Below are 72,089 nucleotides of genomic sequence, written 5' to 3'. Positions count from 1 at the left end.
GCCCTCAGACTATGCAGAGTCACTGATTCGATCCAAGACCAACGACGAGATGATCCCAAGGTTTCCATATCCTGGGCCAGGCCAAATCCTGAGCAGCTACTGTGATGGTCATGGAAGAGTGGAGAACATGAGACTGATTCCTGTGACGCTTCAGAGACAGACGAGTCTTCGCTGAGGCTAGCTTCCACCGTCCGCCACTGAGACTGCAGCTCTGCACAAGACGTTTGGTCAGCGGAGAAATTAAAATGATCGTGCCCAACTGAGCCTGGTTTCTCTCAAGGGTTTTTTTTCTTCACTTCCGCCATTTAGTGAAGTTTTTTTTCCCTCTCCGCTGTCGCCACTAGCTTGCATGGTTCGGGATCTGTAGAGCTGCGCATCGTTGATTTGCCCTTCAATATTTGGACTCTCAGTAGTGATTATTAAACCACACTGAACTGAGCTAAACTGAACTGAACTTAAACACTACAAACTGAACTACACTGTTCCTATTTACTGTGACCTTTTATGTGAAGCTGCTTTGACACAATCTACATTGTATAAGCGCTATACAAATAAAGGTGAATTGAATTTAATTGAACTGTATTTACTAACATTAACATTAACATTTGCCATTAACTAATGTATTACTAAAATCCAATTTTGTGCTTGTTAACTTAAGTAAATGCACAGTGAGTTAAATGACATGAACAAACATTATTTAACTTAAATAACATTAACAAGGATGAATAAACACTTAGAAATACTTAAGTTAGATGGCAAAGCTGAATTAGAAGGTTTCTAGCATGTAATTGCATGTTACTACTATGTTTGCAGCATGAATTAGCATATTGCTACCATGTTACTAGCATGGATTAGTACATTTCTAAAATGTTTTTAACATGATTAAGGATGTCACTTGCATTATTCTAACATGAATCAATATGTTGCATTGAAAGTATTAATTAGCAATTGTATTAGCATGTTGATCCCTACTGAAAAAAAACAGCTTAAACCACCCTAGGCTGGTTAGCTGGTCAACCAGGCTGGTTTTAGAGGGGTTTTGGCCACTTCCAGGCTGGTTTCCAGCCATTTCCAGCCTGGTCTTAGCTGGTCAGGCTGGGAGATGACCAGCTAAAACCAGCTTGACCAGCCTAACCAGGCTGAGAGCCCAGCCAAAACTAGCTATGTCCAGCTTAAACCAGGCTGGTCAAACTGGTTTTAGCTGGTCTTAGCTGGTCAGGCTGGAAATGGCTGGAAACCAGCTTAGAAGTGGCAAAAACCCCTCTAAAACCAGCCTGGTTGACCAGCTAAAACCAGCCAACCAGCTTAGCTGGTTTAAGCTGTTTTTTCAGTAGGGATATCAGGAATTAACATGTTTCTATCATTGATCAGCACATATTAGCATGTTGTAACATTTGTTTTAACATGAATTGGTTTACAAGAATTGCTGTGTGCATTGTCATGGCTTGTCCAGTTGTTAAATTAAATAGCATATTGTTAGCAACGCTCTTTTTATTGTTAGAATTTTGTTAACATACATGAATTAGGACTTTGCTAGCATGGTAATAGTATAATAAATTGTATTAATGATTGTTTATTCATATTGGTAAATACATTAACATTACAAATAAACAATTAACAAATTGACATTAATACATTAACTAATGGACCATTATTTTAAAGTGTTACCAAAAACCCTTCTCTCTCCATTTTTTTCATATGAGTAACATAATCTTTTAGGCTTATTTCAGTTTTTGTCCCTTTCTATTTCTCCTATTACCACAGTATAAATTAGAAAGAGAGCCGATTGATCTGATTGCATGGGACAACTGATGTTATGTATTGCTACAAATCAGAAACAGAGCTGTTTAGGATGAACTGATTCACTTGAATTACCTTGAAATAACCAAAGATGTCCTGTGGCAATCTGTGGCATACTGCAACAGTACAGAACATGCTTTAGATGTACACACAGCAAATGAGCCAAACAAGACATGACAGGATTAACACAGCAAAGTGTAAAAATAATATCACACATTGCTGCAAGAACGTTACAGGGATTTTATATAGTGTACAACAAAATCCTGTGGTAAAATATCCAAAATACCACAGAATATATACACAGTTATGACAAAGTTGAGTTGTACAGAACATTGTTGAAAGGGGAATTAGGGTTTTAATTGCTAAATATTAGGCTCATCAAAAGTTATTTTCAAGTGTATTTTGCCGGTTCTAGTAAACCTCCAGCACATGCTTTCAGATGGAGCAACATTTAATACACAGACATGTAGTATACTGACAAGCTAAGCTAAATCGCGTTCATAATAAAAATTTGTTTTATCAGACGATAATGACACCAAAATAATAGTTCTACAATAATGACAGCTATTTCTGTAGCTCTTAAATGCTGTAGTACATGTGGCGTGTGAAAATACTAGCATATACAATAACATGTTATTACTCCAAACTCATAACTTCAAGTGTTTTAAAAAAAAAACTTCTGTCAGATGATTCCATAGTCGTAATTATTTATCACACTTAATCAATGAAAGCAGTTAAATCTTCTTTTTATAATGCAATGATATGGGGATTTTCTAAATTTCTTCTTTGTGGGTGTTTAAAGTTTTGACATGAGGGCACCCTCTGGCATTCGGTAGAGATTTACCACAATCATGCTTCCCTGATTTTGCTCCATCACATATGCGATTTCATTTTTTAATTAATCCTGTAGCTCTACTAAATATCAAAAATATCAAAATATATATAAATATAATGTGACTGTCATGTTTGAAATTGTGAAGTGACCCAAATATTGGAGAAAACATGTCTTTTGTTATGGTTATTTTGCCTGAAACAATGATATAAACACAACTCTATGATTTTCAGGCTTTCTATGCCTGACAGAAAAAAGCTGTGTTTGTTAAATTTACCTCACCTGGTACACAGATATACTCTACCTGACAAAAGTCTTGTCATCAATCCCAGTTGTAAAAGTAACAAATAACAACTTGACTTCTAGTTTATCATTTGAAAAAGTAGCAGAAGGTACATTTTTTCTGATGAATCATCTGGTGAACTGCATCACAATCATCACAAATACTGCAGAAGACCTATTGGAACCCATGATTCTCACAGAAATCAGTCAAGCTTGATGAAAGAAAAATCATGGTTTGGAGTTACATTCAGTATCGAGGCGTGCAAGAGATCTCCAGAGTGGATGGCAACATTAACATCCTGAGGTATCAAGACATGTGTACTGCCTATTACATTACAAACAACAGAAGAGAGAAAATTCTTCAGGCAGGGATAGCGCTCATTCTCATACTTAAGCCTCCACATCAGAGTTCCTAAACGCAAAGAAGGTCAAGGTGCTCCAGGACTGGCCATCCCAGTCACCAGACATAAACATTATTGAGGACATCTGGGGTAAGATGGAGGAGGCATTGAAGTTGAATCCAGAAAATCTTGATTCACTCTGGGAGCCCTGCAGAAACACTTTCTTGCCATTCCAGATGACTTTATTTATAAGTTATTGAGTCATTGCAGAGATGTATGGATGCAGTCCTCTAAGCTCATAGGAGTCATACACAATTTTAATTCTTTTTCCACGGCACCATGACTTTATATTCTATACTGTACATTATTTCTGTTAAGTGACAAGACTTTTGTCTAAGCAAAGTCAGATTTTATTGTCCTAATTTAATAATTAAAAATCAAGACATTATTATATTTTATTTATATTTATATCTAGAGGCCTTTGCCTTTTATATAAGCCACTTCTGATACCACATGATCAACTAGAAGTCAAATTAATATTCGTTGTTCCTGAAACTTGCATAGGCGATAAGACTTTTGTCAGGTAGTGCAGACAGTTGTTGGTACACTAGCATTTCACATGTCAAAAACAAGGTTTAAAACTTTCCAAAATGTATTGCAGTCCTGCTATGTTTGCCCTTATTTGAATGTCCCTTTAAATTTTAAGTCACTTTAAGATAAAAGTATTTGTTTTTTGCAATGCGTTAATGTATGTACTATATATAAAACATTCAATGTCTCCCTCATATAACTGCCATGTGTGAAGGACTTGCATAAGAGTGGCATAACAGGTCTGCAGTGGGCAACTGCTTCCTGTCCTAATATGATGCATATGAATTATTCATGCACACCGACTGCATCATCTGACAACTATACACTTTGTGTCACACATAAACCAAACCTTATAGAGAAAGCTAATTTCCTCAACCCCTGTAGCTGCAATGTAGTAAACGATATTCGTAAAAGAGACCAGAGCTTAATTGTGGATGAAAAACAAAACAAAACAAATGCAGAGTTTGAGGGAAACTTTGACCTTGTAAGGAAACTTTTTAGATGGGTTTCATTAGCATATTCAGAATTATCTGCATATTAGAATAATTAATATACGGTATATATATATATATATATATATATATATATATATATATATATATATATATATATATATATATATATATATATAATACTAATTATTCGCTTATAAGTTAATCAGTTATTAAATCATTCATTATAGTGGAATGTTTATAGAATGTCATGACCTCTAATTCGTGAAAGTGCTTTCATCATGAGTTACTTTACTGCTGAATACATTATGCCATATAGAGGGAGGGAAATCTATTAAATCATGAGAAAATGAGTCTTTAAAATAAAAGCTTGAAATATTACCATAAGTGCATATTTATCCTGTGACTTTGCAGATCACTTACACTCACAAACAGCAAAATTGCACACTGCAAAAAAATGTGATAGGGAACATCTGAAAAGGCATAACAGCTGTATTTTAACAAACAGGAATGCTGTAATACTTCAGATAAACTGACACTTTTGTAAATGCAGTAGAAGTACATAATAATAATTGTGCATTAATATTACAAGGAATCAATTTCTTCTTTGTTTTGCATATTTATATTGTTGTAAGATGCTGCTTTTCCTGCTGCCAGCAAACGTTTCATAACAGATCTGCAACCCATAATTCGGGCTGCAACTACACCAAGTGAGAACCAATGATCTAAAGTTTCATAAGAGATCCAAACAGTTTCACAGACTGCACTCATTTCTGCCAAAAAACAAAAGTTTGCAGTCCAAATCAACGATTACAAATCAAACATTTTATCAAATTCTTTTAAGACACGGTTACACTGCAAAAAAACATCTCTTGTCTTGTTTCTAGTCCAAATATTTAAACTAGTCTAACTATTTAAACCAGGAAGCATTTTTTAGACAAACAACATATATTCTCTTGTTTTAAGAAATAATATGTAAAAAATAAGAGAGAAAACAAGCAAAATAATCTGCCAATGGGGCAAGCAAAATGTTAACTCAATTTAAAATTATTAGTTAGGTAAACATATTTTTGAACTCAGAATTGAATTTACTCATAAAAATGATAAAAAATATTTTATGAAAGTAAAAAAAATAAATAATAAAAAAATAAAAATAAAAAAAGTTGGGTTAACTTATTATGCAGCAAGCGGCTGCATAGAAATATTGAGTTTACTAAGCTTCAGTGGATGAAGTTGTGCCAAATTATTCCATAAAGTATACTTGACTTAAAACAGCATTATCAGTCAACTTAAAAAAATAAACAGCCGGTCCGCTTTAAAATTTTAAGTTAACTAAACTTTTTATTCGTTACAGTGTTGTTTTAAAAGAAAAACTAAGTTAGTTTTGGCATATTATTTCTTAAAACAAGACAGAATTTTTGCATGTTTAGAAAATGCTTCTTGATTTAGAGATTTTGTAGATATTTGGACTAGAAACATGTCAAAAGATCTAACTAAGAAAAGCTTGCATCTGAGCCATTCCATCTGTATTCATTACAAAACTTTCTTAGCCTTACTTAAATCTATTTTATATAATTTTTTAAAGAAAGATCAGGAACATAACTGACTCCTTAATTATATCATACTGAGATCTGAAAAAAAAAAAACTTCTCGGACAAATATTAACAAAAATCATTAATTGTAAACAATCGTTCAATCAATAGTAATTAAAAAAGCCAAATTACAAACGTATTCAAAAACACCACAATAATAAACACTGAAATTACCGTCAATGAAACTCTGTATTGCAGCTTTGTAGGCTGTACCACCATTACCTTCTGCCTCCTCATGAGGCCTTTCTAAAATGGCAAGAACAGCCACTATCCAGAACACAGAAGTTGTACTGTGTATTCCGAGATTGTTGAAATAAGAGTTTTCAGTGAACTGACATGATCCAGCCACATATAAACACAAACATATCAAATGCTCCTGACTGATCAATGATCCTCTGCTGTCCAATGTACTCAACTCTGGTCCCATTCAATACTGCACTGACATTATTGACTTTGGGAAATGTGTGTGTGTGTGTGTGTGTGTGTGTGTGTGTGTGTGTGTGTGTGTGTGTGTGCGTGTACGTGTGTGTGCGTGTGCGTGTGCGTGTGTGTGTGTGTGTGTGTGTGTGTGTGTGTGTTGGTGTGCGTGTGTTGTGTGTGTGTGTGTGTGAGAGAGTGTGTGTGGACCAAAACTCATAAGCTCTATAACTGCATTAGTGCTGTTAATGTATGTGATTGCATGTATTAATGTATTTATTCTGTGTGACACTGCAACCTTGAGTGACTTATGAAAGTGGCTTTTGGAGTTGTGAATGAAAACTGGACTGTGAGATAAGTATGCTCTGAAAGACAGAAAATTAGAATAAAAATGTATCTCAAATAGATAATTTTATACATTTTTAATGTGTTATATTAGTAGTTTGCATTTGTAGGCGACACAGGAAAATGGTAAAAGTATATTTAAGGTTTTCATAATGCTTATGTGATGTAATGAAATTAATGTAAATGAGTTCAAATGAATGAAAATTAATTAATGAAAATGATTGAATAATTGAATGAATGAATGAATGAATGAATGAATGAATGAATGAATGGATGAATGAAAAGGAAGAAAGCGATTTAGGAAGAAGGATAGTAGAACAAAAACAAATGCAAAGCAATAAATGGATAAGAGAACATGATGGAAGAAAGAATGGAGTAAAAATAAAAAAATTGAAGAAAGTTGTAATGATGGGGGTTGACAACATGTGTAGGATCCAAATGCAGCTTTTATTTAGAGTGGTCAGGTAGGCAAGATAATCCAAGGAGAGTTGTTGGTGTAACAGGTGAATAGTCAAGGCATGAGGCAAAACAAACAAAAACAATAAAACAAACAAAGATCAAAACATGGCTAGACTAAACAGGGAAACGCTTGGCAATGCTCACTACAATGAGTACATTTACATAGACACCAATACTCCAAAACACTGATTTAAAGTCTACCGTGTAAACTTAAACAGTGATTTTAGATTACCTTAATCTGACTAAAGTCACAATCGAATTAAACAGAAATTGAAATGAAGACATGGAGTATTCCTATTCTAGTAATGTTTTAGTATTTCTATATTTAGTATTCCTAAATTTAAAGACATGCAATCACCTTAATCAAATTATTACCATTTTATAGTACTTTCCACTGCATTTTGTGACAGAATTCACACACAGCAGTTGTCAGACATTTCACGACAAACATGGCTTCGAGCAAGACAGCATATTTTTTGGTGCAAGTGGGAAACAATAAGCTTTCATCCATTACTTCAGAGTTTGTCACAGGGACATGAATGAAAAGTTAGTGAATAAAATTTCAGAGGCTGCCTGTTGCTTGAGAATTTGTATCCATCGTCGTCTGTTTGCATGCATACTGTGAGATTAACTGCAGTTGAACTTGTGGCAAAATTGAAAACGAAACCTAAAATCACATATGGTACCATGACGAACACGGACTTGTTCCATTAAACGCTGGAGGAAACTGGCATTGAATGGTGACATAATGACGTTAATCAATCCAAGTACTATAACATGTAAAATGGGATCATGAAAGAAACAATTCAAAAAGCACCTCATGTAAACACCTTAATCAAATTATTGTCTTATTCAGTTTAAAGCAAATAATTTGTTTACTGATATCCATGTAATCGTAGTGAGCAAAAACAAGACTCAGTCAGGATGTGTGTGTGAGAGGTGTGTATACCAGGGGTCTCAAACTCAAATTGGCGAGGGGCCATATCATTCATTCATTCATTAATTTTCTTTTCGCCTTAGACCCTTTATTAATCCGGGGTCGTCACAGCGGAATGAACCGCCAACTTATCCAGCACATGTTTTACGCAGCGGATGCCCTCTCCAGCCACAACCTATCTCTGGGAGATATCCATACACACTCACTCACACTCATACACTACGGACAATTTAGCCTACCCATTTCACCTGTACCGCATATCTTTGGACTGTGGGGGAAACCGGAGCACCCAGAGGAAACCCACGCGAACGCAGGGAGAACATGCAAACTCCACACAGAAACGCCAACTGAACCAACTGAGGCTCGAACCAGCAACCTTCTTGCTCTGAGGCAACAGCACTACCTACTGCGCCACTGCATCGCCGGGGCCATATCAGTGACTGACAATTCATAGGAGGGCGCTTTAACATTACAAGCACACAGAAAAGTGTACACCTGATATAATTGATGCACTCAGACATTCTTCCCCAGAGTATCAAAGCTCCTTCTTTCTGTTTCTTAAAGGTGTATTTTAAATTGCTATAAAAATACTACAATTTAATAATAGGCATAGAAATAATTATTATGTTCAGATTAATTGTTGAAACCGATAGCGTAAGACAGCAAAATGCAGTTTGGGTAACTTTATTGACTTTACTGGCAACTGTTCTGCTCAATATCTTTCTTTTTTGTAAAACTAAAACAAAGGGGAAAAGTATGTTCATATTCACATTTACTCTAACATGTTCTATTCAGCCAGTAGTAAAATTTTACTAAAGCACATTTTTTATACAAATTTTATATACATATTAGGAAAATCTATTAATGAGATCATTTGAATCGAATAGCAAAATTATCATATCTACACCACGAGCAAAATGTGTAAGTCATGAAGAAGTGTTTGTACAGCAAAATACAGATGGTATAAAACTGATACAAAAATACAGCTTTAGTAAAAAAGAGCACTTACGCACATATATTTCAACGTTTAAATCAAAAACAGACCGCACTTTCGACTGCACACTGAGAGAAACCGAACGTAACCAGGATTCATAGTACAATCCTTTAAATGTCCAGTAGGTGGATGTCAAAACCACAAGTGTAAATGCGACAGTACAACGAGAGTGGGTCAAACTTCAATATATTTTGTATGTCAGTTGCAGGCCGGAAAGAGGAGGGGGGGGGGCGCAAATGGCCCGCTGGCCGGCGGTTTGAGACCCCTGGTGTATACAGTATAGTCCAAGTAATCAGTCCCAATCAGCTTCAGATGTGTGTGTGTTTGAATCAGGAGGTGAACTAAAACAGGTGTGTGACTGCAGGGCATGATGGGATTTGAAGTTCGGTAGAATGACAGGGAGCGTTCTCCAGCAGCCTGCAAGGGCAATACTGCTGGTGATCAGAACAGAAGGACTGGTAGAACACAAAAAAAGGGAAAAAGGAAAGCAACAGAAACAGAAGGATGACAAACAATCAAATGAATGAAATGATGAAAGAATGAAAACGGAATGGATGAATGGAAAGAAAAAGGAAAAAAGGAAAGATGGAAGAACAGCAACAACAAAAAAAGGAAAAAAAGAGAAAAGCAACAGAAACAGAAGAATGAAAGACAAGAAAGGAATGAGGAAAAATCAAATGGAAGCAAGAAAATAAAATAAAAGTTTAACTGAAGATGGATGGATGGATGGATGGATGGATAGATGGATAGATAGATAGATAGATCTCTGCTTAATGGATACAGAGAGAAGAAGAAAGTACAAGCAGAACTCAAGACAGAGTGAAAGTAATAAACAGCAGAGTTCAGCTGAACACACACACAACAGAGGGGTGTCTCAGTGTGTCTCCAGCTGAAGTCACAGCTGCGTCCGTGTGTGTGTGTTTACTGAACTGCAATCTGCTTACTGATCAAATGTCTGGGTGCAAACAGGCGCCTCAGTTCAGACCCTCACAGGAGCTGCTGCTGCTACACAATTCACTGTCAGTTTATCTCAAACACTCATGCAGTTCACCATGCAAACCCTCTCTGTGCATTGGTAGACATTCATTCCAGCATATTCTCAGCTGTCATCCTCAGTGTGTGTGTGCGTGCATACAGTCAGTCTAATTATTGTGGTAACATGAGGTCAGTCCCGGGTGCTGCCATCGGCCCACAATGCTTTGATTAGTTCCCACGACCCAAATTAACATAGTTAACTTCACCCAAATCCATTACAGGCAACAAGCCAGAGATCAGTCTTGCTCATTTCGTCCTCTCTTTCAGATTTTTCACTCCAAAGGCCAATGATTTACTCATGGAAAAGTTCCATATTGAGGTGAAAAGACATTTGAAATACCTGAGCAGCGGTATATTGTTGGCAAAAAGATGATTATGTAAATATGTTCTGATGAATATGTTAATATGTCCGGCGATCTTTCCTCTCAATAGCAACAGCAGTGAGGAAGCAGCCTGATTTTATTTGAGATGATGTCATAGATGTTCATTTTTTGATTTCTTTATGTATTGTATATCAGAGATGTTAATTTTTTGTTTTCTTTATGCATTGTATATCATATTCCTTTCTTTGTCTTTACACTAAATAAATACTTTTCCTGCTTGTTCAAGAACTTATTTAAATTGAGCTGAATCAACACAAATCTAAGTTAACTTAACATGAAGAAACTGCATGGAACCCAGCTTGCCTAAAATTAATCGTTTTTGTTCAAATTTTAATTTTGTTTATGTTTAATCGCCTTTATGATGTTTAAAGGGCACCTATTTTACCCCTTTTTTCAAGATAAGTATTTTGTGTCTCCAGAATGTGTCTGTAATGTTTCAGCTCAAAACACCCATCAGATTATTTATTATATCTTTCAGAATATTGTTTTTTTCAGCTCTAAGCACATTGTAGTGGTTTTTGTTCCCTGTGCCTTTAATGCTGGTTCTCCCCGCCCACTAGTGCCATGTGCCTCTCAGAGTGCGCCTCAATCTCCGCCTCGGCTGTGTCAGATAAACAGCACAGTGACAGACATGAAGGAAGCAGATCTCACGAAACGTTTGTGAGAAATACTACAGTAAGAACTTTCCCTATGATTATTTGACGTATTTGTTGTGGAGTTAATTCAAGCAAACAGAATGTCGTTACAAAGTTCACGCACACACACAGACAAACACACACACAGCTTGCACGTTTAACTTTGCACAGTTTTTGCATGGCAAATGTGACAGGATACACATTAATATCCACTGCTGTATGGATATCCGTTATGTTAATGTACAAAATAAACCTGATTTAACGTCCACAAACCGGGATTGAAGTGTCTTTTTTTATAATCGTACTGACATGTGGCTGAGGTGATAAGTAAAGCTGAAGTAAATTGCTATAATTCATTACAAACATGCACTGTTTTAAAAAAAGTTTTAAATGTGTAAAACTCATGCTTGATTATATTTGATGATGATTGATGATCACAGCGAGCTCAACAGATTTTTTTATCCCAGTTGCTTTTTGCACGTCCTGTCTTGTGGATATGAATATATGCGTCAATCAATTTGATGGGTGAGGAAACCGCACTCCTACGTCACGTTGCGGTGGGCCTCAAAATGGGAGAGATTTGGATCCTATTTTAGGAAACTTTAAAAAAGAGACTTATTGTGTTTACAGTATATCCCACCAGTGTGACTGTGGACACACTATACCTACAAACAGTTCTGTCCAAATAGCTTACAAAAGTTGATTTTTATCATAGTTCCCCTTTAAAACCTTGTATGAGTGGACAATTGTGTCTCTAATGGTTGTCAGAGGGTTGCTATATGGTTGTTATTTCATTGCTAAAAGGTCTTATTTGACTACAGTCTGGTAACTTTAGTAGCTATTTAGTATTTAGACTCAAAGCTTGCTCTTGCAGTACATTTTGTACGTTAAAACATACAAAATAGCATTGAGAGAATACATTTCTGTTTACTTGAAAACAGTGTACTAATTACTGAACTTTTTTGTTGTGTCATAGAAAAGTAGGAGTAAGAGTACTGTTACATAAATAATACACTAAAAGATTACTTTATTGGGTAAATGCCTATAAATAAATCAGAAATAAATAAATCAGAAACCTATTTCCTGATATTGTAAATAATGTTAAAACACTAGCTAGTTACACTTCATTAGTTAAACACACTATGAATATTGGAATAAACTGATTACATTTATGATTATTTAAAATAAATGATTGATTTGATAATTTATTTTAGTCAAACACATCATCAAATAATACAATTTTGTCATCATTTAGGTAAGTTAAAAGCAAGTAAAAGTCAACACAGACTCATTGGGAAAATGTGCCTCTATAGAAGTATTATTAAGAACCAAGAAATATGTGCCTCTGGGTACACAATGGTTGCCTTTAGTGTGCAAAATAAATGCTACGGGGCAGTACCACTCAAGTTTCCTTCCATATGGACAGCTTTTCCTGGTTTGCTCAATGGCTCACTGCAAATGACTTAGGAGGCCAACTTGCAGTGGACTGGGGTTTGAGTCTGGCAAAAGTTGGATCCAGAAACAATTTAAAACAACCCAAAAAATGAGCAGTGTGATATTGTGGAAAAAGCATGCAGCTGCTTTTTCTCTTCTAGTTTGCTTTTAGAAACACTATGGGTTGGGTCAGTCAATATCAAGCTGATATTTTATGCACAATGACAAACCAGCCGGCTTCTTTCATGCACACACACCAGAAAGACGTTGAAATGGGCAAGAAACTTACACTGCAGCATCTGATGGATTTAAGAGAGATGGCATGTATGAGAAAATGTGCCCCAGTAACATATTTCAGATTGTCAAAAATACACACAGCACCCTCTAGTAGATTTGTGAAAACACAACTGCAAGAACATGTAGTCCAGGGTGCATATTTCTCAGTTCTTGTAGCCATGAGCACATATTTTCAATGAGCCTGGGTTGTTAAATTATAATGCCATAGAACACTCAAATCTCAAAACTCAAGAGTCCACATATGTACAAAAATGCTGTCCTTTCTTGTATGCCCAGTCTCATGTTGGGATGAACATGTTTTGATGAACATATTTTGAAATGTTTAAGATGATCACCACTATCACCATTGGCTTGCTTGGTTTGGAACTTATGGAGCTGCGCGTAGATGGATTTGCTCTTCAGTGTTTGGACTTTCAGCAGTAAAAAATAAACCACATTGAAATAAACTAAACTGAACTTCAACTCTGAACTTAAAAACTGGACTGACACAGTTTCAATTTACTAGAACTTCTATGTTAAGCTGCTTTGACACAATCTACATTGTAAAAGCACAATAGAAATAAACATTAATTGAATTGAATAATTGCATGCACCCAAATAATCCATTAGCAACTGGATTTATGGCTCAATTACACTGAAAAGCCTTGATGTAAACACCTTTATTGATCCATTTGAATTTGATCCGAATGAAATTGTGAGTTTTGTATAAACCTCTTCTAATCTGATCAATAGGATCATGTCAACACTTGGTCTGATTGAAAACTGGAACTGGAAAGCAATGAGCATATGCATTGATGCACAGAAAGTGCTGCTTGTTTGCTTGGGGATTTTTTACTGTTACAGTAGGTAAATGTAGGCAGTGGATGAGTTTCTTGAAGTTTATTAGTATCCTCTCACTCTTGAATATCTAAATAAAAGCCGAGTGATGTGACATGATGCATAAATAAACACTTCTAAGCAGGCACAGGACGTCACATGACATCAGATTGAGGTTGTACTACAACATCGTAAGATATTGCATTTTGGTTGGAAATTAAAATCTAGTTGATGTCAGTAGCTATGTTCCCATCCAAAGATGCAAATTAAAATTATGCGCAAAACTGGATTATTGCATAAAAGACGTGTGAATAAAGCACCTTTTCCATTCAACGAGTCAAAGAGAACAAAATTGTCACTTGCTGATTATCTGGCGCCAATATTAAAGTAAAAACAAATTTTCAGCATAGTTTATGCAAATTTTTTTCTTATCGATTAAAAAGTTAATCCTACTCAGTTATGCGCATTTTCAAAATTGATGCGCATCTTGACGTTTCTATCACCGTATTTTTTCACCGTAAAATTTCATATTACGAAATAAAATAAAACAACAACTGTACCTTTAATTTAATTTCTAAACATCCAAATCACACAAAATCTGCAGAGACTCACGTCTGGTCCGAGCCCCTCCCCCAGAGTATCGTCAGTCTATGATTGGTTCATGTACTAGAAGGTGGGATTTATTCACCATATAGCAATCCATGATTGGCTCCTGTACAAGTAGGTGGGGTTTTATTTACCATATTGACCGTCACACCCCATTCAAAAAGATACGAGTGACATTCTTGTGTATTCTATAGTCTTGTATAAATTCGTTGTTTTGCCTGAGTATATCCAGATTTTTATTTAATGGCTCTTTTAAAGGGTTTGCAAAGAAACATTGCTGCCAACGTATGACCTCTATGAGTAAAAGAAAAGAAGCAGGATTTGGCTCGCACTGCTTGTATGTAGTAAAATTTCATCTTGATTTCATTCCAGATGAAACAAAAAAATGTCCCTGTAAACACACAGCCAATATTTTTTGGCTTATTCGTTGCTAGTCAGTGGCCTTCAGTGTTGTTTGGTTTCCAACAATCTTCATTATATTCCACAGAAAAAAGGAAAAAAGCCATTCAGCTCTGGAATGACATAAATAAATGATGACACAATGCTAATTTAGTGGCGAGCTATCCCTGTAAAATGTAACGATATCATTCAAGTCTGCATAAACGGTGTAGAACGAGTAATGCAAATTTAATATTCAGGGTTTTATTCGGATTCAAAAGTGAGCAGTAGTAACTGCCTTAGCAATTACAACCAACGCAGGTATTGAGAGAATTTTTCTCCCTCGTCTCATTCACACAGACGGTCTCAGAGAGAGTAGAAAGGTTGTGTGTTCATAAGGTAAGAACTCACTCACGTCCTCAAAGGACCCAAATGTAATCTCTCTCGCTCCCAGTCTCTCTCTTTCTCTGTCTGTCTTCCTGATTGTTGCTTTATATTCTCCAATCACTGTATTCTCTTGCTTTAATTGCCATGTTATCAGACTCAGCCCAGCTCCCCCTCTCTATGCCTGACAGCTATGCCAATTACCCGTCTGCATTATGTTCTGTCTGGGCAGGGAGGCTCCAGGTAGCCCGCAGCATCCAGACTGACCGATTAAAAGAGAACAGAGAGGACAATAAAAGCCGCCGCTCTTTATGCATTCACAGATTCTCTATAGACTGAATGATCCATCCCTTCAACACTCTCCATCTGTCAGGGCTGTTTTTTAAAGGCAGAAATGAAAGCTGCAACTGGCAAAAACATGCTATACATAATTAAGGTTGGGTATCGTTCGAATGTTATACACTGTAAAACCCAACAATAAACTTTGTCAAACGAAATGAGTGTAGTTAAGTCAAAATTTACTTAAAGTTAATTCTACTCATTTGAAAAGAGATTTGAACTCAGTGTTGAAGGTAATGAGTTAATCAAATACTTATAGATTAGTTATTTAACTCAAATGGTTTGTAGCAATTGGTTTCCTCAAACGGTTTGAGTTGCCTTTACTTTTTGGGTTTTACAGTACTCAGTTTGAGTTCTCTTTATCTATTGGGTTTTACTGTGCTCAAATTGCTTCGTTTACTCAAATGGATTGGGTTCACAGCACTCATTAGAATGAGTTTTTGAACTTAAATGGTTTGTTGCAATCGGCTTTCTCAAATAGTTTGTTACCTTAACGTTTTGGGTTTTACAGTGTAGATTCTGATGCTAATTTCGATTCTGCTGATTTATTTGGATTTTTATTGATTACTAGTTTCGATTCCATTGTAAAAAAAAAAGAAATAAGTCATAAGTCATTTATGCTCTGTTCACGATAGAATTCAAGTTTGTTTTCAAGCTTTATTGTCATTTTGCAACATGTGTGGACATAAAGAGGAACGAAATGTCGTGTCTTGCAGGACAACTGTGCTACATAAATTAATCATAAATACAAACACAACACTGGACATAAGAGCTATTATAAAAAAAAACTATGGATAACTAAAATAAATAAAATAAAATAAAATAAAATAAAATAAAATAAATAAAATAAAATAAAATAAAATAAAATAAATACACATAAGACAGGCAGTTTTCATGGTTTCAACACCATCATGCCACTTTCCAAGGCTAAATTCGTTTCCATGAATACTGTTTTGGATAAAAAAGAAATTATTAAAAGCACATTAAAGACAATACGATGCATGGATTTCGGTTTGAAAAAAATGAAGCCGATTTCAATCTGAAAAACAGCAGAAGAATTTTGCAAAAGAAAAAGATTAAAAATATCGGGACCAGGGCTGTGTGATTAATCGAAATCATATGGCAATCAAGATTTGAAATTTGTGATTAGCTAAATCGCAAGAGGCCGCAATATGATATATATATATGTACTATTTAATTTTCCCTGCCCAGAGAAAATGCGTGACTGCCGTCTGTGTGTGATGGTCTTCCAAGCCAATTGAGTGAGCACACTTTCGTTCTGCCCAATCAGAATTTCAAAACACCCACAATAAAAAACAAACAAATAGGAAAGCACAGATGACTGGGATGATGGCATTTGCTGCTTCAGAAGCAATAATAGATTAATTAATATCAAAGAAAAAGAGGACTTTGGTAATATGGGAATATTTTGGTTTCAAAGTCACAGACACCGAACAAAAACAGGTAATTTGTAAGAACTATTGCCACAACACGAGGAAATACAACAATCAGTACCTAAAAAACACCACAGGCGGCTGTGTTTTGCTAAAAAGTCAACTGAAAATATTGGGTAGTGACACACAATCTAGTAGCAAGCAACGGCATAGTACAATTTCAGTTGTTTCAGCCATGTTAGTTTGCTGAGTGTTCTGTACATTTATAACTTTTTGGGGTTTTATAATAAGCTACACTATCTGCCTAATTTAAGTTGATTTGTTTACAAAAGATAAGAGCACTCATTTGTAAATGTTTAAAAACAAATTTGAATAAATGATTAAGTAAGTTAATATCTTTTCAGTTCCTTTATTTAAATAACACACGCTGCATTTTAGCAGTAAGAAGCTAAGATACAGATTATTGAAGCTGGAGTACAAAATTAAATCGAAATCACAATATCTGTCAAAAAAAAAAAAAAAAAAAAAAAAAAAAAAATCACAATTAGCTATTCTCCACAAATTGCACAGCCCTAACTGGGACTGTAAAAACAACATCCTACTTATACAAAAGCTAAGATACATAAGACAAAATCTATAATTATGAATGACTGAGTGTAAAGCCATCTCACCTGTTCTTCAGCAGCTCATCCCGCTGTTTGTGATTAAGGAGGCGGAGAGAATGAGCTGTTTATATTCACCTCAAGGTATAAATAAAAACTAGCGCTGAGCTGCTCAGCTAAATGCTAAATAAATGTTAAACTAAAATGCACAAAACCTGCTGGTTGCACCTGGTATGCGCAATGAATCTAATGAATTCGATGTTTGTCAACCAACTGCATGCTTTGTCATGTTGGGCGCGACACCCAGATTGCAACATATTAGTTTACAGCAATGATTACACTTAGCTTTGCCATCGATTTTCACCACATAAAAAGGCACCACATAGCCTTTTAAGCACAGGTCGCCATCCATCTCTAAACTAATGTTTAGATTATAGGTGTAATATCTCAGCACTTTATCACCTCCTCCAACCCACCAGGGGGCGCAGATATTTCCCTATACTCCTCAACATTAGATGGCGGTAGTGACTCTTTTTCCTATAAACTCCCCTGTAATCAGCCTAATCACCACCACCTGTTCTTTGCTCTATATAAGACTGCTTCGTATCCTGCTCTGTGTTCAGTCCTGAACACTATCTCTAGCTGCCTCGCTCAGCTCAGCTCAGCTCAGCTCAGCTCAGCTCAGCTCAGCTCAGCTCAGCTCAGCTCAGCTCAGCTCAGCTCAGCTCAGCTCAGCTCAGCTCAGTTCAGTTCTTCTCAAGACTTTTTGCTTGCTATATTCCTATTTGATTGTTCTGAGACCCTCGTGTCTATTTTATTTTGTATGTATTTTAGGAAGCTCAGTTTTCCTATTTTTGTTGTACTTTTTCAACCCTGGATGTAGAGAGATATACTGTCTGTCCTTTTTGTAAAGTTCTCTTCAGTAAAGGCTGTATTTTTTTTTTTTTTTGTAATTCATACGTTGTGGACTAACCTTGTTCCTCCTCTGCTCTTGAGTTGCTGACTTGGCTCGTGTAGTTAGAACTACTGCTAACCACACCGTAGACCCGGGTTCAATCCCCACTCATATCATTACAATAGGTAATTCATGGTGCTCACCAGCGTGAAAGTTCCTAGAAGATTGTCAAGTAAAAATGTGCACACGTACAGGAATCAATAAGAGGAATCGAAATTTTATAAGTATGCCGTTCTTACTCTAAGTCAAGGATGTCAAACTCAATTCCTGGAGGGCCGCAGCCCTGCACAGTTTAGTTCCAGCCCTGCTTCAACACACTTGACTGTATAGGTTTCAAACAAGACTAAAAGACTTAGTTTGATCAGCTGTTTTTAATTAGGGTTGGAACTAATCCCTCCAGGAATTGAGTTTGAAATCCCTGCTCTAAGTATTCGATTCCAGAATCCGAATTGATTTTCGATTCCCAACACCAATAAGCAAAAATTAAAAAAAATTGACAAGTAGTATTTTTACTAATAGCTACTTTTTGACTATTAGCAGTTAAAGCAACAAAGGCAAAATAAATAATTCAGTCTACATTTTGTAAAATTGCAGAAATCTATAGTACTTAAACCTATGTTTGACTGCAGTTTCTAGGTAAAATTAACACTAAGAAGCAGTATGATGCTAATAAAGTTTGTTCCTTTTCATAATGTTATTTACAGGGACCTTATCAAGAATTAACAGCTAGTTTTTCATGCAGACCTTTGCACAAACCCAAATAAATACCACAAAACAACTTGACAGTGTCTATGATTTGTCAGTGAAAATGTTTGCTTTATCCATCTCTATCCATATAGACAACATTTCTGCTGTGTCGGGTTTGCTTGGTAGCTCACATGTTTTGTAATGCAGAACGCTCTGGTAATGTCGGGTAAAACACAGTTCACGAGATAAAAACAATGTAAAATCATGGTAAACTACGTGGTTGTAAACAGTGCTACCTAATGGATTTTTAATCTAAAACGTACATGGAGCAATGTATTTTGTGTTTCGCAAAAATGTAGGATGAGGCACATATTTCTAATTAGCCTGGGCCGTGATTACACCTATTCAGGTGTGTGTTGGTGGACTAGATCATAAGTATAGAGGGGAAACACATTCTTATATACACAAGGTGTTTCAATCTATCACTTTACCACTTACAACCACTTTCTTGATTTATCTACAGGCAGCTGTATGTAGCTTTTTCTATGCTATCAGTCTAATATTAAGAAACAAGCTTGTTTTGAATGTATCCAACAAATTGAGTATTTATAAAATGAAGCTTATTCTTGCTGCTTTTTTACTAAATATTACAGTGTTTATAAGCGATGTACAATATTTTTAAATCATGAGCCTTCATCAAATATTTTCTCTTCCCTTTTAATTTTCAATTTCAGCTGATAATGTAACTGGTGATAATTCACTGGTGTGAGGGCGGGACCAACTTGTCGATTAAATGAGATGACACCAACAGCAAACCACAACAATCCAATGGCTCAATCAATTCCTGATCTACAATATCAAGTCTTGTTTAAGAAGCCATCTCACTTGTGACTTAAATTGAAGTATGACAATTAAAATGATTAATTAATGTTTTATTTGCAGTTTTTTGAATGTTTGTTGTTTGTTCCTGTTTTAAGTGTACAACAAACAACTTAAGAAAAACAGTTTGTTTCATTTTAATCCAATTTCCCAATGCCAGTGGCCATATCAATCAAAATTTTCAGTCTGTTTCCCTTCACCTACAGCCTTGAGATAGAGAATAGTGATATATAGTTTCTCTAATAGAGAAACAAGTAATATATTTTATTTGTTTTTTTTATGCTAAATAGTGCCATGTTGTCAGGTACCAAAGTATACAAAATACTAATTATTAGCATTGAATTGGTATCAGACATACAGTTCCATGTGATCAAATTGTCATACTGCTTTGCATACTTAATATTATCATGCTTTCAATAGATCAAAACAGGCTCATTGAAAATACGTGCCTTAGCCTACATGTTTGCAGAACATAAAATACCTTGCTCTGGGTATATTTAGTAGTAAGTTTCAGTGTGCTTTGCAACTAATAGTGTTTTCAAAAGCAAATGTAAGAGAAAAGTGCACTGCATAAAACATAGTTTTACCTTGATTTTACATTATTTTATCTCATTTGTGGAACCATGGTTCAATGGACTTGAACCAAAGCACTCTGAATCACAAGTACAAGATAGATTCCTGAGGAAAACATATTACTTTTCAAATCATAGTCATTGTGAAGTTGTTTTGAGGCATTTATTTGGTGCTGTTCAAAGAACTGCACTAAAATCCTTGATTTGTCAATAACATGTACTTTTAAATACCAGTAGTGTGAAATGTGGAAAACAATTGCTGTCATATTTCACCCCAACATTCATTTTACCTTAAAAGTACATTTTTGCAGTGCTTGGACATTCTGGTTAGCATCTATTTCTGGTGCAAAGAAGAAAGAATATCACACAGATTTGGAACAACAAGAGACAGAATTTAAATTATTTAAATGACCTTTTAATTTATGATTTGAAGTGCAAAATCAACACGCATCTGTGTCCTAATTGTATAATTGTAAGCAATATTAATGGCAGGTCAGTGGTCCTTTTCTAATCTGCTTTCATATTAATGTTTTCTTCTCTATTTGAGCTTTTCCTTTCTAATCAGAACAGACTCCATTCTCAGACCAGCGCACTTAAATAGTCTATAAATAGTCTTTAAATGTCATTGCACCCCAGTTAAAGGAATATTTCACCCAAAATGAAAATTCTGTCATCATTTACATGTTTCAAACCTTTATGAGTTTCTTGACTTCTGTAGTAGTTGTTTTACCTATTCTCAGGTAGTATACAGTGGACACAATGCCAAAGGGTGTATTTTTGTTCAAATAATAATATTTACACACAAAATCATTTTTTATGTTGGTATTATCGCAGTTTTATAAAGTGAATCCTTTTGAATATTTTTTGTTTAAAAAATGTTGAAAAAAATTACTTCTTCAGTCCATCTGCAAAGATGATACAATAAAAGCTTTTGAGAATTAAATGATCTCTAGGTTTTCTGGGCTATTGACATCAAATCTTTGAAATACATTTATACATTTTTGTCTCTGTTCCAGACTGAATTTTCTGCTACTAAACTTGGCAGTTGGTAAACAAGTGCATGTTTGCATGAGTCACTGATTCATTTACTTAACCCTTACTAATACACTACAAACTAATCCATTCAGGAATGAAAATGTGCATGTCTTTATGAGTCACTGATTCATTTACTCAACCCATTTGATCTTACACACTGATTAATTTTGCAATAAATAGGTGCATGTCTGATTCACTTACTCAACCATTATCTCCTTACACACTAATTCATTCGGGAATGAAGATATGCATGTCTCATGGATACTCATTTACTCAGTTAATTTGGTAATAAATAAGTGCATGTTTTTATAAGCGAGTCCCTGATTCATTTATTCAACCCATATCTTCTCACACACTAATTTATTCAGGAATAAAGACGTGCATGTCTTTATGAGTGAGTCATTGACTCATTTACTCAGTTCATTTCTTCATACACACTGATCCATTCTGAAATTAAAAAGTGCATGTCTTTGAGTGAGACACTGATTTGTTTACTCAACTCATTTGATCCTACACACTGATTTATTTAAGAATGAAGAAGTGCATCTCTTTATAAGTGAGTCATTGAATTGTTTACTCAGTTCATTTGTTCATACACATTGATTCACTTAGGAATGATCAAGTCTATGAATGAGTCACTGAATCATATACTTCACCAATTTGTTCTTGCGCACTGATTAATATAGGAATAAATGGGATAAATGGAATAAATCTGGAATAAATGGAATAAATCTTCATGAGTGAGTAACTGAATCAATTGCTCAACTTATTTATACAGATTCATTCAGGAAAGAAGAAGTGCATGTTTTATGAGTAAGTCATTGAATTATTTACACAATTCATTGTCTATTCACGCTGACTCATTCAGGAATGAACATGTGAATGTCGTTTTTAGAGAGTAACTGAAACATTTACCTTTATACACATTGATTCATTCAGAAAAGAGGAAGGTTATTTAATTTTATGTCAATGAATCATTTAATCCATTCATTCACAGAGACTGACAAGTACGTCTTTATAAGTAAGTCACTAAATCAATTACACTACTAATTTGATTATACACACTGTTTCATTCAGGAAAGAAGAATTAAGTGCATGTTTTTCATAAGTCATTGAATTATTTACTCAATTAACTTGTTCATACACACAGACTCATTCAGGAATGAACGTGTGCATGTCTTTTCAAGTGAGTAACTGAATCCTTTACCTTCATACACACTGATTCATTTAGGAAAGAGGAAGATTATAGACTTTTAAAATGGAAATCACTACATAATTTACTCAATTCAATCATTCACAGATCCTGTCTCATACAGAAGTGAACAAGTGCATCTTTATAATTGAGTCACTGAATCAATTGCTCAACTCGTTTGATAATACAAACTATACTGAACACATTTGTTCACACACACAGACTCATTCAGGAATAAACAAATGCATGTCTTTTTGAATGAGTAATCATTTACTTTCATACTTATTGATTCGTTCAGGAAAGAGGAAGATTGTTTACTTTAAAGTGTGAATCACTGAATCATTTACTCAATTCATTCACAGACACTGACTCATTCACTTTAAAGTGTGAATCACTGAATCATTTACTCAATTCATTCACAGACACTGACTCATTCAGAAATGAACAAGTACGTCTTAATGAGTCACTGAAATCAATTGCTTAACTCATTTGATAATACACACTGATTCGTTTAGGAAAGAAGAGGTGTATGTTTTTAGTAAGTACAGTAAGTAATTGAATTATTTACTCAGTTCAATTGTTCATACATACTGACTCCTTCAGAAATGAACACTTCATGTATTTTTGAGTGAATAACTGAATCATTTTCCTTCTTACACATTGATTCATTCAGGAAAGAGGAAGGTTATTGACTTTTAAGTGTAAGTCATTGAATCATTTACTTCATTCATTAATTCACATTCACATTAATCCATGTAATTCAGAGTCTGTCAAACTGAAATATAATGTATACAAACACACATCTCACAATGTCAGACAACTCCCAACTAGTAAAAAAACACTCCCAGCATGCCAGACTCACTTCATGTTCTTACATTTCTATAAAGCAAACCACAGAGGTTTCCTACAGTTCATATTTCCACATCATAGCGTGCACATGAAAGATTAGTTTGATGTACGGCAGACTGATTTTGACCGACAGAGACTGGAGATTGAAGACGCAGTGGTTTGCAGAGTTCAATCTATTAGTGTTCGCTAACTCTTAAAGAAGCACTGACCGACATGTCTTTAATGTATTTAATTTTTAACTGTCTTTATTTTCAGTCCAGTGGGGAATTATGTAATTGAATACAGCCTGGAGCCAGCGAGGGCAAATCCTGAGGGCCATTCTGAAGCTTCAGCTTGAGTTCAAACACAGAGAGCACTGTTTACTCCGACAGTGTATTTTTCACTCTCACACACACTTGCCAGTGTATATTAAATCCTTTCTTATGGCAGATAAGGTGGTCTGGACACTTTCTGAGTGGATTATGAGAACAGACATGTTAAAAGGTCAGTGATACATGAGTACCTCACACACACACACACGCACACACACACACACACACACACACACACACACACACACACACACACACACACACACACACACACACACACACATTCTTGTATGACAGTGGTAGTGAGGACCGGGTAAATTAACCTATAAACTGAGGACCACCCTTTCTGACACAGCTACAAGTAGATGTTGACTGTATTTCAGCACTAGGTGTCTCCAGGATTAGGGTTATCACCTCAGATTCTTTAAAAACACTAATAAAAGGAAAAAGTTTTTAACCTGCGGAGCGAGGACATTTTCTGTTGAGTTCATTCCTGATGGGGGCGCCATTGAGTTCATTCCAGGCGGAATTATATGAAGTATAATATTGATACATTATATGGATTATATGGTGTTTGTTAATGTTAATGTGGACAGCTCTCAGTCATTATTGAACTAAACACCAGCACCAGAATAAATACTCAAATAATCTTTACAAACACATTCAATTTTATTGAATCACTAAGCATTTTTCTGATAAATCACCAAGAAGCTGCCTGAGAAATGCCAAAGAGGGCCGCAATATAATGTGTTATGTCCGTCCACGTTCTCTCCCTGAGAGCGGTTTCTTCAGTAAGACACTTCATGCAGGCGGCTTTACCTGGAACTCTGCATTGCGCAATGAAGCTACTCAGATGTTTACTGACCGCCCTTCTCTCCTCATCACTCCACGGGCGTTTGGTTATCGTGGTGGTCTTCACAACTGACAAGACAAAATGGATGATATAACCATAAAAACCAGGCCAAAGTGTAGCTTTCTTACATAGTTCTTGACTGTAAATGCAATTATATCCTTAAAAACCTTTTCCCCAAAGATGTTACCTGTGTATCAGAGCTAATCAATCAGTAAATTAAAAGAGTAATGACATTAGGAATCAAATCTGCTTTGACCTATAGGAATAAATCATGATCCAAGCGTTCAGTATTGTACAGCACACTGAATCATGATACAAGGCCACCACTATCGGCCAAATATCAAATTCCTGGACTGTTCCCTGACCTAGACATGTACAGGTATTACATTAACTGCGTAAAGGAGGAGAGCACACTAATGCACACTATCCCCACGTGGAGAAGCATGGCGAAAGGACGACCACTGACAATTTATCCAAAGATTGGAATTATTATTTTGGAAAAAGACGAGGGACTTCTGGTGGAAGATTCACTCTGTGTGACACGAGGACAAAAACTGGCAGAGAAACACAGGAACACGTCTAACGCGCTCAGTTTCACGACCACCATTCAGTGCAGTTCAGGGAGATAAAGGTAAGTTTACTGCTCATCTCCATCTTTAACATTAATTAAAATCCACCAGTTGAAGGACAGGATGTTAAACAGTTTAAAACTAGCTTGTGTCAGCGTAGTTTAATGTGTCACATATAATAACAAACCAAATATAACAATTTTGAAAAGATGCAGTGTGAAAGAATAATTTAGACTGTAAGCTGATGATGGACGCTGTCTGCCACACAGTGCAAATGAACTTGCTGCTTATAAAAGTCCACCTGGTTAAATTAGCAGAGCGTCTGGCTTGTTCAGAAAACAGACAGTAAGTTAGTATGTGTCAGTAATGCTCATTTAAAGAAGATGTTATCTGTATATTTGCCTATTTTCAGAGTTCATTATTACTATTGCACTGCAAGAAAGCTGCAAATAAAGAGGGAATTTCAGCTCAGCATCATCATCGTTTCTCGCAGCAGGACTGTTGTAGAACAAAATAATTATATATTTCTGGAATGTATATACATTTGTAGAATATTTAATCAAAGGATTAATGTCTGGTCTGTTTGTGCCATGCAGCAGTGCTGGATCATCAGCCCACAGTCTCAGAGGATTCAGCCACAGTCTTCACCTGCATCCATTAATGGTGCTCAGATGTTTGAGGTACTGTTTGTTATTTAAATAATTAAAGTTGTTTCTGTGAGGTAAACACTGATGTTGGTTAAGCTCTTTTAAAAACAGTTTTATTATGGAATTTTGTTTTTCAATTTTCTATTAAACTGAATATCATGATAATAATGTATACTGTGATAAAACCTGTCAATTAATAGCATCCTGGAAATGAGATACCGGACATGCCTACACTGACTACAAACTGAATTTGCATGGCCTATAATGGATGGATTCACCTATGTGAAGAAATATTTTTGCAAAAAAAAAAAAAAGAAGATATTTATTACAATAACTGCTATAATAATCATTAATTCATCAATTCTCACAATTGCTAGTTGCAAAGATTGAAGAAATGTACCGTTTGCTTTCCCCTTGGCCACTCTCTTCTTCTTGATCTGAGGTGAGGGTTTGGTCATGCTCACTTCGTGAGTTTGATCTGCAGCAGACAAACATCAGCGGTCAGAGAAAGCTCAAATACTCTACTGAAGCACTGATAATGACTAGGAGTCTTAAACAACAAGCTGACTTCTTGCAAACTTTCTGTAGAATCACTAAACATTTTGACTCCAACATCTGAGGCCTTGTGTACACCTGATAACAAGATGCATTTTGATTGGTCAAAGTACTAGTATATAACACCACGTACAGGTGTGAACACAGTATAAAATGTGTTATTTAAAAACGCATTTGGTCAGAACAAAAATCTAGAACACTGTGGTTTAAATGAAGACAAGTGCAAAGTAAGAATTACTTTCTTTACCAGCACTGTATTATGTATATTATACAAACGTACATAATTATGCAAACAGAATTTTAAACTCGGGCTGTGCGATTTGGGGAGAATATCTCATTGCGTTTTTTGTTTTTTTTTGGGCATATTGCGATTTCAATTTGATTTGCGGTTTAATTTTGTAGTCCAGCTTCAGCTCAATAATCTGTATCGTAGCTTCCTGAGTGTTAGGAAAAAAACGAAAATATATTAATGCTACTCAAATATATATTGACGCTACTCGAATATACTGACGCTACTCAAATATATATTGACGCTCCTCGAATATATTGACGCTACTCGAATATATATTGACGCTACTCGAATATATATTGACGCTACTCGAATATATATTGACGCTACTCGAATATATATTGACGCTACTCAAATATATATTGACGCTACTCAAATATATATTGGCGCTACTCGGAATATATTGACGCTACTCGGAATATATTGACGCTACTCAACATATACTGACGCTACTCTGAATATATTGACGCTACTCGGAATATATTGACGCTACTCAGAATATATTGACGCTACTCAACATATATTGACGCTACTCGAATATATTGACGCTACTCAGAATATATTGACGCTACTCAGAATATATTGACGCTACTCAGAATATATTGACGCTACTCAGAATATATTGACGCTACTCGAATATATTGACGCTACTCAGAATATATTGACGCTACTCAGAATATATTGACGCTACTCAGAATATATTGACGCTACTCAGAATATATTGACGCTACTCAGAATATATTGACGCTACTCAGAATATATTGACGCTACTCGAATATATTGACGCTACTCGAATATATTGACGCTACTCGAATATATTGACGCTACTCGAATATATTGACGCTACTCAGAATATATTGACGCTACTCGGAATATATCGACGCTACTCGGAATATATTGACGCTACTCGGAATATACTGACGCTACTCAACATATATTGACGCTACTCGAATATATTGACGCTACTCAGAATATATTGACGCTACTCAGAATATATTGACGCTACTCAGAATATATTGACGCTACTCAGAATATATTGACGCTACTCAGAATATATTGACGCTACTCAGAATATATTGACGCTACTCAAAATATATTGACGCTACTTAACATATAATGACGCTACTCAACATATATTGACGCTACTCAACATATATTGACGCTACTCAACATATATTGACGCTACTCAACATATATTAACATATATTGACGCTACTCAACATATATTGACGCTACTCAACATATATTGACATATATATTGACGCTACTCAGAATATATTGACGCTACTCAACATATATTGACGCTACTCAACATATATTGACGCTACTCAACATATATTGACATATATTGACGCTACTCAGAATATATTGACGCTACTCAACATATATTGACATATATTGACGCTACTCAGAATATACTGACGCTACTCAGAATATTTTGACGCTACTCGACATATATTGACGCTACTCAGAATATATTGACGCTACTCAACATATATTGACATATATTGACGCTACTCAGAATATACTGACGCTACTCAGAATATTTTGACGCTACTCGACATATATTGACGCTACTTAACATATATTGATGCTATTCAGAATATACTGACGCTACTCAACATATATTGACGCTACTCAACATATATTGACGCTACTCAGAATATACCAACGCTACTCAACATATACTGACGCTACTTAACATATACTGACGCTACTCAGAATATTTTGACGCTACTCAGAATATTTTGACTTTACTCGACATATATTGACATATATTGACGCTACTCAGAATATACTGACGCTACTCAGAATATACTGACGCTACTCAACATATATTGACGCTACTCAACATATATTTACGCTATTCAACATATATTGACGCTACTCAGAATATTTTGACGCTTCTCAGAATATTTTGACGCTACTCGGAATATATTGATGCTACTCAGAATATATTGACGCTACTCAACATATATTGACGCTACTCAACATATATTGACACTACTCGACATATTTTGACGCTACTCGAAATATATTGATGCTACTCAAATATCACGATATTCAACGTACAGCTGTGGTACTACAAAATGGCTAAAATATGTGCGAGACGGAAGAGTATATCTCCTGTCCAGCATTTGGATGAGGTTTTTAAATCCCTCTTTGGTCACTGCATTAAAAGGCACCGTGTCTTTAGCGAGGTATGCGTTATGGCGTTAGTTATCTCCTGGGTAGGGTTGCAGCAGCTGTTCGTAAGTTAAAGTTTTCTTAAACTGAAAGGTAATGTCCACACTAATGTCCTTAGTAACTACTAGCAAGTTTGTAACTAAATTTGTTCTTACTTCGGTTGCAGCACATGATCTTAAAGCAAACCGTAGTTTTGTATCTATATATAACTGTCCTATGAAAATGAAATGATAAGTTAATGTCATCTCTTCTCTGACGTTATACATGAGGCGAGGCTGTTGTAAATATTTAGTTGGAACGTACTGTTAGTTCAGTTGGAGTATTTCCTCGTACTTGGCAACAATTCTGCGACAGCTCTTACACATTACCTGTTTTGTTCAGTGTCCTATTTTTCTTTGATATTAATTCGTCTATTAATGCTTCTGAAGTGGCAGATGCCATCATCCCACTCGTCCACGCTTTCTTGTTTGTTTGGTTGTGTGTGTGTGTGTGTTTCGCATAGTCTGGTTGGGCAGTACGAAAGTGTACTCACTCAATTGGCTAGTAAGACTGTCGTGCACAGACGGCAGTCACGCATTTGCTCTGGGTGGGGGAAATTAAATATGAATTCGATAAATCGCAACGTTTCAAATTGCGATTCAATTTCGATTAATCGCACAGCCCTATTTTAAACTGTATAAAGATTAACATTAGTATCAAAATCTTTAACCTATATTTTATTTTACCCATGCTTCTGTCCTAGAATTGCCTTAACACTCACTTGTACTCGATGTACGAAATCTGCTGGAATTCTTCTCCAGTTTCTAGAACAATACGGACCCCTGCTATTCAGGCAGCCATCTTTGAGTAGCGTTTGAGAAAGCCAATAGAGAGCAACGGTAAGCAAGAAGAGTTTGCTATTATTAGTAATTATTATTATTATAGAACTTTGCTATTATTAACATGACTGACTATAACATTGAAAACTTCCCTAAGCTTATTTGCCACATTTGTTTTGTAATATGTAATTCTCTTCTTTATCAAAACACTTGCTCTGCTCTCATGGAGTGAGATTTTTTTATGCAGGAAAGTAAAAAGAACAATAATAATATTGTTTGATATCTTTGTTGTTTGTAATAAATATCTGTCTTACAGATGATGACGACATCATAAGATTTCTTAAGCTTACTGCTTTGGACCCACACCTTCAGCACAAATTTGAAGCGGCAACAGGGTCTGGATCTCCTTATCATGCCTAAAAAAAGCTAATCGTGCCTAATTAAGAGAAACACTGGCTCACCTTCAACCTCTGAAGCCTGGTCGTCACTGCAGTGGTCTGATGATATCTGAGGGGAGAAGTCATACACCGCTCTCCTCTTCCTCTTGATCTGAGGTGAGGGCTGTTTGGTCGGACTCACTCCATCAGTGCAACAGACCAACATCAGCACCTGTAAGGGATCCTCAAGTAGAGAGAGACTTTACTGTCATGAACACTGCTTCAGGGAGATGTTGTGACAGTAAACATGTTTAGTAATGTTTCATCTATTATTTTTCATTAATGGAAACAGAAATAGTTAAATTAGTTTAGAGGCTTTTCATCTTTAAACGCACTGCCCATAATGAATGTGAGAATAATTAGGTGTGTGTGTGCACTGCTGAAGTGAAAGCATCTCTGTAAAATCTTGAGTTGTACTGTTGATTAAATTCATGTTGTCAGAGTCATTACTGCTTGCTGAGTGAAAAAGAAACTGTGTGCCCATCTCAGATCTACCACAATACAAACATCAGCACAAACCATTAACTAAGATGAGTGTGTCAAATTCACATCATACCTTCATCTGACTCTCCTTTTCTCTCTGCTCTTCCTCCTCCTCTTTGTCTCTGTGAGGCCGAGGTGGATGGAGGACTTTCACCTGTAAAAGATTTCTTTAAATTGGAGTTTCTTAAAAAGATGATTTTGAAACCAAAATTTGAGACCATGAGTCTGAAACCAAGCAAATCTTTGAGATGGCTGAACTCAGTCAATACTAAAGAGATCAAGGTTATACATTCACAGATTATTCTGTACATTGTGTAGAACGATTATTACAATTAGACTAGAATGATTGATTAAACCAGAAACAGTGAATCACAGAAAAATGACTTTAGGCATCTTTTCACAGAGTGTCATGAATAAATACAGACATAAAATATCAAAATAAATAATTCTCACAATAAATAAGTCTCATTACGCAACATCTATTTCTTCATTTTTGTAATTTATTCTACATTTATGTATGCATTTCTGTGCCCATATGTAAATGAGCTGGGCGGTCCCATAACCGCTCTCTGCACAGGATTGGTTAAACAGGATGATTATGACTGTACTACTGTAGATACTCTTCTGATCATTTTTGTAGTACCACTGCTAATAACTAGCATTTACTAGCAAAGAAAACAGTGTAATTGTTTAAACTACCTTCTGTTTGACTTGGATAGTGTAATAGATGATTTAGGTCAGTCAGTGATGATATGGATGTGCATGTGCTCAGAAAGTGAAACGAACATGGGGCATCCACCGTACTACTGGGGCATGGGCAGGTGTAAGATTCTGACGGTGTGATAACCTTGGATGAAAATATCACGGTATTGTGATTATTGCTCTAAAATATGTTCTGTTTAAACATCTGGGTAAAAAACAACTACTGTTCCCCCTCTGAACACGGTATATTTTATTTTAACATTTAAAATATTTTGACACAGTAAACATGTCAGGCTGAATAATTAAAATAACTTGTTGACTTCTGCTGTCTTCGTTAGTTTCAGAAACACAGATTTATTTACAGTTTGAAAAGGCATCTGTGGATATCTTTCTCTTCTCTGCATATAGAGTAAAGCCACTGGATGTTGGTTTATTAGGGATTTGTTTTTCAGATGTTTCCTGAATTGTGGGCTGACCAGTAGCTTTTGATGTGGAGGCTCCTGTTCTCATATAACTCAATATACTCAATAAAATAGTGGAAAAAACACTTAAAATAATAAAATAAACTTACAGATACCTGAGGAACGGTATAACAGAACATTCTAACAGTTTTAAAACCCTGACATTTCAAAACTGCGGTATACCTTGAAAGCGGTTATCGTCCCATGCCTACTCACTACCGGGGCATGTGATCCAGGCGGAGGTGTGCCTCGCTCGGAGCGCTATCTATTTCCTTTGCTAGTAAATGCTAATTATTAGCAGTGGTACTAAAAAAATACTATATTTATCAGAAGAGTGTCAACGGCACTACATAATGATCTCGTTTAACCAATCCTGCGCTGACCTCATTTACATAAGGACACAGCCAAACATAAATAAATAAATAAATCTGCATATTGACAGTTTTATTTATTTTAGTATTACATAATTTTAATATTATAAACTTTATTTAATTTTATATTATCTTCAGCATGTAATTATTTATTTATGCATTTATTTACATATTTTGTACATGAATTCCTTTCAGCATTTAAATATTTATTCATTTATATATTAAATAAAGGAGTTTTATTACACTGGTTCTGATAATGAACTGTTCCCTCATTCTTATTATTTTAGATATTCAAGTTTATTTGTATCATGTTATCACTTTTTATCATTTATTTTAAAAATGGCCTCTTCCAATTAATTACTTGATTATTAAATGAATCCTATTATATTACTTTAATTAGTAAAGAATACTGGAAACTTACACTGATTGTGTAAAGGTACATACCTTTGCTGACTTCTCTTCTTCCACTGCCTGTTCACCAAAGAGAAGATTAAAAAAGTATTACATAAAGAATATAAAGTGTGTGTATATATATATATATAAAGCTGCTTTGAAACAATCCACATTGTAAAAGCGCTATACAAATAAAGATGAATTGAATTATATATATATATATATATATATATATATATATATATATATATATATATATATATATATATATATATATATATATATATACTACTGAAGTATTACATATATATTACAGCATTTTATAACATTTCAGCATTAGTAATCTACATGAAAAAGCTCATGAGTTTAAAGATAAAGCAGTGTAATATGGCATATGCAGGTGTATAGTGATATTCTCCCCCTCCCTGAACTACACACACTGCTCTGGAGTTCCAGAGGCGACCCCGCAGCCCTCCCCCTCTCCCCCCTCTGAACTTACTAATGTCAGGCCCAAAACACAGGCCAAGCACCCAAATTAGACACACCAAACACTAAGATATATATATATATATATATATATATATATATATATATATATATATATATATATATATATATATATATATATATATATAAAAAACCTTTACTTGATGTTAATTTAGCAATAAACATATTGGCCTACTGCTACATTAACCTAACATTAAAATTACCACAAGAAATACCCATTCAAAATGAAATATGAATATAAAATATGTTATAGAGTCATACTGATCAAGTCTTGACTGAATTCTAAGCCAATATTACGTAAACGTGGTGCCAGATGAGTTAATGAGAGGCCGAGCCATTAAAAACATCAGATTTTACCTACACAACCGCTGAACCGGCGCGAAAACCGTCAGTTATAAACAATTAACATGAGAGAAATTAATTTAAAAAGTCTTACCTTTAATGCAGACGCTTCACATTTGTTGTGGTGTGCCCGCAGTCGCTCCATTCTTCTCCTCAATCGTTCCAGATCCATTTTGTGAACTAATGACCTCAGCCTCTGAGCTGCAGGTACTGTGGGGGAGGGGTGGGCGTGGCCTTCAATTAAGCGCGCAGTGGGGGATGGGCAGCGCAGCGCACACACTTACAGCCTAATTGAAGAGCTTGCTTCATGATACTCTCCAGTGTTTAAAGCATTATTTGTTAATTGAATCTAATATTAACCATCTCTACACCACCTCTGCGAGCGCATGGAGAAATGAACGAGGAAAGTTATGAAAACTGTCTATACAATAAAAAAAAAGTCTGGAGTGTTTGAAGCTAAACACTGTACCAGGCACCAGCATCATATTCTTCTGTACACTCAAGAACAATCATGAAGCACTGTATTAACTTTAACATTACAATGACTGATACTTCATCTGTGGAGCTGTACTTTTAGGAAAAGTAAATGCAGATGGAATCGTTCCATTTTCTCACTCAAGAATTGATCCATTCACTGAACTAATGACCTCAGCCTCTGAGCTGCAGGTACGGTGGGGGAGGGGTGGGCGTGGCCTTCAATTAAGCGCGCAGTGGGGGATGGGCAGCGCAGCGCACACACTTACAGCCTAATTGAAGAGCTTGCTTCATGATACTCTCCAGTGTTTAAAGCATTACTTGTTCATTGAATCTAATGTTAACCGTACAACTACTGTTTAACTTAAATTAACACTGTAATGCATCAGTTACAACAAGAGAAAGCTTTTTAAAATTATTATTGTTATAATAATAATAATAATAGTAATAATAATTATCATTATTAGTTAACTTTAATGCCAAAACACTGTAAGACAATTACTATAGTATATTAAAATGTAGGTATTTAGCAGACACTTTTATCTAGGTGACTTTCAAATAAGTACAAAGAAACAACTTACAAAAATAAACTCACAAAAAGGGATCTGTCAGGCCTTAGCATTACAAAACAGTACAGAGCTAGGTTTTTATATAAAGGTACAGCACTACTTATAAAGATATATTAGTTACTTATATGCTCATATAGGGGGTTATGGGTTACACGTATAATTAAATGTATTTTTTATAACTTCAAGATCTAAATATTAATGTGTTGTCTGATACATAGTTCATTTAAGCTTCCAACTTTATATTACGCATCATTTTATATCTGGTGGGGGCCCAAAATTGTCCTGTGCCTCTGTGTCACAAAAAAGACGAATCATTAGGGATGTGGGAGACTAAAAGATGGAGAGGCAGATTCACTGTACGGAGCGTCCTGACCACTGTTTTCACTCTGCAGTCTGAAAGACTTTATCAAAACTTCATGTCTGAAATAGACATTATTACACAACTTATTACACTAAATGATGAATGACATTGTTTGAGACACTTATTAAACTATATTATTGATCACACGTCACTGACACCATTACATGATGGTTTAACAGAGCTGGACAGACACCCCCATTCTCTACAGAGCTGCAGTATTGCAGTATAACTGCAGTATTGAACTGCAGTATTAAAAACTGATACCTGATATTTTCATTTACATTTGAATTAGATCAGCTTATTGCTTAAAGCAATCTGTACTGTAAAAAGCACCATGAAAATAACGGTGATTTACCTTAACATTATAAAAACACTAATATGACAAACATGATCTTTGTAGGCTGTAAATATGTTGAAGACTGCATTCACAACCATGCAACTAAGGTACTGAACGTAAAGTAACTTGAAGTAATACATGCAGTAGTAGCATCCTTCACATAGACTTTTGACCAACAATAGAATATTCATGCATTCATTCATTTTCTTTTTGGCTTAGTCTCTTTATTTATCAGGGGTCGCCACAATGGAATGAACCGCCAACTATTCCAGCATATGTTTTACACAGTGGATGCCCTTCCAGCTGCAACCCAGTACTGGGAAACACCCATACACTCTCACATTCTCACACACACACACTCATACACTACGGCCAATTTAGTTGATCAATTCCCCTATAGCGCATGTGTTTGGACTGTGGGGGAAACCGGAGCACCCGGAGGAAACCCACACCAACACGGGGAGAACATGCAAACTCCACACAGACATGACCACAGGCCCAGCCGGGGCTCGAACCAGCGATCGAGTGCTGTCAGGCAACGGTGCTAACTACTGAGACACCGTGACGCCCCCAACAATAGAATAGCAAATCTTTTTTTTTTTTTTTTTTGCATTTAACACATTTTACATGACAAGGTTTCCGTTTTAATAAAGTAAAAATGTAAAATAATTTTTAAAAGAAAGAAAAAAATCCACTATTTCCTGTTTGCTTTAACTCTACTGAGGAGCCATGTGCAGCACTGCAGGAGTACGCTGCAACGCTCTCTCTCTCAGCTGTAGTGTTAGTGTTGAGGGATTGATAATCACTGGCTAATGTCTATAAGTACATGACTGACTGGTCTGGCCTGCAACAAGACATAGCAAACATTTCTTTGAGTGTCCTCCACAACCTATTTGTAACCTATTTATTTTTATTACAATAGCAAGGGCATCAAGTATGAAAATATAGTCCCTGATGAAGACCTCCAGCCCTGCACAACTGACGGCTGTGTGTGCAGTCAGCAGAGGCTCGGGCTGCAGAGCTATGCCAGATATACAGTACAGACCAAAAGTTTGGACACAAAGAGTTTTCTTTATTTTCATGACTATGAACATTGTAGATTGACACTGAAGGCATCAAAACTATGAATGAACACATGTGGAGTTACAGACAGAACAAACAAGTGTGAAACAACTGAACATGTCATATTCTAGGTTCTTCACAGTAGCACCTTTAGCTTTGATTACTGCTTTACACACTCTTGGCGTTCTCTTGATGAGCTTCAAGAGGTCGTCACCTGAAATGGTCTTCCAACAGTCTTGAAGGAGTTCCCAGAGATGCTTAGCACTTGTTGACCTTTTTGCCTTCACTCTGCGGTCCAGTTCACCCCAAACCATCTCGATTGGGTTCAGGTCCGGTGACTGTGGAGGCGCAGCACCCCATCACTCTCCTTCTTGGTCAAATAGCCCTTACACAGCCTGGAGGTGTGTTTGGGGTCATTGTCCTGTTGAAAAATAAATGATGGTCCAACTAAACACAAACCGGATGGAATAGCATGCCGCTGCAAGATGCTGTGGTAGCCATGCTGGTTCAGTATGCCTTCAATTTTGAATAAATCCCCAACAGAGTCACCAGCAAAGCACCCCCACACCATCACACCTCCTCTTCCCTGCTTCACGGTGGGAACCAGGCATGTAGAGTCCATCCGTTCACCTTTTCTGCGTCGCACAAAGACACAGTGGTTGGAACCAAAGATCTCAAATTTGGACTCAGACCAAAGCACAGATTTCCACTGGTCTAATGTCCATTCCTTGTGTTCTTTAGCCCAAACAAGTCTCTTCTGCTCGTTGCCTTTCCTTTGCAGTGGTTTCCTAGCAGATGTTCTACCATGAAGGCCTGATTCACACAGTCTCCTCTTAACAGTTGTTCTAGAGATGTGTCTGCTGCTAGAACTCTGTGTGGCATTGACCTGGTCTCTAATCTGAGCTGCTGTTAACCTGTGATTTCTGAGGCTGGTGACTCGGCTGAACTTATCCTCTGCACTTATCCTTTCCTGGGGTGGTCCGCATGTGAGCCAGTTTCTTTGTAGCGCTTGATGGTTTTTGTGACCGCACTTGGGGACACTTTCAAAGTTTTCCCCATTTTTGGGACTGACTGACCTTCATTTCTTAAAGTAATGATGGCCACTCGTTTTTCTTTACTTAGCTGCTTTTTTCTTGCCATAATACACAATCGAACACTCTACTCAGTAGGACGATCAGCTGTGTGTCCACCTGACTTCTGCACAACACAACTGATGCTCCCAACCCCATTTATAAGGCAAGAAATCCCACTTATTAAACCTGACAGGGCACAGCTGTGAAGTGAAGACCATTTCAGGAGACTACCTCTTGAAGCTCATCAAGAGAACGCCAAGAGTTTGCAAAGCAGCAATCAAAGCAAAAGGTGACTACTTTGAAGAACCCAGAATATGACACATGTTCAGTTGTTTCACACTTGTTTGTTCTGTCTGTAACTCCACATGTGTTCATTCATAGTTTTGATGCCTTCAGTGTGAATCTACAATGTTCATAGTCATGAAAATAAAGAAAACTCTTTGAATGAGAAGGTGTGTCCAAACTTTAGCTCTGTACTGTATGTATCAGGCTTAAAGAAAAAGATAAACATAATGCAGAAACACATTCAATTAATGATGACTGTTGGACAAAAACTATTATATAAAATTATGGACATTTTCAGAAAAAAAAAACTTTTTCCCCAAAAGAGGACACGTCTGGAAAAAGAGGACTTCTGTTCACCCTACATAATCTCTGTTTGAATGGGAATAGCTTTAGATGGAGATGTGGGGTAAATTATTATTACCAGAGCTTTTCAGTGCTTTTTTCCATCTGGAGGTGCCATCTCTATATCATCACAGACAATGTCAGCACAGACTATGCTAACTTCTACCTACTGTAAAAGGACAGAGAAACAAAGGTCTCCAGTACTGCCAATGCTCTGGACACAGACCAGCAGTAAATGTGCAAATATTTGGCCAATTTCTGTTTCAAAGTAGTCTTCCACAGTTGTTTCTATGCAGACTCTTGAAGCAGTGGAACAGGTCTGTTAAACAAACTACGGGTGTTTTTACACATACAATTCAGATCAATATGAAGATTTGTTTAGAGGAATGACATTTAATTTAGCTTTAGGTGAGTGCTTATTATTGACAGAATACAATCTTAATTAATTAAACATTTGATTAGACATGGGGGCGGTACGCTGGCGCAGTGGGTAGCACGATTGCCTCACAGCAAGTAGGTCGCTGGTTTGAGCCTCGGCTGGGTCAGTGGTCATTTCTGTGTGGAGTCTGCATGTTCTCCCCGTGTTGGTGTGGGTTTTCTCCGGTTGCTCCGGTTTCCCCCACAGTCCAAACACATGTGCTATAGGTGAATTGGGTAAGCTAAATTGTCCGTAGTGTATGAGTGTGTGTGTGAATGTGAGAGTGTATGGGTGTTTCCCAGTGATGGGCTGCAGCTGGAAGGGCATCTGCTGTGTAAAACATGTGCTGGATAAGTTGGTGGTTCATTCCGCTGTGGCGACCCCAGATTAATAAAGGGACTAAGGCGAAAAGAAAATGAATGAATGAATGGTTAGACATGTACCTATGTCAGGAAGCAGCAGGATTCACACAACAGGGAGGTAAAGGCAGAACATAATGTTAGCCTTTCATGTTCTATGTGAATTGTCCATTAATACCTGCTTAATAATACTTGGGTCACCAAAGACAAACACAATTTGAAGTTTAAGACTTTTAAGATCTTTCTACAAAAATGTACACAGTCTACAGATTATGTGTAAACGTAAGTGAGAGTAGATGTGTCAGGGTAATAACAGAATCAGGGTGTTGTCAGCCCATGTCTGTATCCTGATGAGTGTGCTTTGCCAGCATTGTGCCTACAGGGGTTTGAGCTCGGGCAGATCTAAACATTCCCTATGTGAATAAACCAGCACATCAGCATCAACGTTTACATATCTGCTCAAAATATCATTCAGAAAATTACAAAAATAATATCTGGCAAGGAAGTCTATTCACCAGGTCATCTAATTATTTAGCATTGGGGCGTCAGCATGTATGAGCATGTTAGCATGTAGCATATTAAAACAAACTAAAGAAGAGCAAACAATTTTGTGGACAATATTGACATTTTTTTCTTAAAACATTGAAACATTTGTTTTATTAAAATTTAATAAAAATATTTTAAAGGATTTTTATTTTCATATATTTGTACTTCATTTTGAGATTTTAATATCAAGACTCCCCTGTGTTTCATAAACAGATATCCTCACTATTTTAATATAGAAAACATCACGTGCTTGGACACAAAAGCAGTTTCTTATTCGTGAACAAACCGATTCTTTTCAATCATCTGCTGAATCGGTTATTTGATGAGAGATTGAGTGAATCAATGTGATGTTGTGGAGTCACCGACTCTAATAAAGTGGTCAGACCGAGTCATTGATTCTAGTGAATCGCTCAGACCGAGTCAGCAACTCTAATGAAGCGGTCAGACCGAGTCATTGATTCTAGTGAATCGCTCAGACCGAGTCAGCAACTCTAATGAAGCGATCAGACCGAGTCATTGATTCCAGTAAAGTTCTAAGACCGATTTATTGACTATATTGAAGCGCTCAGACCGAGTCATTGACTCGAATGAAGCTCTCAGACCGAGTCACCGCGGCAGGGAGCCGGATCGGCCGGACTGCGCTCGCGACTGACGACCAACAACCTACTGTAAGTTATTAAGATTTGATATTAGCATGTTGTAAATTAGTGTTGTTGTCTTTAGCTCATAACACTAGACTGTCAGTTGTTTGTGAGCTAAATATACAGTAAAAGAGCGAGTCTTTAAGGCCGCTCTATGGGACTTCAGCGTGAGGGGCGGGGCTTGAGCCTGTGCGCGCGCTCACTGTATGCAGCCAAAAGCAAAACGATTTCAGATGCTAAAAGCTAATATTTTATATAGCGTTCATTAGTTTATTTAGACCTGTGTAACGTTTTTATGCTTTAGGTTTTGTAATTGTCAGCTGTGTGGTTTATTTGTGTGGTTTCAGTAGTGACATCGTGATGTGCGCATGCGCGGTAGTCATAACATAGGCGCGATGTGCATATTTAAAAGTTCATATTTTCATCACGTTTGTAACACAATCTCTGCGAGCGCATGGAGAAATGAACGAGGAAAGTTATGAAAACTGTCTATACAATAAGAAAAAAGTCTGGAGTGTTTGAAGCTAAACACTGTACCAGGCACCAGCATCATATTCTTCTGTACACTCAAGAACAATCATGAAGCACTGTATTAACTTTAACATTACAATGACTGATACTTCATCTGTGGAGCTGTACTTTTAGGAAAAGTAAATGCAGATGGAATTGTTGATGACAAATCTAGATGTTAAATTTATTATATAAGCCTTTGTGATATACTATCTAATTAAGTTTTGTTAAAAGTTGTTAAACATTGATCTGTAATATGTGGTTTTTGATTATAAATTCATGGAAAAATACAATTAATTAAAAAATAGACTGACTTGTCATATTTGTAATTAGCAAATCAATTCTTAATTTGTTGTCCAAATAGTATTTTTGTTCCGCCAGACTCAGATTAATGCCTTCCAGGTGACTGTGACCTTGACTTTTGACCACCAAAAATATAATCAATGTGTTTTTGTGTTTATGTGGCAAATGTGAACAAATTCCTTTAAGCCATTCCTGAGTTATCACACTGATAATGCATGGTGCAGTACATATGACAAACAAAGGGGGCGCTAGAGAGTACAAAAAACACCATGGTGCAGTACATCTAAAAAAAAAAGGGGGGCGCTAGAGAGTAAAAAAAAATCATGGTGCAGTACCTGAGAAAAGCTTTAGGGGCACTAGAGAGCAAACGGTGTGTGTATTCAGGGGGACCTACACACACTTTTATTTTCGTTTTGGCATCAATCTGAGGACCTCTCTGAAACTTTGAGGGAAGCCCATTTCCACCCTCTAGAGGCCATTACAGTGAAAAAAAAGTGAGGACCGGGCAAAATGTCCTCACTTTGCAAAAATGTCCTCACTCCAAAGGTTAAAAACCCATGCTGGTCCTCACAAAGATAGCAGTACAAACACACACACACACACACACACACACACACACACACACACACACTGACGAGCAGAGAAAGGCAATGTGTCACAGCATACAGATTAGATACACAGAGATAATGTATGACCTCTAGGAAACACAACTGATGTCGTGATTATGGGGGAGTAAATATGTGACACTTGCTTTAAACACACAATAGGAAAAGATGCTGCTTTATTGTTGACACTGATTCTTTATATTATGCTGTTTAACTGGATAATATTTGGCCATTGGCCATTTTATTATATATTGGTTAATCACTTAAAAAAACGGTAACCTTGCATAAAATATTATAATATTCACTACATTTTAAAAGTTAATTTGTGGAACAATTGTGTTCTTTATTGCTACAAACTTATTTTATTATTTAATTGCACATTTGTGACAATGTACTGCAAAATCAGAGAAAAGTGTCAATGTGATTATGTTGGTAGATTTTTCTTTTACATTATCTATTATTAATTTACATTATATATATAATTTTTATAGGTGTACACATTAATTGAACGATTAATACATAATTATAATAAGCTTTCTATTGATGTTTGGTTTGTTAGAATAGGACAATATTAGGCAGAGATACATTTTTTTTTGCATTATTAGCAAGAACCAGCATGTATATGTTTCATTATACAACAAAATCATTGCACATACCTGAACAAGAAGGATTAAATGAGAAAATAAGAAAATTAATTATTATTAATAATAATAATAATAATAATAATAATAATAATAATAATAATAATAATAATAATGAAAAGAGGAGAGGGTAAATAATTATCAAATTACATACAAATACACTCGCTGGCCACTTTATTAGGTACACCTTAATAGTATTGAGTTGGACCCCCTTTTGCCTTCAGAACTGCCTCAATCATTTATGGAATACAGTAACTTCAACAAGGTACTGCAAATATTCCTCACAGATTTTGGTCCATTTTGACATGATAGCATCACACAGTTGCTGAAAATATGTCCAGCTGAACATCTATGATGTGAATCTCCCGTTCCACCACATCCCAAAGGTGCTCTATTGGATTGAGTTCTGGTGACTGTAGAGGCCATTTGAGAACAGTGAACTCATTGTCATGTTCAAGAAACCAGTCTGAGATGATTCGCGCTTTATGACAATATCCTGCTGGAATTAGCCATCAGAAGATGGGTACACTGTGGTCATAAAAGAATAGACATGGTCACCAACAATAGGCTGTGACGTTGACACAATGCTCAATTGGTACTAATGGGCCCAAAGTGTGCCAAGAAAATATCCCCCAGACCAGTATACCACCCCCACCAGCCTGAACCGTTGTTACAAGGCAAGATGGATCCATGCTTTTATGTTGTTGAGGCCAAATTCTGACCCTACAATCCGAAGGTTGCAGAAGAAATCAAGACTCATTAGACCAGGCAAAATTTTTCCAATCTTCTATTTCCAATTTTGGTGAACTGTAGCCTCAGTTCCCTGTTCACAGCTGACAGGAGTGGCACCCGGTGTGGTCATCTGCTGCTGTAGCAAATCATCAATGTTCGATGTGTTGTGCATTCATAGATGCTTTTCTGCATACCTCGGTAGTAACGAGTGGTTATTTGAGTTACTGTTGCCTTTCTATCAGCTCGAATCAGTCTGGCCATTCTCCTCTGACTTCTGGCATCAACTGACCTCTGGCATCAACAGAACTGCCACTCACTGAATATTTACTCTTTTTCTGACCACTAAACCCCAGAGATGGTTGTGCGTGAAAATCCCAGTTAGATCAGCAGTTTCTAAAATACTCAGACGAGCCCGTCTGGCACCAACAATCATGCCATGATCAAGGTCACTAGAATCCCCTTTCTTCCCCATTCTGATGCTCGGTTTGAACTGCAGCAGATTATCTTGACCATGTCTGCAGGCCTAAATGCATTGAGTTGCTGTCATATGATTGGCTGATTAGAAATTTGCATTAACGAGCAGTTGGACAGGTGTGGTGTATATTATACATTTTCCAATTTTAGTTATTAATAAAACTTATGAAATGCACTTTTGTTACAGAAAATACAAGTATACAAACATTTTTATGCACAAATGTTAAAGGAGAAGAATACATTAACCATTTAATTGTTTTTCTATTTTTAGACTTAGAGATCACTTTTATATACATTTTAATCTCTTCTTCTAGCACCATGAAGAGAGGTTTGCTTTTTTGCAAACTTGCATTTGTGTGTGTGAAATTTACATAATAATAAAGTTTATAATAAAACCAACATCTTTTAAAGGGTGATACACATTTTTGACTATCTGGAATCTGTGGGTTCAAAATATAATCTAAACATTAAGTAAAATAGCCTTTAAAGTTGTCAACATTAAGTGTTAGCAATGCATATTACTAATCAAAAATTAAGTTTTGATATATTTACTGTAGAAAATGTACTCAATGTCTTAAAGGAAGATGGTTTTTAAAAAAAACTATAATTTTGACCCATACAATGTATTTTTGGCTATTCCCACAAATAAACCTATGCAACATAAGACTTATTTTCGTGTTCCAGGGTCACATTTTATCGAAAAGCTATTTTAGTTAAATATTTCAGCATTACTTTTTTTTTTTATTTCACAAAAGTTTACAATATTTGCAGATTATTCAAATATCAAAATACTTATTTTTGGTGCAGACTAAGATTTTATCAACATAAGAGAGAATTCTATTTTCCCACATCCCTTATTACCATTCAAGAGCAAAACTAAAAAAAGTCAACACTTCTTAATCTCATCTGACCTCTAAAATTGACAACAATGACAAAGTTGATGGTTCTATATTGATACTGCACCTTTTCCTTATTAATTAAATCTTAATTAATATGTAAATTAGCTGACACTTCTATCTAAATAACCTTACGATATAATTATCAGACAAAATAGTCCCTCTAGAGCAACCTGGAGTTCAGCATCTTCATTAAGGACATAAAGTCTGATCTGCTTTGCATTTTGTTCATGGCATACACAAACTTTCCAGCAGCTAATGTTTAAGTTCCACATGCCTCAGACAGTAGGATGTCAGGGGGGGTTATATATATTACAATGTAGGAAAATATGGCCCGAATTCAACTTTTTTACTCATATTTAACTCATCATTATTGCATAACAGTGTCAACAGCACAAACCCCATAAAGTCTTATTATTTTCAATTCAGATTAGGTCTTATTTTGGCAGTTTGGCCTTTTGTTTGGCATTTAAGATCTATCCAAAAATGAAAATGCTTTTGCTCTCCCTCAAGTGGTTCCAAACCTTTATTTTGCTGAACACTAAGGAACATATGGAAACCTGGAAACCTTTTAATACTGACTTCCATTGTAGGAAAAACAAATACTATAATGGTTACAAGTTTTCAGCTTTCTTCAAAATATATTTTTGTGTTCAACAGAAGAAAAAGTCAAATAGGTTTGTAAATGATGACAGAATAATTTTTTAATGGATTTTTGTGTTAGGATTCTGCTGCTTCGGTCTAATCAGTTCTTGTTTTGGTGGAAGAGTCCAGACACTAGTCCTGTCCTGTCTTGTATGTTGTGCTTGCCTCGAGTTTTCTCGGGTCGAGCACTCTTATCCTGTTCTTTTCTGTCTTCGTTTTTTTGTATGAGCACCGTCTTGGCAGCGCTCGGGCACGTCATGAATGTCGCATGTGTGAGTGCACGGTACTTTATAGTCTCCTCTTGTCTGTTGTTCTGTGCCAGTTCGTCATCGATAATTGCCTTGTCCTGTCATACCACGAGTGCAGTGGTCCACTTGCGAGCCAGGCACGCACCGCTTCCAATATGCGCACGTCTCCATTGGAAATAATGAACTTGCGTGCAGAAAAGACACAATATGTGAACGGCCTGCTGCTATAGTTAATCCAGTGTGTGTGCATATTGGCATAACTTTGTTAGTTGCAGCAGATTTGTGCGTGCAACAGAACCACGGCGTTGAGAAGCCTTTATGATTAATTAACCATAATGAATTAAAGCACGGTTAATAGTGAAATCGGCTAATAATTGCATCCCTATTAACGATATCAGTGCATTGTACAAAAGGCCTTTTCTACAAAAATATCCAAGTGTTTTCAGCTGCTCGCGCCCCTCGCTTGATATCAATTTACTCTATGCGCAGCCTTCAACTGCAGCTTGTGCTGTATTGAACAGACGCACGTCACTTCATTATTATAGCAACATTTTTTCAACTGAACTAAATTTATATTATGTTTTGGTCACACAATTCAGAGGGCCGGAAAAAATTGCCTTGGGGCCGCCATTTGAATAGCCCTGATATAAAGCATTTATTGTGTATGGCCATACACCCAAATCGCTACACAATCATGAGGGGGTGGTGTCTCCACACCACCACCAGGACAATGGCGCCAGTGCACTCACCACACATCAGCTAAAGGTGGAATGGAGAGACAGTGATATAGCCAATTCGGTGGATAGGGATAATTGGGAGGCCATGATGGTTAAGTTACATCCCTACTCTTTACAAGAAGTGTCATGGGATTTTAATGACCACAGAGAGTCAGGAACTCTGTTTGACGTCTGATCTGAAATTTGGTGCCCATTGACAGTATAGTGTCCCCCTCACTTTACTGTGGCATTGGGACTCACACAGACCACAGGTTAATAGCTCCCTGGTGGCCTCACTAACACCACTTCCAACAGCAACCTAGTTTTCTCATGTGGTCTCCTATCCAGGCACTGAACAGGCTCAGCCCTGTGTAGCTTAAGTGAGTAACCGGTCTTGAGCTGCAGGGGGATATGGCTGTGGCCTTCAAATCAAAGAGTTGTCATGCCAACTTGCTACTGTCAACGGAAGCTCATGATGCTAGCCCCGCCTCAGAGTTCTTCTGATTGGTCCACTGTTTTGGAACTGACATAAATGAGTGGTGCTGCATGTAAAACTCTTCTAATTTGACACAGCACAAGGCAACAGAAAACAATGCACAATGTAACAATGTAAAATCTGTCTTTTATGTTGCATTGATTATTCATTCATTAATTTTTCTTTAACTTGGTCTCTATTTCATCATAGTGGAATGAACTGCCAACTATTCGAGCATTTGTTTTACGCAGTGGATGCCCTTCCACTGGAAAGCACAGATCAGCCTTAACTCAGTAATAAAAAATACTGTACTACTACAATATTCGAAGGATAAACTGTGTGATCAATCTAAATAGCCACTTTATATTACAACATCCAGCTGAAGTCTGTGTTTGGATGAGCAGACAGTCAGCGAGGGTCAGAAAGAGTATCTGATGTAAGAGGAAGGGACAGAGTTAGAGTCAGAGATTTGGCCCACGGGTGATGTTTTAAGGCACAGGGTTGAATGTGTAGAGCTGTTTATCACGCACAGAAACACAGATGAGAATAGCAGTATGACACAGCTCGCTCAGTCTCTCGCTCGCGTTCTCAGGTTTATGATGCATCCATTAGCTGCAGTAGAGCTGCATGAGACTGATAATACAGACGTAAAAATCTGTGTAATTGTGTAATTGCTTTTTGCATCCCAGCTGTTCTGTGGCCAATCAGAAACCGCCATCCTACATTATACACAGTCCCTGACAGTTTGATGTGTTACAGATTTAAGGACTGGCTTAATACTACATTATATAAAAAGGTGAGTGGGCCTTTGGAAAACACTGATGGAATAAAATGAAATTAAGCACTGCAAAAAACTTTATATGGCAAAATAAATGAAATATTAATAGTAAACAATGTATTTAATATAGAAATATTTCTAATCAGCCAATCACATAGCAGCATGTATGTGGACAGGTTCGAGCTGATAGAAAGGCAGCAATAACTCAAATAACCACTCGTTACAACCAAGGTATGCAGAAGAGCATGTCTAAACAAAAAACACGTTCAACCTTGAGGCGGATGGGCTACAGCAGCAGAAGACCACACAGAGTGCCACTCCTGTCAGCTAAGAACAGGAAACTGAGGCTACAATTCTGCTGTTGCTGACTGTATTCAAATGGTTTCCGCAATCACCAGAACTCAATCCAATAGTGTGGTGGAATGGGAGATTCGCAGCATGGATGTGCAGCCAATAAATCTGCAGCAACAGCGTGATGCTATCATGTCAATATGGACCAAAATCTCAGAGGAATATTTCCAGTACCTTGTTGAACCTATACCACAAAGGATTAAGGCAGTTCTGAAGGCAAAAGGGGGTCCAACCCATTTCTAGTAAGGTGTATCTAATAAAGTAGCCAGTGAGTGTGTATATAAATTCATTCGTTCATTTTCTTTTCGGCTTAGTCCCTTTATATTAATCTGGGGTCACCACAACGGAATGAACCGCCAACTTATCCAGCATGTTTTTACACAGCGGATACCATTATATTTAATGGTATATTGAAGCAATTAACATGTTTTTATGAAGCTTGATTTACATTTTGATTTTGTGGGATTATTTTCATTGAGATTATAGTAAGATTATTGTAATAGCAATGTATTCATTTGAATAGGTAACAGTCATCCTGCAGCCTCTGGTTGGAAAAACAAAACAATCACAAAACGGCAGCTAACCAGCAAACACAAGACCATCAATTTCTATCAAAATCAGATCAACTGCATTATCTCCAATTAGCACAACTCTCTCAGCAGTTTCCATTCTCTTTTTTCCATTGGCTGTCTCTCCCTTTAACACCCTTCTCTTCTTTCATCCCTTATCTTTCCCAATCATGCAGTTTTTTCCTTCATGGAGCGCTAATTAACTGAGAGATATTGGACACAGGCCCGTGCGCTTGCTAATACAACAAGATGAGAGAAGCTGACAGAACGGCCGTTTAGAAGAATCAAGAGTGACCACTGTACTGGAGGAATTAAGGAACAATGGGGTGTGGGTGAGGAGAACCAAGATGAGAACACTTGAGGATGTTGAGTGTAAAAAGCTTCATCCTCTGCAAGAGCAATTATCCTTAGCCTTCAGGTCAACCCAGCCATCAGTCCTCCTGACAAACGAAACAAACCTTTCTTCTCCATTGTTCAACCGTCGCTCCATTCTCTTGTCATTTTCACAAGAAGTGCTTGTTGATTTAAGCCACATTGATCCTTCCTGGGTTTCAACGCTTGATCAATCGGTTTAAAGTCCACTGGGATTGATGAGTGAATGTTTATTGGACACTACCCCCCTTTTGCTTTTCCTCCCCATCCCCCTCAATACCACTATTATGCATAGGGGATCACAGAAGTGTAGCACTGATCTGTAATAAGGCAGCATATGGATGAAGCAGGTGATATTCTTGGATCTCTACAGTCTATGCACAATGTGAAAAGCATCTGTAAACTGTAGACTGGATCCTCAGGTTCCACCTTATTGGTGTCATTTTCAACAAGGGCTCAATGATATTGGAAAAAACTGACATTGCTGTATTTTGTTTTTCTGCCAACATAGGCTACATAGGCTAATACAAAATTATCTAATAATATACAAAATAAAAGAAAATAATCAAAGCAAATATGAAAGCAATAGATAAAAATGAAATGAACCGCACTTTGTGGAGTATTGCGGTACAGAAATTCAATAATCAAATGTAAAATAACACTGTATATAGGCAAACTACAATTTCTTGCACCAAAAAGCTGTAAATCTTGCAGTCACAGGACTTAAAACACATTAAAATAAAAATCTAATCACACTATTAGATTACTCTCCAGTGACTTAATTCACTCATTCATTAATTTTCCTTCGGCTTACTCCTTTTAATCATCAGGGGTCGCCACAGTGGAATAAACCACCAAGTTATCCAGCATATGTTTTACGCAGCGGATGATCTTTCAGCTGCAACCCATTACTGGGAAACACCCATACACCCTCACATTCATAGACATAAACTACGACCAGTTTAGTTTATTCAATTTACCTATAGTGCATGTCTTTGGCCTGTGGGGGAAATTGATCACCCAGAGGAAACCCATCCAAACACGGGGAACACATGCAAACTCCACACAGAATTGCCAACTGACCCAGCCGGGACTCGAACCAGCGACCTTCATGCTGTAAGGTGACAGTACTAACCACTGAGCCACCATGCCACCATACTCAGGTTAATTATAATGCCAATTTTTTTAATTGCAGATTTTGTGACGTGACTACTGTATGTTTGCACATTGTGATATCGATGATGAAACGATATATTGAGCAGCCTTGTTTTTAACAGATCAAAAAATCAAGGAAAATGTTTCAGTGCAACTCATTCATATTTATAAGCAGTGTTTGTGAAAGATTAAATTTAGCGTGAGGGATTGGAACAAAACTCAAAGACCAAGGTTTAACCCTATGGGGTCTGAGGGGCTTTTGGAGCACTGGAGAAGTGTTGGCATAACTTTCCTTTTTTTTAAAGTTTCTTATAAATGGTTAAAGTCTGATGCAACTGTATTCAGAAGTGTGAATCTGTGCTACGATAACATACAAGCAGCATGTACGTACAATGTTGTATTTTTGAGAAATGTAGGGATATGCATGCTTTTTTTTACTTTTGCTTTTTAAAGTCACTGAAATAAAAATACATACAGTGCTCAGCATATATAAGTATACACATCACACATTTATCTTTTAAATTCATATTTTTAATAGGAAGCTATACAATATTATATTTGTGCATATACATTTGATTAGTAGTTCTGAAGCCAAATCTGGAGCTTATCTAACAAAATAGCTTATGATAACGGTCCAAAAAACTCAAATGTATATATTATAGAAAAAAATCATTCATTCATTCATTTTCTTTTTGGCTTAGTCCCTTTATTAATCCGGAGTCGCCACAGCGGAATAAACCGCCAACTTATCCAGCACATGTTTTACACAGTGGATGCCCTTCCAGCCGGAACCCATCTCTGGGAAACATCCACACACACTCACCCACACTCATACACTATGGACAATTTAGCCTTCCCAATTCACCTGTACTGCAAGTCTTTGGGGGAAACCGGAGCACCCGGAGGAAACCCATGCGAACGCAGGGAGAACATGCAAACTCCACACAGAAACGCCAACTGACTCACTTGCTGTGAGGTGACAGCACTACTGCGCCACTGCTTTTGTTTACAAGCTTTTGTTTATAATGAAACCCCATGAGGATTTCTTTGTAAGTATTTGGAGTTTTTGCACAAGAGCGTACTCTGGCCTTCAGAGATTTACTTCTGATCACACAACCGTGATTCACTGACAAGATGTGCATGATAATCGCAACTTTGTTTGCATTTATGATTTCATTCTGATTAATCAGCCAGCCCTAACTATGCACTGATACAAATCTGTAATATGCATTCACATAGCATCAACGTTTTCAAAGTAAAAATTTCTTCTTTGAATCCCAACTGCAAAAGTTTATTTTTCAAGTTGTTTCAAGTAGTTTCAACCCAGGCTCATTCTGATTACGTACTCCTTCTTGAGAGCACCAAATATGTCTCAGGTGACATATTTGTATGCTTGTGTACCTCTGTGTACGCTTTTTCACATCTCAAATTTGTCTCTCGAGCTGCTGTTGATTGATTTCGGCTGCTGTCGACTGACTGACAGACTGACCGACCGATACCCTCACCCACCCCTTTCCCTAAACCCAGCCGATAATGTTTTTAAAAGCAATGATTGACCAGCGCCCACACATCTCCCTTAACCCAGCCAATAGTGTTTTAAAAAGTCCAAAGTTTTTAGATTTTACCACATTCTCACCCTGTTTTTTTACTTGTTTATTTTTTGGCTTTTTTTTTTGTTTTACCTGTTTTCTGGAACCGTTTTCACCAGACTCGAACCCCGTTGTCATGGTCAACTCTGCTCTGCATCTCAAATCTTCTGACGTACACGACAAGCCACTGAAAACCGGATACAGCAAAAAAGTTGTTCACACTGAGGTAAGCAGTCAGCTAGTAAGCGCGGAAAGGAGCAGCATCATACCGCCCCATAGTGTTTGCTTCAAAGATGAAATGCAGCCATATGTTCCTCTGGCCACATAATTCGTGATCCAGAAATGTATATAGGGCTACGTTTTCAGAATGTTGAGTAGTTTTGTAAATTAGTGTCCAAAATGCACAAGTTCTGAAATCCCATCTTGTTTTGTGCCATTCACAGCCGGCACAACAAACTCTACCAGGTGTCAGTGATTTGGACTCAAGAGACTGGATTTTTTGCGGATTAACAACTGGTCTAGTAGTCAGTTATTGGCAAACCAGATCAATCAGTTGACAGCTAATCTCTAATGCAGAACACTTTAGCAACCACCAAGAAGGAAAGAAAACCCTAAATAAGCTGTCCCAGATTCACTAATAGAAATTAATTTTAATTATAAATACCCTGTAAAATCTTATTTGATGCCTATATATTTAAATAATTAGGACATTATGGCTCCAAATTTCAACAAGAATCCCTATTTTTTTCTTTTATTGTTTTTGACTAGGGTGGGTGTGAATGTACCTGATGGCAAACTGTCAAACCAGATCAAAGTCAGAGACTAAAACAAAGACTAAAATATCCATCAATCGCAGCTGTGCCAATATGTAAAAACAAACACTAACTTATGCTATCTGACTATGACATTTTTAAATCAAACATCTTTTATTACATAAATAGACAGCGGGCACATCTTTTTATTGTTTTACATTCTGTTTCAACGCAGATGCTGGGTGAACTGCGATGACACCGTAAGAGGATATTAGGACCAACAACAGGATTGGAATTAAACACCAAACATACATATGGCAACACAAAAACATAATGCAAGCTTATAGACACACACAGTCAAGCGAGCCCTATTCTACAAAACTATAAACACACACAAAATCCATTTTAGCAAAATCCATTGTCTGCTTGAAAGATGTGGCACAAAAGGATGGGGGATAAAAGGATGGATGGATGGTTTAAGGTGGATACAGGGTCTGTGAGGACACAAGGACACACACACACACATAATGCCATTTGTGCCAGGATCGCATTTCAAAAGCTCTCCAAAGCCAACTTTTGGGCAGGACACCAAATAGCTGTTAAGAGCCCATCCTTAACTGTGAGAGTAAGCTAATAAAGGGCATGTTTATGTGGCAAAAGAAAACAGTAGCTTCCTTTCATTTCACCTCCAATTCTCCTTTTATTCAAGTGCTCATGTGAGAATCAGTTCACAGGGACGCGACTTTGGTCATGTGGTTGGAGTAAAATTCATTTAATCTGACCTACAATGCGCTGTGAGTACAAACAAGATCAAGAGGCTTTAGCACAAGCCCGTAAAGGAGCAGATTTGGGACTATTGTTAAAGGAATGTCCTGGGTTCAATACTAGTTAAGCTCTATCAACAGCATCTGTGACGTAATGTTGATTACTGCAGACTGTTTTAGACTTTTGAAAAGTTTATATCAATTGCAAGGGAAAAGGGGTGAGCAATATATTGGATAAATAGTTTGTTGATAATTGTTTAGTGTTTTGAATGAAAAAAAAAAATATATATATATATATATAGTTCCAAAAATGTATGCATCAGCCTGGTACCAAGCTGGTAGCAGGAAAAGGAACAGACACTGTCTGCGGCGTCATAGAGTTCATTTTAAAGATGAAATGCAGCCATACGTAGCTCTAGCTTCAGAATTCGCATTCTCCAGAAATTTATACAGGAAACGTTTTCACAATGAGCCTGTGTTGCAACTTTCAGCAACTGAAAATATTTGACCAAAAAAATAATAAAATCAATGGCTAATAAAGCAATGTTAAATTTGCACATTTTGAAATTCTTGTATGACTTTATGTATATATATATATATATATATATATATATATATATATATATATATATATATATATATATATATATATATATATATATATATATGTTCTTTTAAACTGATCACAGGTGTTTGTTAGTTGAGCAAAATATTTGAATGACCTTGCATTTATTTAGGCCTTTGTACATATACAGTAAGAACTTAAAGTTCTGTGTTTTTGACAATATTGCAAATTCAAAACCTTGCTGAAAATATTATATAAAATTATATTTTTTACAAGAAAATTTAATATTATAACTTCTTGTAATTTACTTATTACAATAAACAGTAGTTTATATAAAGTATTAGATTTATAGGTGTGCATTTTAACTTCTTAAGCATCAAATATGCGCTCCAAAGTTTTCTTGATTGAGTATTTTTCTTCCATCATTTGCAATATTTCTAAATTGCATTGTGAGTCTTATAATTATATTATAATTACTTATAAATAAATACTTACTTAAAATGGTTATAAGAGACATGCTTAAGGGATTATATTCAGCATCCTTAATTTATTCTCTTGGGTAAGAAGAGAATTTTTCATTTATCTACATATTTGTAATTCTAATGGTTGAAAAGATATGTAAACAGCTATTTTTGCAATATGCTGAAATATATAAGGCATATGGTCACACTTTACAATAAGGTTCATTAGTTAATGTTAATTAATGCAATTATTCACATGAACAAACAATAAGCAATACATTTACTACAGTATTTGTTCATGTTAGTTAACGTTAGTTAATGAAAATACAGTTGTTCATTGTTAGTTCATGTTAACTCACAGTACATTAACTAATGTTAACAAGCATGGTCTTGGATGTTAATAATGCATTAGTAAATGTTAAATTATGATTAATAAATGCTGTACAAGTGTTGTTCATGATTAGTTCCTGTTAATAAAGGCATTAACTAAGGAACCTTATTGTAAAGTGTTACCAGGCATATATGACATATATTTTATATGTGAACTATATAACAGAAACTTATATGTCATTTATATAATTTGCATATATTCCCATTTATCAGATTTCTATATGGGAAAATTTGGCCTTTTCTTGTTGGGGTAAACTGTGTTTCAAAACCACATTAAAGATACTTAAAAAATTATAAAAATAGATGCTGTGAATAATTGTTATTAGTTTACAGGCTAATCTCACTGTTTGATATTGATGGCCACACTTAAAGAAATGATGTCTGCAAAATTGTTGCAAACTATTTATATGTGTTGAATTTAAACAAACAACTTAAATTCAGTAATGGTCAACTTAATTTGTTTGACTAAATTTGGCCCAAAAATGTTTACAACTACTTAACTTAAAAGAAAAATTTGCAAATCCAAGGAATCATCTTTGAATAATTTTTTAGTGCAGTATATGCTAAGGTAGAATATTTATCCCTTTAACATTTTTGTCATTTAGTGTCATGCAAATTATTTTGTACACCACAATGTCAATACTGAAAAGCAGCATCACTGTGTGGAGAACAAATTCAGCCTCCTTTACTAAGCTAGAATAAAAATGTGTTAAATCTGCTTGGATGAAATATTGATAGGTGGCTCATTGCTGAATTTTACCACCCTGAATAGCATACTGATTACTTTATTTTGGATACATGTAAACAACTCAAAACAACATAATACAAGCCTGTTGTTTGCATAGAGCCAAATGGACTAAACAAATGGACCATTTCACAACCTCCTCCACCAATAAAAAGAGTGCCACAGTAAAAATAATGATTTAAACTACTTTTAAATGACACGTTATAAATAAATGAATAAAAAAGCAAAAAAAAAAAAAAAAAAAAGTAGCACAAGGACCACATATGTGCTTTAAAATGTTCCTTGCTTCATAGATTTTCATTTTATATGTTTTATAAACTGATGGGCCTAAATAAATTGAATTAAATACAAAAGAAAAGCTGTTTACTTTTTTCAGCAACTGAGGTGAAAGAATAAATAATCCTTCAAACACTAAATATGAAAGTTACGCTTGATTTCTTTATATTGCTCTTTCTTAATTATTTATTTTTTAGGGAGCAGAAAAATGACACACGAGATTAATTTCCATTAAAGCGCAAACAAAAAAACTAAATATATAAAATAAATAAATCTCTGCAAGCCGACCCAAGCGAAGCGGTCAAAATTAATGAAATTCATTATAAGCGTTCTCCAATGACAGCCGGAGTCAAAGTAAATGTCTACCAGCCTCAGAAAAAACACAGTCAATGGTGTTGACAGACTGGTCAAGCGTGGAATCGCTTCTGCTGATAACCGACAAATGCACATTGAGCCAAAATACACACTCCCTTCACCCAATGCATGTCAATCTGAGCGAAACGGGCCAGGAATGACTCTCTGTTTACCACTACAGATCCTTTACTCGCTTTCTCCTTTTTCTCAGCCACATGGTTTGACTCTGTGAGTGCGGCTTGTGGATACAGTATTTCTAATCCATCTGCATGCATGAATGAATGAGCGATATGTGTGTGTCCATGCACTTAATGCATTGGTGGTCCCTTAGGTAGCAGGAAAAGCAGCCCCGTCTTCCTGCTGCATGCTGGGATTGGTTCAGAGCTGTAGGGTGTGTGAAACGGGGCGAGAGGGGGTTAACCTAACATCTGTGCACTCTGCTGAAGCCTTATATGAGCAGCGACCACAAACATATGAATCAGAGCTATTCTAGAAACCTTTTTTATTAGGCACCGTGTGAAATAAAACCATGACAAACAATTACTATATTGTAAGGGGAGAAGGATGGGGCAATATCTGTGCAATAGAAGATAGTACAGCAAACAATCTGTCCTCTGAAGTGTAATTCAGTTGTCTAATCAAACGCTGCAAGAGTAAATATGAGCCTCTGTGTGCTCATATATTTAAAATTGCTTAAAGTTTGATAGTATTTGTTCACAGTATATAACACTAATTAAATGTGTCCTCCTAATTGGATTTAAAAACTATATATGTGAATAAACATAATTATCCAACATTCCTTAAGGGAAATATGATTATGTAATTTTTTTTACCACAACATGTTTCTATTTAAAGAACATCCTATTCTGGGTACAAACAGTTCTCTTAAAAGAATAGTGCACCTCAAAATGTAAAACGAACTGTTAATTTTACTCACTCTCAGGCCATCTGAGATGTAGGTTGATTTTATTTTCTTACGTAGAACTTTAAAAGGTTTTCAGCAAATTTATTAAAATGCAGTGCAATTGAAATTGACACTTTGAGAGTCAAAAATAATAACACACTATCTAAAATAATTCCACACAATTGATTTGTGTTAGGACAACGTGAGGGGATTAACTTATCTTATTAGTTTCTAATTAGTTATCTTATAAGTTTTAAAGTGGGTTGAACATAAAACAATTAGGTTTTCCCTAAAAATACCTCAAGAATTGTGTTGTTTTCTCATATAATATTCTGTTTCTCTAGGAACTGCGTCACAATACAATACTGCGTCGCAGCTTCTGGTTTATGCAGACTTTAAAATCACTAACTGCCCACACTAATTAATGTTGAATTTTTTGCCGAGTTCAGACAGCATGATTTTAGCACAGAATTTGACTCGCCGAAAGGTTTTGAGAAATCGCAGACAAATGCCTGAAATCACAGGCAAATCGGTGCTTGTTCACAAAAGTGACAATCACACAGTATGAACAATTAAGGACGCGATATGAGAGAATCGCAGATGAGTCACAGACACTCGTGACATATTTGGCATGCTAAATATCTGGTCCTGTCAGTGATTAAAATCGTGCCGTGTGAAATGTGTTCTGATTGAAAATAACATCGACAATCCCCTACAGCCAATGAGAGGGCAGCATTCACTACTATGGGTATCTGCAGGCCCCTGGAAGGTTGGGGGAGAACTCAAAAACACTCATTTTCAGTTTATTTGGACCCAATAAATGGAGGAAAAACTAGTGGAAATTTGGTAGGAGCACAGTGTCATCTGAGCAATATCACATCCTGGTCGAAAAGTAAAAAAGTTGAGGAGAAATTGCTAACTCCCTTCAAAAGTCAGGTGAGCAAAATAAGTTTTTCCATTATGTAGTTAATAACGAAATATATATTCCGTGACCTCGCATTGTTTCCATAGCACTTTGTTTGGTTGAGAGACGTAGTTTAGACAAAGTTGTCAGCAATTCTTCATATTTTAAGGCCATGCAGTGTGAAACCCCATGTCGCCGATCCATCCTGCAGTGTAAACACAGCACAGACAAAACACTAACCCAGATAGTCATGCAGTGTAAAAACATCCATGATGCGAATACTTTGAAAATCATGCAGTCTGAACTTGGCATTAGTGTGGATGATGAAAATGCAATTGCGGCATATAAAAAATTAGTTCCCACCATTCTGAATTATATTGCATTGAAAATGAGTTATCACAAGCGAAGACTCTTTAGTTGTGCTTACACAATCACTATTTAATAAATATACTGAAAGTTAAAATGTGGTCAGTGTTAGGCTACCAGTTGAATCCTAAAGTGTATTAAAGGGTATTGAATTTCACTCTGATTCCACATGCACATGGCTCATTTTAAATAAGTTGTTTGAACAAACACCAAATGTCATTGTCTGAAGCTGCGTCCCAAATCGCATACTCATGCACTATTCTACGCAATTTTGTAGAATAAATTGTGTAAGTAGTGCGTTCACACTGAAAACTCTACAAATAATAAGTGCACTTTAATTACCCGGATGATGCACTTATTCAACTGGTAATATGAAATGTGTAATGATGGACACTTCACGCACTCAACATCCACAGGTTTGCTCAGGTAGCGGAAGGGGCGGCGCTATCGGGCGCACATGTTGGATAACTTTATTTATTTTGGATGGTAAAAGCAAAATTCTCCTACGAGAGTGATTAAGGCGCCTCCTGATGCTGAATGTGTTTATACTCATGGCAGGTATTATTTGATAATTTGTTCATTTATTTTACTGGTTTGGCAACCGCCAAACGTCATCAAGGAAATGGTTTGAATTTCCGCGTAGTAAAAAACATTAGTGCTCCATTTGGGAAGACACTACCTACATATACTATGCTGTTGAGTGTGTAAATGCATAAGTACATAGTGCATGAGTGCATAGTGTATAGTGTGCCATTTGAGACGCAGCTTGAGAGCATATAATGGCCAAGCACAATCAAATTAATCTCAAATTTATTAACATATTTTCATTACAAACTGACTTCATAAGCTCCGTTAAGAGTTTGAAATATTTCCTTCTGTGAGATGATTGCATAGATGTGTGATTATTAGTCACGTTAAATCAAAGAAAGCAGTTTAATCTTTTGCTTATAATGCTGTGCTTTGGGGATTTTCTGGGTTACTTCTTCGTGGGTGTTTGAAGTTTTCGCACAAGAGCGCCCTCTGGCTTTGGAAAAGATTTACTGCTGATCATGCAACCTTGCTTTTGACAAGATGTGCAGCATTTGATTAATCACAATTGTGATATAATTATGATTGATTGATATGATTGATATAATTATGATGCATTGCAGCCCAACCTCAGTATTTGATCAGGAACCACACTTTGTTCTTTAATTTTTAGATAAGATAGATTCAGTTGACTCTCAAAGTGATTGTAACATTTTCAGTCATTCATTATTATTATTTTTTTTTGGCTTAGCCCCTTTATTAATCAGGGGTGGCCACAACGGAATGAACAGCCAACTTATTCAGCATATGCATTACGCAGCAGATGCCCTTCCAACTGCAACCCATCGCTGGGAAACACCCACACACTCTCATACACACACATTCACAACGGACAATTTAGCTTATCCAATTCACCTACTGTATAGCACATGTCTTTGGACTCCTGGAGGAAACCCAAGCAAACATGGGGAGAAGATGCAAATTCCACACAGAAATGCCAACTGACCCAGCTGAGGCTTGAACCAGCAACCTTCTTGCTTGCTACCCTCTGCGCCACTGCGCCACCCATTGTAACATTTTATAAATCACAAAATGTTTTTTTTTTACCATGGCTTCATGTAAAAATCTGCTGTAATGTAAAACTAAAGCAAAATTCACCTACAGTACATGTGTGATGCTCTGAGAGTACATTAACCATAAAGGGTTGGTGAACTGTCACTGTGAGTTACCGAATCACATATGTGGCTGGAGAAAAAATAGGCAAAAGGACTTGATGTGTAAGGTTAAAGTGAGGCAAGGTCTTGCTGTCCATTTCAGCACCACGCTGAGCGCTGCAGATATACTATGATTACCTAAAATTGCCTGGAGCCAAAGAAAGGCACATATTTCTTAAGATTATACAGTAAACGCCTTTGAGATTACTGTAAGCATGTGAGTGTGTTTGTTCATCATATAGGATTGTCAACTAGACTTTATGTTTATGTCCAGCTGTGAACCGGTGAACTCTAGCTGACATTCCCTTCAGCGGGTCGAGCACAATGTCAACATGATGGCCAAAATAAACCCCAGCTGAAAAACCCACAAAAAAATGTGCTGCATCGCTAACTTCATGAACAAAATTGACAGTGCATTCAGCAAAAAAAATTATAATAATTCATAAAACAAATTAAATCAATCACAAGATGGAATTAAAATGTGAATACTACATCAAAATAGATCTAAAGAGCAGTACACTAAAATAAATAAATAAAATTTGCTAAAACAAAAAAGGTTTTATAGGAAACTAAGATTAAGTTCTGGAGAATATTATTAAATGAATTATTTTATCAACATATTGTATTGAGTAATGTATTAGTTGTATACAATTAGTTAAAGAAGGTATATTTAAAATAGCGGTACTGTGTAAATATTGTGGAAACTTATATTATAGTAAGTTTCGATGCACCAAATATTAGTCTAAATCACAATATTATCTGTATACCGTGACATGTCACCATGAAAATAAGCTCATGAAGATAAAACTCTTGCAAGCAGCTGAATATATCAAGCGTAGAATGTGTATATAAATTATATTCAATGGATGTAATGTAAACAACTATGTAAATATATTATCTTGAAAGCCATAAATGCATCAATGCTACAATTTAGTACAAGAGGTTATTTAGTACAATAATATCCCACTTTAAATAATGTAAACGGTGTAAAATATAGAGTACAGCTACTGTATAGTGTGCATAGTTTACAAAAACAGTATATTTCAGTACAGCAGAAGTACAGTGAAGTCATAAATGTATGTAAATAGTTACACTTGCCACCATGTAAATAAACACACAATGTAAGTCTGCACCATTTACTTAATGTCCGACTTAACTGCATAAGGCATTCAGCAAAACAAATAATAATTATAAGAAAATAGAGTTTGAATTAGTATGCCATAACATAAAAAATTATGCAACAAATTAAAACAACTATGGCTCATACGAAAAAAGGTTTTAAGGCACAATTTATTTACTAATGACCAAGTTAAGACTCTGAAAAACAGTATAAATAGGCTTACGTATAAAAAATGTCAAATAGATGTATAATGATCTTAACTAACATACTATATTTTACAATATTCAGTATTATTCATAGACTTTAACGCACAAGGGTATTAAATATAGTAGCCAATTGTAAACACTGTGTACATACATGTAGTATAGTTTGTATTAGTAAATAAAACCAGTTTTCAGAATAATATAGTGCAGAAAAGTCATGTCACAGTGTAAATAAACACAATCTCCGTTTGCATGTGGCTTCAGTAACCAAACAATTTTATTGGTTTGTTATGCGTAGTAAAAACAAACACCGTGCACTTACCGTCAACAGCCATAGTCGGTATAAACGCGTATCTCTCCGTGATGGCTTCAGTAAGAGTCTGCCATGCTCAAGGGTGTCCGGTCCGTTCCGGTAGAAGTGAGAGCTGGTGCTCCTGAACGACTCCTCCGAGCGCAAAGATCTGCCGTGGAGCAGGAGAAATCGATGCACGCGTCTATACACACACGCACACAAGAACACTACCGAGGGAGGGAGATGACAGACAGTCGTTTAGATCCCCAAGCCTCGGCAAGTTTAAACCCCTCCCTCTGCCTCTCACCTTAGTGCTGAACGCTTTCACACACTGAGCGCGATCCGCTGATTGTGTGTGAAGATAAATGACTGTATAAAGCCAGTGCAATAACACACGCGTGTCATTTAAATTACATCTGGACTAGCGCGTGCACGAGGGAGAGTGGAACATATGGGGCAAACGCATGAGAGAGCGCGACAACACAAATCTTTGTTGACACACACCTTTATGAGGCTGTTTGCAATTTGTTGCCTGGATTTAAAGTTATTATGAATTGGTATTTAGGTCCCGTTTACACTAATGCGTTTTCGTTAATAATAAACGAAACCTGTTTGAGCTTATAAAAAAAACTTATAGGCTTATGTGTGTCTATACATTCTAAAAAAATAGGTATGTTTTGATATGCAAAAAAAAAAAAAACTATACCTCCCTATACCTCCCATTCAAAAAGTAGGTAGCACATTCTGATGACGCAATATGCTACCCATCAGATTTTGCTACCAGTGTAAATTTTAATGTGGAGTAGTGTGATATGAAGTTGTAATATAGCCCTAACCTACCTAATCCCTATCCCCAACCTCAAGCCATTCAAATACAGTGTTGGTAGCATAATCTGAAGGGTAGCATAAAATGTCAGGACACCGGCAAACCAATGCCTCACAATGGGGTATATGCACAAGGACTTTTAATTTTCAGTAAATCAGCTCAAGCGCTTCTGATAAACTGTCATGCCATTACAAAATCGCCATGTTTAAAATTTGGTTTCTTTAAAATTCAATGATCATAACTGCCTGGCTGAGATGCGATGTAAAGTGAGAATCAGAGCAGGCAGGAAGAACTGAATTAAATTCCATTGTTCTGCGCAATGACCAAAATATAAAAATGTATCTTACCAGTATTTTCCCTGGAGTTTCAATGCTCCCCTGCTGCTTATGGCTGCACTCCTGACGTCTTTCATCTTGTTTTACACTTGAACTAAATAAATGCTTAAGTCTATTAAAATTTGTAAATTTTAATTACATCATAACATCAATGCTGTAATAAAAAAAACTTATAAAATTGAAAAAGTCACATTAACTTTTCACAGGAAGTTTCTCTGTGGCATCTGTTTTCATGATCCTGAGCAGTCATAAGTACGGTGGCCGAGAGAGCTTAATATGCTGCAATTTAAGAAAACACATGCAATTACAAAAAAACAGCAACAAATTAAGAGAAGATCTTCATCCGTTTGACAGCACACATGCTGCAAATCCTCACAATGCATTCACATAAAAAATGCGCTGCATTTTCTCACAACGCAAATTGATAAAACACACTGCATTTCCTCAAACCGCAAACAAATTAATAAAACACACTGCATTTTCTCACAATGCAAACAAATTAATAAAACGTGCTGCATTTTCTCACAAGCACACAAATTAATAAAACACACTGCATTTTCTCACAACTCAAAAAATTAATAAAACACACTGCATTTTATCACAACACAAATTAATAAAACACACTGCATTTTCTCACAACACAAACAAATTAATAAAACAAACTGCATTTTCTCACAATGCACACACATTTATAAAACACACTGCATTTTCTCACAAAGCAAACAAATTAATAAAACGTGCTGCATTTTCTCACAACATAAGCAAATTCATAAAACAAACTGCATTTTTTCACAACACAAACAAATTAATAAAACACTGCATTTTCTCACAACACAAACAAATTAATAAAACACACTGCATTTTCTCACAACACAAACAAATTAATAAAACACACTGCATTTTCTCACAACACAAACAAATTAATAAAACACACTGCATTTTCTCACAACACAAACAAATTAATAAAACACACTGCATTTTCTCACAACACAAACAAATTAATAAAACACACTGCATTTTCTCACAACACAAACAAATTAATAAAACACACTGCATTTTCTCACAACGCAAGCAAATTCATAAAACAAACTGCATTTTCTCACAACACAAACAAATTAATAAAACACACTGCATTTTCTCACAACGCAAATAAATTATTAAAAACGCGCTGCATTTTCTCACAACACAAAACATTGGAATGTGTGCCGTGACTAGTGTTCAGTGAAATTGTAGGTGATCTTTAAAAGGTGAGTTCTTTGTTTGCTTATTTTAACAACCCGATTCCAGTATCTTTATTATTTATTAGCCTAAATAAACATAACCTAAATAGCAGAGTCTGTCATGTTTTAGGGTCTCCTTGAAACATTTCCGTTGTGTTGCACACTGTAAAAAAAAATCTGTAAATGGCGGTAAAATAATGGCTGTTAATTTGCAGAAATTTCCTTACATTTAAATTTCTGGTAAATTTCTGTAATTTAAGGTCTGTTATTTTATGGGAAATTTCTGTAATTTAACGCCTGTTATTTTCTTTTTTTTTTCGGCACTAGGCTTGCCATGATAGATGGTGTTGACGGTGTTACCAGTTTTAAGATGCAACACCGGTGACATCACTTTTCCACCGTGATGCCTTCCCCACATTTGTTTTTTTTTAAGTATTAGGTTTTTTTTTTTAATCAAATATTTATTTGAATTAAATTGAAAATATAATTCTAAATAACTTACTTAAGGCGAGAGCTTGCACTATAATTAAAATCTGAACATAGCAACAATGTGTCATATTTCACTAATCACGTGAAGAGAATGAGAGGAATCAAATTTACAGAAAGAGAATGGCCATGATTTAGTGTCAAAATGCAATGCAAAAGCGGCTGTTTGGCAATATTTTGGGTTCAAACCAAATGCAAAAAGAGAACCTAAAAACGTAATGAGGCAATCTGCAAACTTTGCCTGACAGAGGTGGCAGCATCTAGCAACACAACTACATACATGCACCTTTAAGCGTGCCACAAGAATGAGGCCACTGCTCTTTTCCAAAACCTAAATTTCTTCGCCTGTCTGGCAATATTTCGGCTTTTAATCGAATGAAAAGTTAATTTAGATGAGCCAATATTCAAAAAATTGCAGTAAAATGTGACGTGCGGCCACACATCGAATCTGAGATCTGATCTCATCTCTCTCTCGCTGTCTTCCAGACATCGATACATAGACATCACACAAGTCAAGTCACAAAACTGTGGCTGGTACCAGCTGACAGTTAGAATAGCTGAGGTCTTTGCGAAATCTGTCAAAATACAGCACTGATATTACCAGGCATAAATGTCTTTGAGCCAAAATGTCTATCTGTAGGATATCTGTAAAAACGCAATCAGAGCCAATGTCATGTAGAAGTTGTGTAGCCTAATAATTATATTAATGCTAATAAAATTAAAACCAAATTAAACAATTCATTGCATTTTTCATTTGATAAAAATATACGGAAACGAAATAAAAAATCAAAGAGTGGCTAGTTTTTATTAATGTGTTTAATATTAATAAAAATATGCTTAGCCTATTTAAGCTTAGCGGTTATATATGCTGCCAATAGGCAATCTATTCAAAAATATAATTTTACTGTGTACTGGGTTATAATGTATATTTTACAATAAAAACTAAATGCAGCATACTGTATCTCACTGTCCATAAAAAACATGCAATTCATAACACACCAGGGGCCTCATATACAAAGACATTGAATTAATACTAAAACATTGTGTACGTACAAAGCTGTAAATGTGTAAAAATTCTGATGTATGAAATACTGCATACACGGAATCCCACGCATATTCTCCTTGTACATCCAAATAAATGTGAAACTGAGCGCACGTGCACGGGCGCAAAACCCCTCCGTGCCCCTGTAATAAATATGGTAATGACTCTACTTTGGCAAAAATAAACAAAAAAGCAATGGCAGGAGAAGAGCTGTGTTATTTGCAAGTTTGTCCTCCGGAATTAATAACAAAAGAAAAAAAAATAGAGTGGGAGAGTTTAGCTGACACGGTTAATGAAGTGGGGTCTGAACATCGCACTGTGAGTGAATTAAAAAACAAATGGTCCAATGTAACAGTGCAGGTTAATAGGAGAACAGTGGCGCACCATCAAAGTGAGGACAGAACAGGTGGGGTAACAGGGGATGCTGAACTAACACCCTTTGAGGAGAGATTTGCCTCAATTGTGGGTGACACTTTACTGTCTGGAGTAGTATTTGTGTCTGTGGGAGACACAGATGTATTAGAGGAACACTTTGTTAGGGCGGTATAGCAGCACCTCTCCGCTCTTATCAAGGCAGCACTACAGCCATTTCAGCTGCCCAATTTCCAGCTGACCGAGTGCGAGAGTGGGCATTATTGTATCTGCTCTCTCAGTCAGTTTGTGGGTTGTTGAGGGGTGTTAACAGCCACATCTTTAATGGATAATCACAGTCTCCTGATATGAAGTTAAATAATTACGCTCAATAAAATAAAATTTAAAAAACTCAGCTGGAATAATATATTAAAATACATCACTGAAGATAAGCCACCCATCGTGCACCCTGCCACCTTGCTGTCTCTCTTTCCAAAATTGGACCCAAATCGGCAACAAATAAAACTGGTCCCTTCGAGTTCAGCACTTGTCATGCAGTGTATGCTGTGTGGTGTGTATATATGCAGCGCATGTCAACAGCCGCTGGTGAAAGAGAGAGCGCGTGAGAGCTCAAAGCCAGTATTGATATAACCAAAAGCAAGATCATATCGTTATAAATATTCCATTAACAATACTTATTGAATATTTATACATTTACACGAAGAATGGAATGTGAGATTGACAGGCGGACTGGTGCAGTGGCAGCAGTAATGCGGTCGATGTACCAGTCCGTTGTGATAAAGAAGGAGCTGGGCCGAAAGGCAAAGCTTTCAATTTACCGATCAATCTACGTTCCTACTCTCACCTATGGTCATGAGCTTTAGGTCATGACCAAAAGGACAAGATCTCGGATACAAGCGGCCGAAATGAGTTTCATTCAAAGCGTGGCAGGGCGCACCCTTATGGATAGGGTGAGGAGCTCTGTCACCCAGGGGGAGCTTGGAGTAGAGCCACTGCTCCTCCACATCAAGAGAAGTCAGCTGAGGTGGCTCAGGCATCTGTTTCAGATGCCTCCTGGACACCTACCTAGGGAGGTGTTCCAGGCATGTCCCACTGGGAGGAGGCCTCGTGGAAGACCCAGGACATGCTGGAGGGACTATGTCTCTTGACTGGAGGATCTGGAGGAAGTGTCTGGGCAGAGGGAAGTCTTGGGTTCTCTCCTAAGACTGCTGCCCCCGCAACCCGGCCCCAGAAAAGTGGTAGAAAATGAATGAATGAAGTGTTTATTGAGATTGTGTGAACTGTATAGGCTGTCTGATCTTTACAGAAGTTGTAAACTGACACGCACGCGGTGACCACAGTGATGTTCAGCTCTGATGAGGCGCTTTTATTTAGCCTGTAGTCTTTAGATTTTTTACATAATGTTCCATTACTTAATTTTTTTTTTTGAGTTTATATATATAATGAGTGCTAGCTTGTTTAGCTGTGATCATTATGCAAGGATCATATTTCATATTCGGTTTATTCTTCAGTAACCTACAGTATAGATTTGTTAATAATGAATTTTATAAACAGATTGTTTATAAGGACTAAGCTATTAATATATAATACATTAGGCTTATTAATACATTAAGACATTGAAGTGAGGTAGGACAACAAAAGACAACCAAAGAATGTTCCCCCTGTTGGCAAAGGTAACCAGAAAGTATCTTTGCGTGTGCAAGACAAGCTACGCATCCGAGAGAGTGTTCAGCACGATGGGGAACATAGTGAGCCCTACAAGATCCCATCTTAGACCAGAGACGGTCAGCATGTTGGCAAAGAACATGTAGACTGCACTGTTAATAAATTCCAATTTACAGTGGTTTTATTTATTTATTTATTTATTTTAAAGACCGTTGACTTGTCATTTTTGTAGCCTAATGTCATTTTTGAAGTTTTTCTCTTATATTTGTTTCTTGTTCATTCGTTTAATCTTAATTAAACTTTGTGCAATTTATTTATCTTTCTATTTTATTTTCTTATTCGTTTTAAAAACATTTTAACAAAGGCGATGTAATAATCATTCTATGGTTGTCATTTGTTTGCTTCCAACTTCCACAGTGTTTTCAGCCTGTAGCATTGTAGTTGTTTTTTGTTATGTTATATTAATAAAAGTTCTGCATTTAATAACAGTGATTTTTTTTTATATATATTGCTATTGAGCAAATTGCAGTTGAGTTTTGACTTGCAATTCTGGTTTTATTTTTTGCTATTCTGAGCTTTATCTAACAACTGTTTTTTTCTCGATTCCCTACTGAAAAATCCAGCTTAAACCAGGCTAGGCTGGTTGGTTGGTTTTAGCTGGTTGACCAGCCTGGTTTTAGAGGGGTTTTGGCCATTTCCAGGCTGGTTTTCAGCCATTTCCAGCCTGGTCTTAGCTGGTTAGGCTGTAAAATGACCAGCTAAATCCAGCTAAAATCAGCTTGACCAGCCTGGTTTAAGCTGGACATAGCTGGTTTTGGCTGGGCTCTCAGCCTGGCTAGGTTGGTCAGGCTAGTTTTAGCTAGTCATTTTCCAGCCTGACCAGCTAAGACCAGGCTGGAAATGGCTGGAAACCAGCCTGGAAATGGCCAAAACACCTCTAAAACCAGGCTGGTCGACCAGCTAAAACCAGCCAATTAATAAGCCTAGGCTGGTTTAAGCTGTTTTTTTCAGTAGGGTTAAAAACAATTACTAGAAGAAAAAGTCAGTTTTATATCTATCTATCTATGACGAGATGATCACAAGGTTTCCTAATCCTGGACCAGGCCGTATCCTGAGCAGCTGCTGTGGTGGTCATAAAGGAGTGGAGAGCATGAGACTGATTCCTGTGATGCTCCACGCACAGACGAATCTTCGCTGAGGTCCAGCTTTCTGCCTCCGGCGCCTTGACTGCATCTCTGCACAAGACGTTTGGCCAGTGGAGAAATGGTCATGCCCAACTGAGCCTGGTTTCTCTCAAGGTTTTTTTAATTCTTCACTTTCGCCAATTGGTGAAGTTTTTTCCTCGCCGCTGTCGCCACTAGCTTGCATGGTTCGGTATCTGTAGAGCTGCGCATTTACTATGACCTTTTATGTGAAGCTGCTTTGACACATTCTACATTGTAAAAGCGCTATACAAATAAAGGTGAATTGAATTGAATCTATCCATCCATCCATCCATCCATCCATCCATCCATCCATCCATCCATCCATCCATCCATCCATCCATCTATCTATCCATCGATCCATCCACCCATTCATTCATTTTCTTTTTGGCTTAGTCCCTTTATTAACCTGGGGTCACAATCGCCAACTTATCCAGCATATGTTTTACGTAGCGGATGGCCTTCCAGCTGAAACCCATCACTGGGAAACATCACACACACTCATTTACACAAATACACTACGGACAATTTTAGCTCACCCAATTCACCTATAGCGCATGTTTTTGGACATGTGGAGCAAACCGGAGCACCCGGAGGAAACCCATACAAACACAGGGAGAACATGCAAACTCCACACAGAAATGCCAACTGACCCAGCCGAGGCTCGAACCTGTGACATTCTTGCTGTGAGGCGAAAGTGCTACTCATTGTGCTGCCTCCATCCATCCACTGACTGTATTTTGTATATGCTCAATAGATTTATTCTGATGATTTTTTTTGTATAAACATCATCATATTATTTATTTTAAACAGACTTTTGTTATACGTCAGCATTATTTAATGTTTTATTTTCATTTGTGGGTCTTGTTTAAGTAAAACTACCACACAGAAGAACAAGTGACTTCAAGCTTTTTAAACAATGGTAAGTGCTGACTCCACTTAAAGCTTTACAACTTGTCCACAGTATGAGTTTCTTCTGGGTCACAACACACTCTTTTACTCTGACTCCTCCATTCTTGCAGTTGCACTAGGATAAGTGCCATATTTGGTCCTCACAAAAGAAAGAAAAAGCCTGTTAAGTGCTCCTGTCACGCCTCAGGGCAGCACTCGCTTGTCGTGAAGCTGTGGAGTAGGGATTGTGTGAGGAAAGTGTGTAACATCAGTACATCTGAGAAGTCTTCAGTGGCCCATTTTTACAAAGAGGTTTTGTTGTATGTACCTCAAGTCCTGACTATCATCAGGAGATGCACCAAATACCAAAATCTCCAGTGCCCCAGTAAATGCATTGAGATATGATTTACTTCATATGCAAGTGTATTTATTAAGAGTGGTAATTCCGAAATAAAGACGTTATTCTCTATGTGCAACTGAACCAACGCTGGTGAAAGCAATGTAATCAAAAAGCAAACTGACGCATCTCCGCGTGTGCGCAGAGAACACACGCGCCTCGCGCACGCGCTGCTCTTCTTCTGAGAGTCCCGGTAGTTAACATGCGCGCCAAAAAGGCAGGCTGCTTGTTACGCGCCGCTCATGCGTTAGAAAACCAGCGCAACAGCCTTTTTTGTTTTGCAAGTGGACAAAACTAAAGTTCAAACAATATGACGATCTTACTAAGCATGCCTCCTGATAGATTTTTTTGTATGAAGCAAAAAGGAGGGATGACGAGTCAGGAGGTAAGACTTAACAAACCTAATTATCTGCCACGTGTCAAGTCTACAACAGATAATCCTATAACACATCTTTTTTTTTGTATTTTATTGAATTTTCTATAGAATTTCATTCAAATGAAATTAATATTTATGCAAAAGTAATTTCTTAAATGATCTTAGCATCACTCCAGTTGTCTTAACATTGTTTTCCAGTTACAATTAAGATTATTTTGAAGAATAATTGTACAATAATAAGAATACTTTTATTTATAATAAATATAATATACATATGTATATATACATATGTATATTATATTATAAATGAAAGTATTATTATTATACAATTATTCTTCAAAATAATAGTGAATAGTGTATATATATATATATTTATTTATTTATTTATAGTGTGCGTGCGTGTATATATATATATATATATATATATATATATATATATATATATATATATATATATATATATATATAAATATATACATTTTTTTTTGAGGGGGGGCGGGGGGATGGAGGAAGGGGGTACGTGCCCCAGTAGAGCTTTATGTCTAGCAACGCCCCTGGGTAGCTCACCTAAAAATGAAAATTTATGCATCATTTAGTCACAATTAAGTGGTTATAAACCTTTCTTCTGTAGAACAAAAAACAAGATACTTTGAAGAATGTTGTGGGGAAAAGGTGATTGACAGCAAGAATAAAAATACTATGGAATTCAATGTCAGTGTCATTCAATATTTTTTGGTCAATGTTCTTCAGTAATGTCCATTGTGTTTAACAGAAGAAAGAAACTTTGAAACAAAAGGGGGATGAGTAATGGGAGGAAGAGGATGAGTAAATGGTGGCAAAATTATCATTATTGGGTGACCCACTGTAAAAAATGTTTCCACATTTTATTTTTTTCAACATGTTTTTGTAAGTTGAAACAACTTGCAGTTTCTGAATTTGTTAATTCAACTTAACATTGTAAGTTTTTACTTCAACTAATGTTTAAGTTATCTTAACTAGAGTGTTTGTCTCTTCAACTTAAAAACACATGCTGAGATGAGTTTTCCCCACAATTAGGTCGTAAGGGCAATTATTTTGTACGGGAAAGGACCTTATAAGAAAACATATTTTGTAAGGACAAATATTTTGCAAGTACATTATGTTTAATTGTTAAACTGAATGTAAAAGTCTTTAATAAAATTGTAGTACTTCAAAACGGTGGTGTATAACACTATAAAAATGTAGAAATACAGAAATGTACTGTAATTGTCATATTCTGAGCTATTGTTTGTTTTCTCCACATGATGTCGCCATTTTCCCCAATGTTTCAGTTTGGGGTTCATTTGTGTTAATTCTGTTCAGCTATGCCTCTTGTCTTCACTCATCCCTTGGTTTTTGAGTTTGATGTGCTCTCGCCCTTGCCGTAAGCCCTCTTGTCATTACCTTTCCTTTTTTGTGTTTTTGGCTAAAGTACACTTTGCTCTACGGAGAACTTTATGTTTGTTACCTGCTTAGCTTGTAGACTTCCTATGTTTTTGCCTGGCTGTTTTTTTTTTTTTTTTTTTTTTTTTTGATGATTTTGGATTTCCTGAATAAACACCTTTTTTATAAACTAGACCTTGTGCCTTGGCAATTGGGTTCATCAGCTCTTCCTGTGGTTAAACGGTAAAACGCTGGTCTACCACGCCAGAGTCCCGGGTTTGAGCCTTGGGCTCATCACAGTAATAATAATTTAGAAATTTCTTTAAGTTTCTTGTCACGGTCAGTGGGTGGGGAAAGGAGCGAGGACTCAAGTTCAATACAAAAGATGGATTTAATGATTATAAAATAAAACAAAAAGGCAACAAAAACAACCCAGAGGGGGAAAACTTTAACAAAAAACAAACTTGGCTGAGCTGGCAATGATCAGGACACGACAGGAATAGCAACATATGACAAACTGACACAGAACAGCAGACAAGAGGAGACTATAAAAAGAAAAAAATTAACAAACAAACAGGTGAACAGAATAAACTAATAATGGGTTAACAAGGAGGGTGGGACTAGACAATAGATGGTAGAGCACATGACACAAAGAAATAACCCAAGCCATCTGCTCACGTAAAACTGCACTAAAACACGCAGTCAATGAGAGAATTTATCAAATGTGTGTTCACATGAAACACAACACTAACGCGCGCAGTGCATGAAAATGCTCATAGACGAATACAATGACAGAAAATGAGTGCTCGACCCAAGAATACATGAGCCGAGCACAACTACACACAACAAGACAAGACAGGACTAGTGTCAGTAAAACAAGAATTAACAATACCAAAGTGGCAGAATCCTTACAATTTCTATTGTATTTTTAATGGTAAAAATCTGGCAACCACTGCTACCAGTTTTACACTGCAAATTTATTTTCAGATTTTAGTTCAGTGAACTTAAATTTTAGTGTTATGATGAGACTTTGTAAAGGAGGTGGAGTTTCATATGCACATTTATTATTACGA

General features: G+C 36.4%; 1 protein-coding gene across 1 annotated transcript; it reads right to left on the bottom strand.

Annotated features, from left to right (window-relative positions):
* Positions 1–24,060: 24,060 nt before the first annotated feature.
* On the bottom strand, positions 24,061–33,611 carry LOC130217530 (uncharacterized). Its single transcript, XM_056449643.1, has 6 exons — positions 33,534–33,611; positions 32,642–32,668; positions 30,737–30,817; positions 30,205–30,364; positions 26,295–26,372; positions 24,061–24,746 (listed from the first exon to the last, which is right to left on the bottom strand). The coding sequence occupies exons 1-6, from the start codon at positions 33,609–33,611 to the stop codon at positions 24,526–24,528; spliced, it is 645 nt and encodes a 214-aa protein (XP_056305618.1). The 3' UTR covers positions 24,061–24,525.
* Positions 33,612–72,089: the final 38,478 nt, after the last annotated feature.

The sequence above is a fragment of the Danio aesculapii genome, chromosome 23, assembly GCF_903798145.1.
Source record: "Danio aesculapii chromosome 23, fDanAes4.1, whole genome shotgun sequence".
In the NCBI taxonomy this organism is placed as follows: domain Eukaryota; kingdom Metazoa; phylum Chordata; class Actinopteri; order Cypriniformes; family Danionidae; genus Danio; species Danio aesculapii.
Note: the sequence above shows the minus strand (reverse complement) of the source record. Positions and strands in the feature narration are given on the sequence as shown.

Excerpts from the sequence above, each read along its gene's own strand:
- LOC130217530 (XM_056449643.1), bottom strand. The coding sequence starts at position 33,611 with ATGGATCTGGAACGATTGAGGAGAAGAATGGAGCGACTGCGGGCACAC. Across the intron at positions 26,373-30,204 it reads CCAGGCTTCAGAGGTTGAAG|ATCAAACTCACGAAGTGAGC; the intron begins GTGAGCCAGTGT and ends TGTCTGCTGCAG. Across the intron at positions 24,747-26,294 it reads GGCCAAGGGGAAAGCAAACG|TTGTGAAGACCACCACGATA; the intron begins GTACATTTCTTC and ends TTGTCTTGTCAG.